This window comes from Anolis sagrei, chromosome 2, assembly GCF_037176765.1.
Source record: "Anolis sagrei isolate rAnoSag1 chromosome 2, rAnoSag1.mat, whole genome shotgun sequence".
NCBI lineage: Eukaryota > Metazoa > Chordata > Lepidosauria > Squamata > Dactyloidae > Anolis > Anolis sagrei.
Window position 1 is genome coordinate 36,080,505 of NC_090022.1, and position 72,089 is coordinate 36,152,593.

At 40.3% G+C, this 72,089-nt stretch overlaps 1 protein-coding gene across 3 annotated transcripts; it reads left to right on the forward strand.

Annotated features, from left to right (window-relative positions):
- The first annotated feature begins 34,860 nt into the window (after nucleotides 1–34,860).
- On the forward strand, nucleotides 34,861–52,759 carry KBTBD8 (kelch repeat and BTB domain containing 8). 3 transcript variants are annotated; one of them, XM_060766401.2, is made up of 5 exons: nucleotides 34,861–34,929; nucleotides 39,528–39,646; nucleotides 40,745–40,958; nucleotides 42,535–43,649; nucleotides 48,550–52,759. In XM_060766401.2, the coding sequence occupies exons 3-5, from the start codon at nucleotides 40,810–40,812 to the stop codon at nucleotides 49,011–49,013; spliced, it is 1,728 nt and encodes a 575-aa protein (XP_060622384.1). In that variant the 5' UTR covers nucleotides 34,861–34,929; nucleotides 39,528–39,646; nucleotides 40,745–40,809; the 3' UTR covers nucleotides 49,014–52,759. The 3 variants fall into 3 exon arrangements, with proteins under 3 accessions (XP_060622384.1, XP_060622383.1, XP_067319562.1); XM_060766400.2 differs by lacking the exon at nucleotides 39,528–39,646; XM_067463461.1 differs by lacking the exons at nucleotides 34,861–34,929; nucleotides 39,528–39,646 and having other exon boundaries at nucleotides 39,653–40,958.
- The last annotated feature ends 19,330 nt before the right edge of the window (nucleotides 52,760–72,089 follow it).

Sequence of the window (72,089 nt, forward strand, 5' to 3'; positions counted from 1 at the left end):
ATAACCAGGCATTTTTCTGAATGTTGGTTGGATATTTTTGAAAGATATGGACTGACATCAAAGCACAACTATAGTGTTCATTACTTACGGCTGGTGGCACCAATGTCAGTGGGATGGCATTTCAGTTTTCATCCAAATTTTAAGGAAACTATCCAAATTGCTGAACCTGGGCAGGGCAATTAAACTCAGAATTTCAAGTTGGCTTCCTTATAGTTCAGACTAAAATCCAGAATAGATTTAATTATTAACTGACTTTACAACCACTAATCATTGGCGGTGTTCACTACAGAAACAGAACATTTATATTCCAGTAGAGACATTATTAAGTTAAACCACTGATATGCTGAACTTGCTGACCAAAGGGTTGGCAGTTCAAAGTGAGTGGGGTGAGCTCCCACTGTTAGCCCTAAGTGCTGCCAACCTAGCAGTTCAAAAACATGCAAATGTGAGTAGATCAATAGGTCTGCAGGAAGGTAATGGTGCTTCAAAGACGCCTCCACATGACCTTGGAGGCGTCTATGGAAAATACTGGCTCATTGGCTTAGAAATGGAGATGAGCACCACTTCCCAGAGTTGGACATGACTAGACTTAGTGTTAAGAGAAACCTTTACTTTTATTAGAGACATTATCTAAAAGCCCAAATGATGCTAATAATCTGTATGCCTGATTAATTTCTCTGGCCAACCTCCCCACGTCCTCTGCAAATTTGTATATTCCTGAATAAAATAATAAGGATAACATCCATGTCCAAATGATCCTTCTGGAAGTTTTGGTTTGGTAACAATTTGGAAAAATAGATTGTTGCTTACTAATGTAGTGGTGACTGCTACAGTTAGAACAGTGGTTCTTAACCTGCGGGCCACAGACCACCAGTGGGCTGCGAGGACAAAAATCCTCCTTCCTCTTTATTTTATTTCCATTCGCACTGCCTGCCACTTATTCCCTGTCGCAGACCATGGCATATGTCCTGTATCAGAAACTAGAGCTGATGTTGTCTATCCAATGCAATTTTCTGAATCAGCACCCCAAACTGAATCTAAACTTGATCAAAACCTGATTCGTAACCATTTTGGTACTAATGTTGGAGAATGGTCCCTGGTCAAAGTGGTCCTTGGTCAAGAAGTCCCTGGTCAAAAAATGGTTGGTAACCACAATGTTAGAGGAATAGTGAACTTTAAATAATCTATCCAAGGTGCTGAATCCATTTGAGATAAAGTTTCAAGATCCTGGCTAGCTGTTTTTAAATTCTCCTGTAAAATATGGAATTAATTCACTCCCTGACTACCATGGCAGTAATCAGCTGCCATTTTTGGAGTATGTCATTCCAGACCATGAGGAAAGGCCTCTCCGAGAAGAATCTTAAGAGCTCTCAAATGAGTCCAGACCATGTGATTTTATCTGCCAGGCTATTTTAAAAAGAGTTGAACCAATCCTTCCTTTACATGCTGGAGCTTATCTTCCCCTGTAAGTGTCCAGCATCAATTCTCTCTGGATGAAAATTTCCCTGTCAAAAGTACAAACAGACATCTGATCAAAGGTCACCTCTCTTTTGTGTTTCTGTTTGATACCAACATTTCTGTTTCATTTTTAACTGTCATGGTCAGTTAAGGGAACTGCATCTTGATGGGGTATTACTGATGCATTTCATGTCTTCCCTTTCCAAGTGATGTGTGTATGGGTTTCTTTTCATTCCCTCTCCCTTCCCCTCCTTTCATATCTTATGGGTGTTCTAATTTGAATGTGTTTTCATTTTTAATGGAATAGTTAAATTAGCTTTGAAAGTGCAGCTCAGTGCGGCTTCTGAAGATTGCCTGCTTATTAACCGAAGCTCAATTTACTATGAGACGATACCCCGGGAACTGATAAAATAATTATCATTCTTTTATTTGTGACTTCATTTCACTCTTGACTCAGGCTATTTGCAACATGCAAAAGGCAGGAAGATCGGGATATTCAGCAAGTGAGAGGTGAGGAACAGGTTTTATATATAAGAGGACATGTAGGACCAATCAAAGGGCATACATAATTAAGAACACATGAGGGGTAGGAACCTTTGAGAATTCAGGAGCCATTGCTTCCCCTGAGCTCTGAGGAATATGGCGTACAGTCAGCCCTCAACATTTGTGGGTTTGACATTTGCAGATTTGATTATACGCAGATTCAATTAAAATATTCTCTCTAGGAAAGGCTATGACACAATCATTTGCTCTTTTCGGTGATAGCATGTACTGGAGAATGAATTGTCCTCAAGTTGTCTGTTGACATATGATGATCCCATAGGCAAGGTATGCTCAGAGGTGGTTTTGCCAGTTGCTTCCTCTGAAATATAGCTTGTAGTACAGTGGTGTTGAAGTCCCTGGTGGCGTAGTTGGTTAAACTGCTGAGCTCCTGAACTTGCTGAAGAAAGGTTAGTGGTTTGAATCTGGGGATTGGAATGAGCTCTCGCTGTTAGCTCCAGCTTCTGCCAACCTAGCAAGTTTGAAAATATGCAAGTGTGAGTAGATCAATAGGTACTGCTTCAGTGGGAAGGTAATGGCACTCCATGCCAGGCACATGACCTTGGAGGTGTCTACAGACAGCACTGGCTCTTCGGCTTAGAAATGGAGATGAGCACCACCCATCAGAGTCGAACATGACTAGACTTAATGTCAAGGGAAACCTTTATCTCTACCTTTTAGAATGGTGTCAAACTCATTTTCATCAAGGGTACATCAGCCTTATGTTTGTCTTCAAAGGGCCGTTGAATCCATAGACATAGACTCCATGGATACAGAGGGTGACCTATATTTTCCTTACATTGCAGTCAGTGCTCCTTAGTTTTTACCCAATTTACCCAGATGTTATTGAATGACAACTCCCATTGCTTTTGATTATTCATCACTAGCTTGGGGACCTGGCGGTGCCCGGGTTATTAGAGAAAGTGTGTAATGGGGGCTCTGTGTACCAAGTTTGGTCTTGATCAGTCATTGGCGAGGGTCTCAGGAAGCAAGTGAAGTTACTGCAAGTCCCATCATCCATCTCCAAATTTTTCCATACCGCACCAGGATGTAGAGTGGGTCCTGTGGACACTCTCTGTGTGAATTGTGGTTCTGATCCATCATTGTTGGCAGTTGTAATGGTCTCAGGAAGGGAGTGCAGGTATTGCAAGTCCCATTATCCATGGTCCACCCACCTCCAAACCGTACCAGAATGTAGAGTGGGTCATGGGGGCTCTGTGTGCCAAGTTTGGTCTTTATTGGTCATTGGATGAGGGTCACAGTACTGGAAATCCCATCATCCATTGTCCATCCCCCTTAGAACTGCATCAGGATGTAGAGTGGGTCATGAGTACTCTGTGTGGCAAGTTTGGGCCTAGTCTGTGATTGTAGGGGCTACAATGTTCTGTGGGAAGTGAATCGGGTGAAGGTACTGCAAATCCCATCATTCGTGGCCCATCCTGTCCTGAACCGCACCAGGTTGTAAAGTGGACAATTTGTCCTTTGTGTGCCAAGTTTGGTCCTGATCCGTCATTGGTGTGGGCCACAGTGCTCTAAGGAAGTGAGTTAAAGTACTGCAAGTCCCATCATCCATGGTCCATCCTCCCTCAAACTGCACCAGGATGTTGACTGGGTCTTGAGGAGGGGTCTGTGTGCCAGGTTTTGCCTTGTTCTGTCATTGTTGGGGGCTACAAGATGTTTTGGACTTCAACTCCAACCATTCCAGACAACCTCACACCTCTCTTCTCTCTGCCTCTCTCTCTCTCTCCTCTCTCTGTTGAGGCTGGCCAATCAGAGACAATACGCAAATTGTACCACAGTGGCAACCAATCAGATAGCTGCTACATACACCTCGCTCCATCCTCCCTACGTGCACCCTCCCAACGTCCGCCCTCCACATACAAACACTCTCTTTTATTATAGATAGATAGATAGATAGATAGATAGATAGATAGATAGAGATATAGATGCTGACTGGGGATAATGGGAATTACCCACCAACAACACTTGTGGCTCCAAGTTTGAGGAAAGCTGAAAGGACATTTAAAGTCCAGACCACATCCACAAGCCTTGTATTGTATTAAACCCCCACTATCTGGACAAAACAGAACAAACTGCAGCACCCCAGATGATACTGTATCACAACTTCCATCAGTTCTAGTCACAATGTCTAATGATGAGAAATATACGAGATGTAGTCTGGCATCTGGAGGGCCACACAAAATGGTATAGCGGGCTGGATTTGCCCTGTGGGCATTTGCTTGATATTTGTGTTGTAATACTTTGTGTTACTTATTAAAGTACATGCTAGTTTGATACAATGTTTGTGATGCACTCACTGCCCTTTTCCTGCAGCTAGAAGAGACAGCAAACCCACACTTTGTGTCTGATCGCAATCTAACAGCAACCCTTTAGGCTGTTTTGTACCAGCTTCCAGAAGATGGCAGCAGAGCACTTCCAGTTCCCGCTCACCTTGGTAAAGGAGAGGGGATTGCAAGGGCTGGGAAGTTTGTCTTATCTAAAGCCATTGAAGTTTTCACCAACATCTGAAAGCCCATCACTGATTACTCACTTCAGAAATATCTTTATGCTAAGTCATCATAACACCTAAAAATAATGCTGCAGGAATAAGAATTGGAAAGTTTTTAAGAGAGGAAAAACAACTCGTCTCAGCTGCAGCATATTGCGTTTTTTAAGAGCAAACATTTCTGAGTAATGTTATCATACTCAGTGTTTTGAAGGGGAAAGGCAACAAATCTTTTCAAGGAGGTAACGAGAGAAAGTATCTGAAATTCCGAAGAATATACAGATTCACAGCACTTTTTAGATATGAATATAAAAAGTTTGAATATTGAATATAGATAGATAGAACTAACAAGGTGTCAAAAACATTGACCAGCTGGAAAATGTCCCAAAGAGGATGACTAAAATGGATCAAATGTCTGGAAATCAAGCCTTATGAGAAGCAGCTTAGGGAGCTTGGTAAGTTTAGCTTGGAGAAAAGAAGATGACATGATAGTCATGTTTAAAAATGTCAATGGATGTCATATTGAGGGGATTCAGGCTCTAGAGCAGTAGTTCCTAACCTATTTTTGACTAGGGACCACTTTGACCAGGGACCACTCTCCAACATTAGTACGAAAAGAATTACAAATCAGGTTTTGGTCAACTTTAGATTTGGTTTAGTTATTTGGGGTGCTGATTTTGAAAATTGCATTGGATAGACCACACTGGCTATAGTTTCTGATATATAGTATGCCATCCAATAGTCACCATCTACTCAGCCACAGAAAACCATATTTAAAAAGCTTTAGCACTATATGAGGGTTTTGCGAGACCAGTCGCTCTCATTGCAATGGTGCAGTAATGGTGAGACTGATGACCATATTTTAATTCTTGCGGACCACTGGTGGTCCACGGACCACAGGTTGGGAACCACTGCTCTAGAAGCTAGGACATGGAGCAATAGATTCAAACTGCAGGAAAAAAGATCCCACCTGAACATTAGGAATAATAGAAAGAACTTCATGATAGAAAAAGCTATTTGACGATGGAAGACACTACCTTGGAACAGGGTGGAGTCTGCTTCTCTGAAGGTTCTTAAACAGGGACTGGATGGTCATCTGTTGGGAGTGCTTTGCGTTTTTCTTCATGGCAGAACTGGATTGGGCTGGATGGTCCTTTTGGTCTCATCCAAATCTATGATTCTAGTGGATATTATTTTACGTAATATATCTCAAAGTACTTGTGTTACCACAACTCAGAATTACACCTGTCAATGTCATAAGGAGTATTCTAGCCCTCAACACTAATGTTCCCAGAATGGAAGAAAATTCCATTGTTCCTTTCCACAATTTAGAATGTTAAAGGTGATCACTTAAGGGCTATTCACACTCTCTTAGCCTCAGGAAACCTCATAACAGGATCCTCATAAGTTGAGTCTTTAAGTTTATTTGGGAAATGTTATTATGAATAGAGACCAAAGAGAGTGGGAAAGACTGGCTAGCATCCTGTCTGTGCCACGTGGAGATGTAAATTATGATATGCCACTGGGGTATTTTTTTAATAAAGCATTATGGTGATATCAGCTGGTGATGGCAACATAAATAATGTTATACATTTCATATGGCTGCAATACAGTAGTGTATTTTAGTGCACAGAATTGTGTGCATTGCCTATGTGCATTGCACAAAGGCTTGCTGGATCTCCTCCTTGACCATTTATCCACATATGTTGCACCAATATCTTGATGAGTAATGTAACTCTGCTGGTGGATATTTATTTATGCTATGCAGAAATGATGCCAGATTTCAGCCATTAGCTACAAAACCAATAAGATTGATTAAACACTTCTTCCCCTGCTGGGTTACCCCATACAGTTTTGATTAAAAATAACAGTGTTAAATTTATTTCCTTGCTTTATCATCATTTTTAAAGTTAGTAGTGATAATTACAATATTAGAGATGAAATGAACCTCAAATACTACACCTTCCAGACCGCTTGGGAGAATTGGGGGAGTGGTTGAGGAAAATTCATTTATTAATGTTGGTCATCCAGCTACAGAAATTGTCAACAATAATTTTGACTTGCTTACTGTGTGTTGTTAATCCAAAGCATTACTTAGAAAGAGTTTGTTGCTCCCCGTCCCCTGCCCAGGTTTTTGCATGACACTTTGATTGATCACAGTTCAAAAGAGGTAAATCCTTAGTCAATGTTCTCTTGATAAAGTAGCTCTTCCCTACTTTAAGGTCTGGAGAATAGATGTGGACAAGTCCAAGGGTTAATGTGGTGTGGTGGCCTTGAGTAAGCAATAATCTAAAGTAAAGAGGGGCAACTGCTGGGGGATAGCCAGGCTCATTAGACTCCCAAGGGATCTTGCAGGATTGCCCCTCTGGGAAAAATGCCTCCAAAAGTTTTCAAGGTGATTTCCTTGGCTGAAAATATCTACATTGACTCATATCACAGCTAGCAAAAGTTCTCTAGTATTTCCCAATCAACACAGACAGCCATACCAGATAGAGGGAATTTGTAGAACTGTAGTCCAAAAAGCTCTGGAATGTGAGCAAGAACTAGCATGTGTCCTGTTTGCTACATTCAATGGCTGACATTCAATGAGTGTGTGTGTAAGTTGTACTTCTGAGAAGGTAGATACAATGGCTATAAAAGAGAATTGCAATGTCTTAATGCAGATTTACAATATTATCATTACTGAGGGCCCTTCCACACAGCCATATAACCCAGAATATCAAGGCAGATAACCCACAATATCTGCTTTGAACTGAGTTACGTGAATCCACTTTGCCATTTAGTCCAGTTCAATGTGGATTTTATACAGCTGTGTGGAAGGGGCCTGAGCAAGATGCTAGCGATGGTCTCTTTTGAAAGGATGTGTCATGATACAGTAACATTATGATGACTGATAATTCCATGTGATAGAAAATCTGACTGTTAATTGTAGATACCTTTGAGCAAAGTGTGTGCGTGTTGTAAAAACCTATGTGATTTTCTTGTGGAATCAGGATTCACTTTGATTCTTTCCTTCCTTCCCTTAATTGGAAGTATCACTTCTTTGCTGACCTCATGCTTCAGTCTGCCAAATATAAATGTCTTCTTGTTGTATATCAGTGGTTCTCCAGATGTTTTAGACCTCAGTTCCCAGATTTTCTTTCTGTTAGTCAAGCTTGATGGGGCTCGTGGTAGTTGAAGTTCAAAATATCTGGAGAACCAAAGGTTGGGATTCACTGTTCTAAAGTTGTGTGTATCAAACTCAAGTCCGCTGGGTGTTTGTTTGTTTGTTTACAGTATTTATTTTCCACCCTTCTCACCCCGCAGGGGATTCAGGTTGGATTACAATGCACATATACATGGCAAACATTCAATGCCAATTAGACATACAACATTCCAGCGATTCCAGCCACATGGGGAGCAGCTGCTTCACAGTCCATTTATGAAAACGAATGCTTTGATTCTTCTGCACAGTGCTGGAAGGTTATTTTTGGCATCATAAATTAGTTAAATTAGCCTCTCCACATAAAGTGGTACCTAAATTTCCTACTTGACAGATGCAGCTGTCTTTTGGGCTGCAAAGGTTGACAGCAAGCTAGACTAATGGCCAGAAGCTCACTCTGACCCGGGCTGGCTTTGAACTCATGATCTCTCAGTCAGTAGTCATTTAATGCAGCTGGTTATCAGCTAGCTGCACCACAGCCCGGTCTGTTTTGGACTTAACTCCCTGAAGCCTCAGCTGTGTTTGTCAGGGATTCTGGGAACAGAAGTACCAAACACTTGCAAGACCAAAGATTGGGAAACACTTTAGAAGATAATCTTTTTTTTTAAAGTCTTAACTGAGATATTCTGTCAGAATTCTATCATTATACAGGAAATTAGCTTTTGATACCAGTCTAGCTTTAGCTGCTCAAAAAAAGTTGACGCAGGTGTCTATCTGAACAGGGGATCAAGTGAGCCCTGGTTCAGAAACTGTGTGGGCTTGTGAGATTTCAAATTAAGGATATGTGAATCAGAAAAACGCATTTTGAGGTTCTTTGATTTCTACCTTCTGACTTGAGTTCAATATCTATGAAATTTTGATGCTTTTCTTCCTCTTCCATGGACATTTGTATGGATTTTTGAAATGCATGCATGTTTTTCCATTGGCTATGGTGAACTTATTCCCACTACAAAAAATGCACGCATTGTTTGTGCCTGTTGTCCAATTGTATACATTTTAAAAGCTTTTTGAAAAAAATGCTTGGAGCTCATAAATGTGCTTATTTATCATAAGCTGAGTTTTGGTCCCCATTCAATTATCTGTGCATGTATGCATCTGTGGAATGAGATGGGAAAACTAATGTACTTTTGTGAACCAAAAAAACTGGAGATGAAGAAGCATTGGAAAGGATCACACTGAGGGGTGTCATCATTACATTTTTAAATATCTCAAGGGCTGCCACAAAGAATGGGTTGCAGGCTTGGTCTCCACTGCCTCAGAGGGGAGAACATGGAAGTTTTTGGAGGGCAGATTGTAATTGAACATTAGCAGGGACCTTTGGACAATAAGAGCAGTTCAGCAATTGAATCAATGCTCAAGAGAAAATGTGTCATTTTTTATTTGGTTCTAATGACAAGAATGTCTTGGATCATCCATAGCTCACTGGGGGGCTGCTTAAGGCCGCTTATGGTGGTTTTATGTTGAGCTGCAAGTGTACTCACACTTGTTTATGTAGTGTTGAAGACAAGAGAGTAATACCTTTCTGTAGTGGCCCACAGATCTCACTCTTGGCCACTCTTACCAAAATATGTGTGTGAGGCTATTCTATCTCAGAGAAGAGAACATAGACTCATGGAAATCTTGCTTTAGTAATAAGTTGGTTGACCTTTTTTGGCAATTTCTGTCATGTTTAAGCAGGCCTGAAGCACCCATGGGGCAAGCAGATAAAATCCCACTGAATGTTTCACTCCAACAGTGGCCCCTTGAATTCATGCCCTTTATTCACTTGGTCCCAGTCTTGTGATTTCAATGGGTTAAATCCTTGTGTTGGCAGGACTGCTGACCGAAAGGTAGGCAGATTGAATCTGGGGAGTGGAGTGAGCTCCCATCTGTTAGTTTCAGCTTCTCATGCAAAGACACCGTGGGGCCACCACGGACATGACATGAAAAAAAATCCTATTCAGAAAATAGGTTCAGTACCTTGGACAACTATTTTGCTGGGAAACATGAGATAGCACTAGACCCCTCAAGCAGAATAATGAATTACAAGGCAGAAGCTAAACAGCAAACTGTTCTATGCTCACTTATCTGAAAGATCCAGCCTATAAAATAATCAACGTTAGTTTTCTTTCTGAAAAACATAAAGTTAGATTTATTAATAATTTCTTTGATCATAATCAAATACATTGCCTAATTGGCAAGAGAGAGAGAGAATAAAAGTGGCTGTGGATTAGAATGATGCAGAAAGAGGGGGAATGTGGAAAAGCAGGCATTCAGTCTAGCAGTTAATGAGTGCAATCACCTCTATATATCTGCAGATTCTGTATCAACAGATTCAATCATCCATAGCTTGTAAGTATTTTTTTTTAAACCTAAAGGTAAACTTTCCTTTTTATATAAGGGGAACCATTTTATTACATCATTGTATATCATAGGATTTGAGAATTCATAGATGTGGGTACCCACAATGGATCCTGGAACCTAATCCCAGTGGATGCCAAGAGCCCATTAGATAATCATGCAAAAGTTGCTAACTAGTCTACATACTTTGAAGATTGGACTAAACCCTGGAATGGAGTCATTACCTCCTGACATGAAAGTGACAAGTGTCCACTTGTAGCCTTATCCCTATGTATAATGAGAATCCTGGAGATGTTTCCAATATGATTCTTTCCCTTGTTGTTGCCTTTTATTGCTAGACTGCGCCCTCTTTTTTTGCTAATTCCTCATCTCCAGTACACAGAGTGCCTTCAGTTCTGAACATGCCTTACACCTGTAGAAATCAAAGTGAGCACCAATTAGAGCCGGATTGGATCTGATTGTAGGAGGCCAAGTTACCCTAGGTTTTCAGGACCAAAGAGAATTGAAAATCCATGTTGCAGGACCCTTCCTACTATTGCAGCCCTTACTTGAATGTGTGTGTTCGCACCAGGTTTGAAGCTTCTTCAGTCATATGCAAAATAACAGAGAAGAAACAATAACCAACTCCTGAATAATTCATGCTGTTTGTGAGCCACTTTAAAAGCCTTCCTCTTAAATCGCAGATTAGCATTTTTCTTGCTTTCCTAATCAAAGGGTGTTTTTTCAACAATTCCCAGAGCTTCTGAGATGTATTTCCACTATTTTGACTCTGGATTCAGCTCTCTCTCTTCTTTCCTTTGTGGTTTCACATGGCCTTTGGAACGTCTCATAGCTTGTTCAGATGCTTACAAAGTTCAAGAGCTTTTCGGCTAAATGGTGAATATTTTTTTAAAAACCAGGAAAGCTATTTCTCTGGCTTTGTAAAGAGCCTTTTAAAGACTACACAATTGTGTTTTTATAATACAGTTTGTCATTTGTGGCCACTGTCCATGACACAACTGGGAAATGCATGGGCTTGTATTGTTGGGCTGCGGTCCAATATACCACAAGAGGGTCATTATGTGTCTCACTACATGTTATAAAATTGTGGCTATCAGGAATCCTAGGCAGGATAGCCGGTGGAATTCCACAGATTTCTGGAAGACCACATTATTTGCAATGTATTATGTACAAGGATTATCCGGAAAGTAAGGTTACAAGGCATGCAGTTCTCATGGGGAATTTTCTAGGAGAAGTTGGTATCAGTGCCATGTAGCGGAAAGCCAGCAGAAGTGAACAAGCAATGCCAGTTGTCAGTAGCTCATCAACTGGTATTGTGGTGAAGGTTAGAGATGAGTGTCCTCATTCCATTTCCCTCCAAGTGTGAAGTTTGCACTGTAATACGCTACCTAAATGCTAAGGGCACGAATGCTGCTGCGATTCATCATGAAATTGTTTCACTTTATGGAGAAGATGTAATGTCAAGACAGCATGTGACAAAATGGGTACGGAATATATTGTGAAACCATGAAGAAACTTCACAGAACCATCCAAAACAAACATCATGGGATGCTGATGGTGGGAGTCTGTCTCCTTCATGACAATGCATGTCCACACACTGCTCATGCAACACAAGAGTTGTTGACTTCATTTGATTGGGATGTTTAAAGCCACCCCTCTCACACCCAGTGACTATCATCTGTTCCTTAAAGGAACAGATGTGGGAAACACTTTTCTGATGACGACAAGGTGAAAATCAAAGTGATGAACTGACTGAAAAAGACAGAGGAAAGCTTCTATGACACAGGCATCAAAACCTGATCCCATGGATGACAAAATGTATTGAACTGAATGGTTATTAAGTGGAAAAACAATGTAATACCTATGCTGCAATCCATGTAAGTTTTATTAAAATATATGTATTATTTGCATTTTTTAAAAATCTTGTAACCTTACTTTCCTGATAACCCTCGTACAATAAGATCAAGTACTATTAACATAATAAACTTGATTCCCCACGTGGTGCATTCAGTTTTTCTGTTGTTGAAAAGTAGTGTTGTTGTGAGAGAAGATTTTAGGAAAGCTTGCTACGTTCTTCAGGACTAATAGCTTGGATCAAAGTGAACTAAGACAGAGCTCGATGTTTGAAACAAGTTGATATCTCTACATTGAGATTGATGAATTAGCTTCACATAGCTAATTAACTTATCTTTTAATGGTATGAGGAACTGCTTTTTAATCATGTACATTTTAATGAAAGTGCTGTTTGACTATTTAAAAAAAACACCTTTGTAACATAAAAATTTAGTCAAATTATTGCAAGCTGCTTTGGGGAACAGCAGACTATACATCAAATGCAGAGCATAGAAAAAGGCTATTTTGACAATAGCTAGCCTGGGTAATTCTGGAAGCTGCAGTCCAAAAAGCCTTTTCAAACACTGAGTTTTTGTTCTAAATGAAAATCAAGAAGGTTACACTGTAAGGATTATATACCAAGCAGACCTCAATCTGCTGTCTTATTTTTTCTCTCCACTGATAAGGCCATAACAAATCATTCTCATTCCCATATAAACTATCTACAAACCCACAAAGAAAATCCAACAAATGCTACGTTCAGCAAAGGACAAGAGGGATCCTCTCACCTCTGCAGGAGTTTACCGTATACCATGCAGCTGTGGACAAGTCTACATAGGGACCACCAAACGCAGCGCCCAGACACGCATCAAGGAACATGAAAGGCACTGCAGACTACTTCAACCAGAGAAGTCAGCCATAGCAGAGCACCTGATGAACCAGCCTGGACACAGTATATTATTTGAAAACACAGAAATGCTGGACCACACCAACAACCACCATGTCAGGCTACACAGAGAAACCATTGAAATCCTCTAGCATGTGGACAATTTCAGCAGAAAGGAGGAAACCATGAAAATGAACAAAATCTGCCTACCAGTATTAAAAATATCAGGACAGTAAATAAAGAACTGCATGCTGAAAACAGGGGAATTCCAGACATGAAGCAATCAGGGTCAGCTAACACCTCCCAACAAAGGATTCCCCCATTCAGGAATCCGTCAGACCTTTAAACTGCAAGGCTTTGCAACACTAATCAAGGTGATTAATTGCAACATTTGCACTTGCCTCTAACTTTTTTTGTTGTGTCAGGAGTGACTTGAGAAACTGCAAGTCGCTTCTAGTGTGAGGGAATTGGCCGTCTGCAAGGACGTTGCCCAGGGGATGCCTGATTTTGATGTTTTTATCATTCTTGTGGGAGGCTTCTCTCATGTCCCCGCATGAGGAGCTGGAGCTGATTGAGGGAGCTCATCCGCCTCTCCCCGGATTAGAACCTGTGACCTGTCGGTCTTCAGTCCTGCCGGCACAGGGGTTTAACCTACTGTGCCACCGGGGGCTGCCTCTAACTGATAAGAGTTCTTTCTCCCACTCTGGACCTTCAACAGATATATAAACCCCACTTGCCTAGTTTCCAACAGACCCCTCAATCTCTGAGGATGCTTGCCATAGATGTGGGTGAAACATCAGGAGAGAATGCTTCTGGAACATGGCTATACAGCACGGAAAACTCACAGGAACCCACATTCCCATTTTATTCTTGGTCAGAGTGTATCAAATTCCAGCTTTCATAAACCCAAAAGGTACAATCAGTGGTGAGAGATGCAGGGAGCGATAGAAAATGAACCAGCCATCCTATGTTAAGAATTTTGCCAGAGCAGAAGTCCTGAGGAATCCTGGGCAAAGATGACCGGCTGCGATTCTACGTTTCATTTCAATAGAGACTAAATGGCCATAAGAATTTTGTGTCCACTGTGAATTTTTCCTTCAGTGCTCAGAATTATGAATTTGCAATCTCACTTGTGGGCAAGAGTGGATAGAAACATTCACCTCCTTGTATCCTAATCCCCAGCTGAAGAGTTCTCATTTGTTCAGTCCAGTGGCTGGATGTTTAAGTGGACAGGGCTGGGGCCAGGAGACAATATTTCTGACCTCAACAGACCGGACTATCAGCTGAAGTTTAGCCATGGAGTCCGCTGGCTCCCATTCCACGACGTACAACTACTTCCAATGGGGCTCCATGGCTAAACTACAGCTGAACCAGTGTATGCCACTGCGGTGGCAACATGGGAGGCTTCCCGTATTGCATTGGCAACAATGGGGGGAAGCTGGGCAGCGGGCGCTTGCCCCCATGGGATGAGGTTTCCAGTAAGTTGGGCAAAGTGACGGATTCCCCAAGCCCCCCGACAAGCACCACTATATTTGTCATGATCTATGGCAATTATGGCAGCCAATATGATGACATCTTATGTTATCCCTATCTATCTATCTATCTATCTATCTATCTATCTATCTATCTATCTAAAGTAGCTGATAAATGATATCAATAGTTAAGAAATACACATCACGTTTAGGAATATATCTCCCAAAAAGGGGATAGACAACATTACCAAGGGAATATAAGCCATTACCAAGGGAACCGCCTACCTTCGTGATCATATCTCTCTCCATGAACCAGCCCGAACTCTTTGATCTCCGGAGGAGGCCCTCCTTTTGCTTTTGCCAGTTTCTCAGACATGCCTTGTGGGTACAAGGGAGAGAGTCTTCTCCTCTGTGGCCTCCTGACTCTATAACTCATTGCCTGGAGAGATTAGGAAAGCCCCTACCTTAGAAACCTTTAAAAAGAATCTCAATACCTGGCTCTTCCATTGCGCTTTTGGAGAGTAGTTACATATACTTAACCTATTGCTCCCCTCAACGTCTTTGTCCTAGGAGTACACCCCCCTTGTATGAAGGTCAGTCTATCACCTTGTCTCTCTATGAGTTCTCACTCACAAATAATTCTGCTCTTTTATCTCACCCTGAGTTTTTAATCATTTTATGTACATGCGGCCCGCTCACTGTCATTATGTTTGGTTTACTTTTTTTTATAATTATTTTTTCATTGTAGTCATATGTTCTGTATTTTTCTGCGATGTTGTTTATTTTATTGTAACTTGTATCTTATGGTAATTTGTTGTATGGGCTTGGACTCATGTAACCTCCCCGAGTCCCTGTTGGGGAGATGGTGGCGGGGTATAAATAATAATAATAATAATAATAATTATTATTATTATTATTATTATTATTATTAGTGTAAGAAGTTCTAGTGTGAAGAATTTTCAGTGTCTTGCTCTATAATACTATATAATAATAACAAAACTTTATTTATGTTCTGCTTTACCTCCCCAGAAGGTGGATTCCAAACATAAAAGGAAAACATTCAGTGCCCGAATACAACAGCAATACATCCATATTAACAACATATTAACATATTAACCCAACATATAAACATGATTACGACTTAACAACTAAAATTTTAAAAAAAACACAGCCTGTTATAACAGACATAAGACAAAACATCAAACATTGAATAGAAACAACAATTCCCCAGTTCCTTGGGGCAGATAAATTGATCATGCTCACAATATCTATTGAGCTGGTGGAGCGAGTAGGGCACGGACATGGATGGAAACTATTAATTAGAGGCATAATGGTAGTATTAGGAAAGGAAGGAATTCTTATTTAGAAGGGCAATGCCTTCCTTTTGTCCTGCTCAGCCAACAAACCCTACTAATGCTGTGTCCCACTAGTAGGCAAGGAAGTTCTGGCAGACCCTTATAGCCAACTATAGTATCATTTCCAACCTTTTTGCTGGAACAACCTCTCATTCTGTTGTCTGAGCTTGCCAGAAGTCAGCCCAGCTGCTCACATGCTGACATGCTGCTGAAATGACAGCTCTGGATTTCACACGCGGGTGCACCAGAGTCACAGGGGAGTTCCTTTTTTTATATTATTCCCGTTCCGCTATTAGGTTTCAAACTTCCCCACTGAGTGGATATCCTCAAGTCATACTAGCAATGTTTAGTTATGCATTGAACTTACAGAGTGGAACTAATCCAGCAATTCAGCTGCAGGCAGAGAACAAAGGGGAATAAGCCTTGCATCAGGTGGATGTTTAAGACTTTTACAAAGCAAAGGCACAACAACAGAGCTCATGCTGCACATGTTTCATCTACCTGCTCACCTGTTTTGTGACATGGTAGCAAGGGCGGACTGCTCACATGAAGAACGTTGTACCTGTTCACTGTTCGGCTCCAAAGGTCAAGGGCCCGATCCTTGAATCTTAAGGACACAACAAGGTTGCTTGAAAGAGGAGGAGACAGGCTCCTCTGCATGAAAATTAAGTCCTCTGCATGAAGGGTAATCATAAACATGATACCGAAGAGATAGTTTGTGGATAAGTGAATTCGACTAGGGATGTGTCTATACCCCTAGAATTAAGGCAATTTGATACCACTTTCACAGCCATGGTTCCTTGCTATGATATCATGCAAAGTGCAGTTTTACAAGATCTTTAGCCTTCTTTGCCAAAGGATGCTGGTGTTATACCATACTATTAATCCCAGGATTCCATAGCATTAAGCCATGACAACTGAAATGGTGTCAAACTACATTATTTTTGCAGCATAGATGTACCCTCTGAAATCATCTCTTTCCCAGAGTGTGGCAAAATTCCTTTTTGGGATTACAGAACCTAGCATTCCAGCCAACAAAAACACTGCTGACATGGAATGAAGTTCAACAAGCACAAACGCAAGGTACTCCATTTAGGCAGGGAAAAAGGAAATACAAAGATACAGAATGCGGGATGCCTGGCTTGACAGTAGTATGTGTAAAAAAGATCTCAGGGTCCTCGTGGACAAGAAGTTAAACATGAGCCAACAATGTCATGCGACAGCAAAAAAATAAGTGAATGGGATTTTGGGCTGCATAAATAGGAGTCTAGTGTCTAGATCCAGGGAAGTCATGCTACCCCTCTATTCTGCCTTTGTCAGACTACACCTGGAATACTGTGTCCAATTCTGGGCACCACAATTGAAGGGAGATGTTGACAAGCTGGAATGTCTCCAGAGGAGGGCGACTAAAATGATCAAGGATCTGCAGAACAAGCCCTATGAGGAGCGGCTTAAAGAGCTTGGCCTGTTTAGCCTGCAGAAGAGAAGGCTGAGAGGAGACATGATGGCCATGTATAAATATGTGAAGTCATAGGGAGGAGGGAGCAAGCTAGTTTCCTGTTGCTCTGGAGACTAGGACACGAAACAATGGCTTCAAACTACAGGAAAGGAAATTCCATCTGAACATTAAGAAGAACTTCCTAACTGGAACTCTCTGCCCCAGAGTGTAGCGGAGGCTCCTTCTTTGGAGGTTTTTAAACTGAGGCTGGATGGCCATCTGTCGAGGACGCTTTGAATGCGATTTTCCTGCTTCTTGGCAGGAGGTTGAACTGGATGGCTCACAAGGTCTCTTCCAACTATATGATTCTATGAATGAAAATGCCAGAGTTTGACAAACATTCTTCTTTTGACTGCAAATCTCAGAAGCCCACAACACACAAATTGTTGCCTTGAATGTTCTGGGAGCTATGGTACAAAAATATGTAAACTTGAAAAGCTATATTATTTCCATTCCATGACACTGTCATATTTGTTCAACCACAAATCTGTTCAGTTCCATTTATACTTTAATTATGTGATATTTTGCTTTAAAATCTGCACAAAAGAAAAGGGCTACACTATAATGTATGACTCAATCCTTTGGAATCATGGGTATTGTAGTTTTACAAGTTTAGTTTTTTTCTGCTAGGATTCCATAGCATTGAGTCATAACAATTAAAGTGGTGTTGAACTGCATTAATTCAACAGTGTAGATAAACCCCACGTCACATGGATTTATGATGAGATCTCCAAGTAACCCTTTTTTGCTGCATATGTGGAGATTTTATACAGTTTTCTATTCCTGCTTTCTCCCTTGCTTACCAATGCACATGAGCGTATATGAGCATTGATGAACATTAGCACTGTAATGCGATTGCACCATTACAAGACTGCCTATTTTGAGTCACGATTGAGTCCATGAACCTGTCTCTGTGTGCACATGGTTGCCTTGTATTTCCATTTCTGTGTTCTTAAAGCAACAGTGCAATTCTGTCATGATGATTACATCAATGTGTAGCTGAACTACTATATATCAATAAGAAAAGGCAAGTCTTTTACACAGCTGCAGGTGGCACTATACAACACAAAACTTTGGTTTACATTTAGTGAGCATGCCATGCTTCTGGATTAAGAGTTAACAAATCTCTTATCTACTGAGTTGCAGGCTAACTGCTTTCAAGTTTTACATGTGTGTTGTTGGTGTTGTTTTAAAAAGCACATCAGCTAAGACCAGAGGTTTGTGTATCTTGTGCTGATGCTCAGTTTTTCAGCTGATTTGGACCAGTTCCTATAATAGATGAATAAAAGAGGTACACTGAAACATTTGGAAGTACATGGCTCTTATCTGTACACCTCTAATACATAAAAAGGAGAGGAACAATGGCTTAGCACAGAAAATAAAACAAAGTAGTGTCAGACTGCTATAATTTCCAATGCGTCTGGTCTGTAGGTTCAGCAATTCAGATAACTCCTTTGAAGTTCAGATAATAACCTTGGGGTGGATTTAACCAGTCATCACAACTCTCGTGGTTATTGTGAGGAAGTCATTTACATTTTTAAAATGGATTCAACTTTTAGAGAAACTGCAGCTACAGCATTCCTCTCCCCTCCCAGTTCTCATTTGGGAAAGAAATATGCAATTGTTGCTTTGTATGCCTGCAATGCTTGAGAAACAGGAGTGAGTTTGGCCACAAACATAAACCAAGGAGAGTTTCCGTGGGTGAAATCCCTCTCATATCTTCTTTCACTGCTGATTAAGTCAGAAATCCATCTTTTATTCCTTCCAGGTTAAACAAACTCTGGACTTTAATTTTAGCTCCAAATAGTAAAGGTAAAGGTTCCCCTTTGGCATTAAGTCTAGTCGAGTCTGACTCTGGGGGGTGGTGCTCATCTCTGTTTATAAGCCGAAGAGCCAGCGTTGTCCATAGATGCCTCCAAGGACATGTGGCCAGCATGACTGCATGAAGCACAGTTACCTCCCATCTGTAGCTACTCACATTTTCATTTTTTTAAACTGCTGGGTTGGCAGAAGATGGGGCTATCAGTGGGAGCTCACTCTTCTCCTCGTATTCGAACTGCCAACCTTTTAGTCAGAAAGTTCAGCAGCTCAGAGGTTTAACACACTGTGCCATCGGGGGCTCCAATTCATAGACTGACTGAAATGACTCCTTTCTTTAAAATAGTAGCAGCAAAGCATGAAGCCAACGTAAATTTCCAATGTACAGAATAAAAATAATGCCTTTTTATTTTGTAATCTTCACAGCATCTCTCCTTGAAGTGTATAGGCACTATGTTAACACAAAGCCTGGTCAATGTAAATCATACGAGACTGTTAATAATCATATAAAATGTCTTATTCCGCAGTAGTATTTCAATCACTTCTCAGCCATTGCATTTCTGATGCCCTACTGATCCAAATTCAAACCCCGCGAGAAAGCTAAGAGTGAGCCTGGCATGCATTTGGCCTGCGGCAGTAGACAAAAATGAAATGTGGGTAATACAGTAATTTAATTGCTTTGGCTTTCCAGCTCAAGAGAACTGTAGTTAAACCTCAGCCGAATCCCTTGTTTTCTTCCCCCAATGGATTCCAACTGCAAAACCTCCACAAATCATTTGTTGGTTGGGCGGCCACAGAGCTTGCATTTTTATATAGTGTCAGTTTGCATTGTTTATGGAGCAACTCACCTTCTGGCTATTGGCTCCTGATCCAAGCTATGCAAGCACGTGCCCTGATCATGCTTCCCTGACATTGAAAAGCTGTTACTGTATATACTCATGGATAAGTTTGAGTCAAAAATCAATCCAAAAAACCTGGGTCTTCTTATTCATGGATCAGTGTAAAGCAGTGTGATGAAACTGGGTTGGTGTAGGTTTTTTGGGCTATATGGCCATGCTCTAGAAGCATTCTCTCTTGACATTTTGCCTGCATCTATGGCAGGCATCCTCAGAGGTTGAGAAGTCTGTTGGAAACTGGGAAAATGGGTTGACAACAACCCTGTGATTCCAACCATGAAAGCCTTTGACAATACAGTGTGGTGAAAGGCAGGAATTTAGTCCATCTTGGAGGAATCTGAGGGCCCTTCCACACAGCCCTATATCCCAGAATATCAAAGCAGAAAACCCCACAGGATATAAGTATGGAGACAGATGACCCAGTTCAAAGCAGATACTGTGGGATTTTCTCCCTTGATATTCCGGGATGTGTGGAAGGGCTCTAAAAGAAGCACCAGTTTCCTCTATTCTCTTCAAAAGGTGGCCAGTGGTTCCCAATGTGTTAATTTTATTTGGGACTATCTAGTAGGATTCTGGCTTGAATCTATGTCAGAGAACATCCGATGCACTACATGTAGTATCCAATAAAGTGAAGAAAGGTCTTCCTATAATACACACACACATACACACACAGAATATGAATAATGGCTACCAATATTTATATATCTTTAAAGTAGGGTATTAAGAAACTGAAACAGCCAAAAAGTTTGTATGTCATGGCTCAGTCATAAATCAAAATGACAACTGTTGTCAAGAACTCAGGAGACCATGACTTGGAAGGAGAGTTGTGAAGGAACTATATAAGATCCCTACATATAAAGACATATCACTAAATATGAAAGAGCCGTATCACGCTACAGGTGTAGAACTGTTATTCTACTTTAACTGCTATGAAATCTAATGACTTGCAATTCATATCATGTCATTTAGACTTAACACTCAGATAATTCTTTTAAACTACAGACCCCAGAATTCCACACAATGGTAGTTGGAGTGGATTAATAGGGCCATAACAATGTTCTGTGATAGGGGCTAAAATCAGGATCATCCATGCTATAGTAATTCCAATCTCAGTCTAACAGTTGTGACAGCTGGATGGGTATTCAATTAAATAATCTGAAATACGGTGCTGCACAAGAGTTCTGCGGATACCAAGGACTGCCAAAATCATCAATAAATTGGTCTTAGAATAACTCAAGCCTGAATTCTCCATAGAAGCCAAACTGACCAAGTTGATACTGTCATACTTTAGTCATATCATGATAAGGCATGGATCATTAGAATAAACAAGAATGCTATGTGTGGTAGAAGGCAGTAGGAAAAGAGGAAGACCACATTCTCTGTGGATGGCTTCAATCAAGAATGGAATGACCTTGAGTCTGCAGGACTTGGGCTTAGATGGTGACAGGGAATCTAAGGGATTAATTTCTCATTCATGGGGTTGATATGAGTTGAGAGCAACTTGATGATTTATTACTGAACTACCATACTATCCAGAACACATCCAATCTCATTTGTCTTCAGAAGCTAAAGCGGATTGGCTCTGGTTGTTATGTGGATGGGAAACAATGGGTAACATCAGGAATCTCCAGAAGGGAAAAGAATCCTGTCTGAAACCCTGGATTGCTGCAGCTAGTCTGTGTTGACAGTGCAGAGCTAGACTAAGCAAAGGTTTGCCTCATTAAAATATAACTTCTTATGTTGCTATGTCAGATATTTTGACTCAGCTCAGGATGTGTTGACAGGGTGTGTTGATTTGTTTTTATCACCTTGCTGGGTCTGCAACAACAAACAAAAATCATTTCAATGAAATGAATGGCAAATCTTCAGAGGCATATGTGTGGCCTATATTGAAAGAATAATGATAAAGGCAGCTGCACCTTGAGACTACTGAAGAGAGGGCATTCCCTGTGTGCAGAGATATTGAGCCAATAGAGAAATAGTAATAAAGATCGACTGACTTAGTTGGAAGACTGGGAAAGGATAGATATTATAGGAGGGTGATCACTGAAAATGTTCATGGATTGGGAAGGAGGGACTGTCCTAAACTACTGCAGGTTTTAGCAAATTATATGCAAAGAAGGGAAAACAGAGGAAAGAATTAAAATCTTAGTTGCATTACCTGTCTTGAAATGTAATTCTGTTTGCATTAGGATGCTTCAAATCATAGAATCCATGAGTTGGAAGAGACCTTGTGGGCCATCCAGTCCAACCCCCTTCCAAGAAGCAGGAAAATCGCATTTATTTATTTATTTATTTATTTATTTATTTATTTATTATTTAAACTTATTTGCCGCCACTCCCCTGGGGCTCGGAGCGGCTTACAAGAATAGCTAAAATCTAATTTAAAAACAACAGTATCAAACATTAAAAGCTTGTCGAAACAGGTATGTCTTACATGCCCTGCGGAAAGCTGGTAAGTCCCTCAGGGCATGAACTTCAGGTGGCAGAGCATTCCAGACTGGTGGCGCCACTGCTGTGAAGGCTCTGCGTCTGGTTGCCGTTAGACGCAAGGTCTTGACACTGGGGACTTCCAATAGATCTTGGTCCTCAGAACCGCATTCCGCATTCAAGGCAACCCTGACAGGTGGCACCCAGCCTCTGTTTAAAAGCCTCTAAAGGTGTCTCCACCACACTCCGGCAGAGAGTTCCACTGCTGAACAGCTCTCACAGTCAGAAAATTCTTCCTAATGTTCAGATGGCATCTCCTTTCCTGAAGTTTGAAGCCACTGTTCTGTGCCTCCAGGGCAGCAGAAAATAAGCTTCCTCCCTCCTCCCTATGACTTCCCCTCACATATTTATACACAGCCATCATGTTTAGCCATCTCTTCTGAAGGCTAAACATGGTGAGCTCTTTAAGATGCTCCTCATGGGGCTTGTTCACTAGACCCTTGATCATTTTAATAGCCCTCCTCTGGACACATTTCAGCTTGCCGACATCTCCCTTCAATTGTGGTGCCCAGAACTGGACAAAGTATTCCAGGTGAAATCTAACCAAGGCAGAATAGAGGGGTAGTATAATTTTCCTGGATCTAGACACTAGATTCCTATTTATGCAGGCCAAAATCCCATTGGCTTTTTTTTTTTTTGCCGCAGCATGACATTGTTGGCTCATGTTTAACTTGTTGTCCACGAGGACTCCATTATCTTTTTAACACGTACTGCTCTCGAGCTAGGCGCCACCCCATTCTATATGTTTACATTTCATTTTTTCTGCCTAAGTGGAGTATCTTGCATTTGTCACTGTTGAATGAATCAGTAGTCAAATGGAACCTGAACTAAAATCTATGACACAGTTATTTTAATGCCACATCTTACCAACTGAGTTATGTGATAATTGATTCATCTTTTAACTGTTTATCTAGAAACCCACTTTCAACCCAAATTTCCCCTTATTTACTCTACTGTCTGATGCAAGGGTCTTCCAGGGAAGTTCATGGCCAAATGGATGTTCAAATTTGTGTTGTCCAAATTCATGGCACAACATATTGACCACTAACAAAGTAGTATAGAATTGCAGACTCACTTCAATTTTATTCTCCCAGCATTGCTTTAAAATATACAAAGTTATTTGGCATTTCAGGCTCATACGGTTAAATGTGTATAGCTGATAAACTGTGTGAAGCTTCAAAAAGTGTGTAGCAACAATCTGGTCTTTATAACCAAGGGAATCGACTAAAAATTGTGAAGAAAAAAAATGAGAAAAACCATTCAGTTAGAGCAGAATGATGTCCCATAGCCTTCTAGATGTTCCCTGACTGCCACAAAGCAAATGAAGGTCCATAGGTGGCCCATTTTTGAATTAGCCGTTCTTCACTTGCTATTCCAGGTTATGGTAATAGAGGTGCTTGTCTCTGTTCTTTTTATGGAGGTGCTGTAAGTGTCTTCCAAAGAATTCATTTTGGCCCCACAATGCAAAAATGAAAGGCTCTTCTCAAGCGATATCAGTCCTTTGCTACACTAACAACAGAGCACATCAAAAAAGCTGAAATGAACATTCCTTGATTCAGCATATGATTTCCCAGCACCAAAGTGGCACTTTAAAAATTCATCAGTGCACTCTGGAGATTCATCTTGAAAGGAAGTTGGAGGAGTGTGAACATTGCCCATACCCAGACTTGTCAGATCTGCCTTGCTGGGTCATTGGCTGTGAGCTCACATGTCAGACCTTGAAATCTGCCTCTTTCTTCTTAATATCAGTGGACACTTTTTGTAAGCCTCTGACCTCTCCAGCAGCCTGTGAAGCTCAGAGCTCACTACAGTCATTGCAAAGGTGGAGCAGTTCCATCATTAACCCATTAGTTATTGTCTGTGCCTTGCCTCAAGGGCTCCTTTGCCCATGAGATCCATTCAGCCTTTCCCTCTGAATTTTGCAAAAATCTCTTTTTAAGTCTCACTTGACTCCCTATGTTGGTAAATATTTAAAGATGTTGCCAGATTATTATGTTATGCAATTATTTCCCCTTTATGCTGTGACTGATTTCATTCCGAGTGACTGGGTGTCATATATGTGTAGTAGGGCTGGGCAACCACGGAAAAAATTGTTTCTAAAATCGATTCGTTTTTTGGGGGGTTTTGCGTTTCGATTTTTAAAAGAATTCCGAAATTTTTCTTTTAAAAAGTTCGATATTTATGAAATTTCGTAAATTACGAAACAATTACGAAACAATTACGAATCGATTCGTTAATGGTGGACGCGACCGCGCAATACGCTAAAAAACCTCCAAATGGGACAGGGGGAACTTCTGAAGCTTCCCTCTCCCTCTGTTGTTGACTGTTGGTGTGATATTTATAATTTTTTTTCACTGATTAAACAAACAACAACTATAAAATTTGCCCCAGACATGCGGAAATAATAACGAAACAATTTCAAAACGATAACAAAACGAATACAAAACGAATTTGAAACAATTACGAAACGAATTTAAAAATTCGTTTCGTTTTTTAGTTGCTCCTGAATGGTTCGTTATCGCTTCGTTATAAAAAAAATAACGAATTTTTAACGAATTACGAAATTACGAAACGAAACCGCCCAGCCCTAATGTGTAGCATATGTCTGCTTTTAAGTCATTTTCAACTTATGGCGACCCTTTCATGGGGCTTCCTTGGCAAGATTTGTTCAGAGGGGGCTTGCCTTTGCCTTCCTCTGAGGCCAAGACAGTGTAACTTGCCTATATGTTGTCAAGCCACAGCACCCCGCCAAAGAGTTACCGATCATCAAGAGATTACACGCAAGATAAATGATTTTTCCTTTATTTTCAAAACCATTTTCGTGGCTCCTGTGTTGCACAATGCTGAAGCTCTAGTAGTAGTTCTCAACCTGTGGATCCCCTGATGTTTTGGCCTTCAATTCCCAGAAATCCTAATAGCTGGTAAACTGGTTGGGATTTCTGGGAGATGTAGGCCAAAACACCTGGGGACTCACAGATTGAGAACCACTGCAGAGGTTCTTGAATGGGCCTAGCAGTAGCTGTACCCTAAAGCCTCTATCATATCTAAACCTTTTAAAAATTATCAATTTGATGTTTTTTGTGTAACTTGTTTCTTTTATGTACTATATCAATTTCATTTGGTATAAACTATACCAAATGAAATGTATCAAAATGTATCTAGAAGGCAGCTACCTTTCCATGCCTTCAGTTTGCATAATACCCTGGGAAAGAAAATCATAACCAGGGACCCTCCTGCTATTTTCCAAACCAGATCAATATCAAAACCTTTGTGCGTATATGCAGATAGATAATCCTCTTTGTCACCAGAATAAACTCGGGATGTTTGTTCATTTAATTGAGGCTGAGAGTCTGCCTCTCTCATGGAAGAAGGGGCTCAGTAGATATGAATGCATTAATTTTCATACAGACAGCCAAGCCTTTGATTGTCTGGAATTATTACCTTTGTCTTTTGTGTCTTGCACCTTTGTTTCACACAGAGTTAATTAGTGACTCATCAGCATATCCATGTCACCATTTCCTCTTGGATTGTGCCCTTTCATGGGGTGTCTCTGCAACAGATTGGCTCTTTAAACTGTCCAACTACCAGCTGCCCTTCTTCTCACCACAAGAATCTCCTCTTGCAGGCTATGATGTCAAGGGAACCCCCAGGCAACCTGGGTGCAGATCCTAGCCTGCCCCTCTTTTCAGCCAATCAGGGGAGGGAGCTAGAAGTCTGAATAGCTGTCAAAACTGTATAAGAGGCCATGTATTTTCTGTAAATTTATGCCTGCACCTTTTGAAGGATATTGTTTGTACTTGCATCCTTTTTGGTCAAATTGTAACAAACCTTTGTGGCTTTGCCTCCAACTCTGAGAGCTTGTTTGCTGTTCTGGCTGATCTGGTTTTGTGGATGCTCACTGAGCATGGACCTCTCTAACCACGGTCCTAGCTGAAATCACTTCATAAGGGCACCCAGTGGGTTTCCATGGCTGATGAGGATTCAAATCCTTGTCTCCAGAGTCAAAGTTCACCATTCAGGCCACTATACTGTGCTGGCTCTCATGGATTTGTGTGTTTTTGAAAGAATCTAAATGCAGTAAGTAAAATCCTGCTTTTAGCAGATACATCGGGAGAACTAAAACATACAGAAATTACTATACACTAGAAATACATCAACACTGTTAACATTGCACTCATTAACTGATATAACTCAAATCTCTTGTTTGACGATGTGAGCTTAAATAGATTTGAATGACAACAGTTAAGAATGCAAAATTAATAACGTTGACATACCTCTAGGTTATAGTAATTTCTGCATGCTTTATTTCTCCCTGTGTATCTTCTATTAACAGGATTTTATATATAATATTTAGATTCTTCTTTTTTTAAAAAAAATGCTATTGCATGAAACAAACCTCTCAATATTTAAAAAACAAACATGTGGAATACAATCCAGATGTCATTGGCTTATGGCCACTTTATCCTGCCATTTCAGATATGGAAGAGTGCTCTTTTTCTGACTGGGAACAAAAGTAAGTAACACAAAATCCCATTGCTCATTACCATAAAATCTATGAGCTGAGAGGATATGAAAGTTTTCCATCTAAAGAGGATATGAAAGGATTGTACCCAAAGAAAAGTTCAAGGGCCTTGGTATAAAGAGCAGATTCTCAGGGCTCAAGGTTAAAGGGATACGCCAGGGTTTTGTTAAGTGGGAAACTTATGAAGGAAATTAGCCAGTTTTTCAAATGGCTGACAATTCATGCCGTTGATTGAAAGGCTGCAGCTCTAGATACAGATAGATAAACAACTATGCTTGGAGCATATTTAAAAGCTGCTTTTTATTGAGAGGAAAGTAGCACGTAAGAGAGTTTTTAAAAACAGTAATGTATCTGTATGAGATGGAGAGAAGAGAGAGAGAGGATGACTGTTTAGGAAAGTGGTGTTGGACTAGGTCTTGTTTAATTTTTAGTTCTTCCTAGAACAACAGATGCTTTGAATCAGATGGTCCCTGCTGCTAAGGACGGGACCTTTGTGGCATTAACAGCACAGTTCCTCATTGGGGGTCTTGTTTCCACTCGCCTGCCTCAGCAAGACCAAATCCACTGGACAGCATGAGGTAATCAGAAATGGCAATCTAGTATTTGCCCCATTAATTACCCCCTACCAGTCTTTGGTCGATTCTGATGTAACGTACTCTGTGCTCAGTGTGAGAGGATCAATCTGTTTTCAAGGGCAATGCCCTTCCAGCGATTTCCCTTCCTCTTTCATTTTCCTCGATCCAGTTAATTGCCAGCAATGAATTGCATTAACTCAAGGATCCCTCCAGAAAATAACATTCAGAACAGAATCCACAGAAATGTTGTATAGATCCCTTACATAGGAAGCAGGTCAAATAAATCAATGCACTGGTGAAGCCGATTCCTGAATGTGTGCCCTGCAATAAATGACATTTTTATCTGCTTTTGAAATCTTAATTTCCAGCAGTTAATTATTGGGGGCTTCTGATGTTTTTTTCACATCAACAATTGAAAAGTTAAGATTTAGCAAGTGGCAGTGCTCCTTTTAGATAGATTGTGACTGATATTAAAGGTAAAGGTAAAGTCTAGTCGTGTCCAACTCTGGGGGATGGTGCTCACGTTCATTTCTAAGATGAAGAGCCGGCGTTGTCTATAGACACCTCCAAATTCATGTGGCCAGCATGACTGCATGTAGCACCACTATCTTTCAGCAGAAGCGGAACCTATTGATCTACTCACATTTCCATGTTTTTGAACTGCTAGGTTGGCAGAAGCTGGGTCCAACAGTGAGAGCTCACCCCACTCTCGAGATTCAAACCGTCAACCTTCCAATCAGCAAGTTCCGCAGCTCAGCAGTTTAACATTGGTCAAATATTATTATAGTTCAGCTATATTCACCACTAGTTCAGGTCAAGCCAGATGATGTTGTTGACTAGGACTGAAATATCAGTTTTAGGCCCCTACTACACTGCCATATAATCCAGATTATCAAGGCAGATAATCCAGATTATTTGATTTGAAGTGGATTATATGAGTCTACACAGCCATATAATCAGGTTCAAAACAAATAATCTGGATTTTTTATGGCAGTGTAGAAGGGGCCCCAGAGGAACTTCCCAAGTGGGACATGGAGCTGGAAATAGCCCTGAAACTGAGCAGGAAGCCACACAGACAATGAACAATACCTATGGCCAAACAATCTCCCAAGCCCCAGAACTGCTTTCAGTCCAGCCTAATCACAGCACTGATAAAGTTTGTTCCATTTTTGTATACTATAGCTTCTTTAAAATGCAACAAAGAAAACAAAGTCTTCTGCAAATAAAGGTCTCTGTTCAGGTGATAAATTAGGTGCTAAGGATTGGAGGCAGACTATAGCCTCAATGACTGAGGGACAACTTGGACGTCCAGAACTATCTGCTTCATGCCAACAAAAGCTTTCCCTCTCCAACTAGACTTAGGGCATAACACTGCAAAGACTCCAGTTCCATTTACCTTCATTCATTACTTGTTTCTTGGTCATTGATGTGTCAGGAAGGGAAGATTTTAGTAAATATTGCCATTTCACTCATTGTGGTGGTGCTCTTCAGTAGAGGAAAGCTAAAGGGATATCCTTGGAAGAAATACTGTTTCTTCAATTCTAAGACACCCCCCCCCCCAAACATATATGTGTCTTAGAATTGCGGCTGCCTTTTAATATACCGTATATAAATATCTCCCCCCAAAGGTATTGAAATTAGACAGCGTCTTTGTGATGGCACACCCTAGCCTTTGTCTGGCTTTACTTGGGGACTATCTGATACCTTCTGTTAAGATTAAGATCCTTAACAGACAGAGGCACTTTGAGGCCTCTGGTGTAAAGCGGTGGATTATAAATTGTTGTTTACAAACTGTCTTAATCTTCCCTCCTGTGAAGCTTAGGCTGGCCAAAAGCTTCTGTTGTCCCTTGGACAGTTGGTACATGCAGCAGCAGGAGAAAGTGCTAAGAATGATTGCCGGGTAATCCTTCTTAGGCCTAGGATTACCTGACAATCATAAGCCTAAATCACAGTAACTTTGCTGTAGAAAAGAGGGAGGAGTCTAGCAAGAGAGCTCTATACAGGAAAAGGAATATACCAACTAAGATTGGCCTCTGGGGAGGATTTTAAGCTCCACCCTAATACAAAGGAAGTTATCTACACTATTGGGAAGACTTATAAACAGGGGGAACTGAAGCAGAGGAGAGAAGGCAGAGCCAAGACTTCACAGTCTTACAATCAGTATCATCTTAGAATGGAAGCAATACAGTAGTTACATTCAACCAAATCCTTGGCTTTCCTCATCAGCAAACATCTCTCACATCTCCTGGAACCAGAAGCCAAAGCATTTACCACTGTTGTTTTTATTTTCACAGGCAGAAACAGGAACTCTTGGGCTACCTTTGTACTGTTTTGTTGGATCCTGTATCACGAGATTTTTTTTTTTTTGGTGTCAGGAGCTACTTGAGAAATTGCAAGTCGCTTCTAGTGTGAGAGAATTGGCCGTCTCCAAGGACATTGCCCAAGGGATGCCCAGATGTTTGATGTTTTACTATCCTTTGGGAGGCGTCTTTCATGTTCCCGCATTAGAAGCTGGAGCTGAGCAGGAGCTCACCCTGCTCTCCAGATTCGAACCGCCAACCTGTTAGTCAGCAGTCCTGCTGGCACAAGGGTTTAATCCATTTCACCACCGGGGGCTCCTATATCACAAGATAATTACCCCCCACATCAACCAAGCAAAGAAACTTGGATCTTTCTCATCAAATAATATTACTTTTGTGTATTCTTTCTCAGTAGTAGCTTGTGTTATAGGGATATGGAAAAATATATTTTTGGACATTGCCCTTCATAACTCTCCAATCAACATGTACAGAGGTCATGATTCTGGGACATTCAGTGTGCATCTACACTGTAGAATTAATGCAACTTGACAGCACTTTCACTGTCATGGCTGAAAGGTGTAGAATCAGGGGAGTGGTAGTTTTGCAAGGTCTCTGAATGGTGCAGGAATAATAACATTTGACACCACTTTCACTGTCATGGCACAATGCTATGGCATCATGGGAGTAACTGTTTTATAAAGTCTTGAGACTTCTCTGCCAAAGAGTGCTGATGCCTGACCAAACTATAAATCCCAGGATTCCCTAGCACTGAGCCATACAAGTTAAAGTGGTGTCAAACTAAATAAATAAATAAAATAAATAAAATAAATAAATAAACTGCATTAATTCAACAGTGTAGATGCACCCAATGTATTTGTCTGACCCTGCCTGTTAGTGTCTTCTTCACTTGCCTTCCTCTTTCTGCTATTTCTTCTGAAAGGCTAAGTAAGTAGACACAAAGTGGCAAAATCCACATTTTTACTGTAATTTCCTCTTTATCAGAGCAGCAAGCATTACAAAGGGAATTTCCAGTGGGAAGAAAAGTTTCCTTTCTGATATAAGATGAAATTATCTATATCTTTGTATTAGACAACACTGGCCATTTCATCACCTCATTTTAGGTACTAATCCACAGAGCCTCTACCATTAGGAGATAGGGCTTCAGGGAAGAGGGACTCGCCATCTGAGAAGGACAAATATCCCGGAATGTCATTTGCTACAAGGCATGGGTTGTCGGTGTTCTTCCTCCACTTTCATTTTTATACAGCGCCCGGTCAATTTCACAGCCCATAGCAATACTGAATGGGGAAATTGGAAACCTGTGGAATCGATTTGCAGTACTGAGCGTCTATTTTCTTTTACAGCTCTCTCATCAGAGCGGCTATCATTCCCGTGTTATGTGGCATTATTATCTAAAGCAGCCTGGGCATTGCTGGTAATTGCTACGAGAGGCTGAAGCCCTTCTCTTGGAGTGGAAATGGAGCCACATTTGTTGCCCTCAAAAGGTGTGAGCTCTTTCTGTGTCTTTAGGGCAGGGGTCCACACACTTTTTAAAAAGAGGGCCAGGTCACAGTCCCTCAAACTGTTGGAGGGCTGGATTATAATTTGAAAAAAAATATGAATGAATTCCTATGCACACTGCACATATCTTATATGTAGTGCAAAAAAAACCCCAACAACATTTAAAACAATACAATAATTAAAATGAAGAACAATTTTAACAAATATAAACTTATTAGTATTTCAATGAGAAGTGTGGACCTACTTTTGGCTGAAGAGATAGAATTGTTGTTGTTGTTGTTGTTGTTGTGTGCTTTCAAGTCATTTCAGACTTAAGTTGACTGTGAGCAAGGGCCGGGTAAATGACCTTGGAGGGCCACATCCGGCCCCCGGGCCTTAGTTTGAGGACCCCTGCTTTAGGGTCTCAATATTACAGGGAAAGATCAATGCTTACATTATTTAAAATTATAATTTTCTGAGAGGGCATAAAAGCAGAAGACCTTTTTCCTCTAGAAAGCACAATCTGCCAGAGGTTGTTGGACTACAACACCCAGCTATGATGGAAGCTGGAAGACAGGAAATCCTCATCCTTGTTCTAGGGTGCATCTACACTGTAGAATTAATGCAATTTGATACCACTTTTCTTCTCTTTCTGGATAGCTGGTTCCCACATTAGAAAGCCTTTGATAGTTTAAGCTCTCTCTGCTCATTATATTTCACTCCTGCTACCCTCCCTGTCTCAGAGCACACTCTCTGGCCTCTTTTGGGACCTAACTCAACCCAGGGATTCTGAAGACTATGTTTTCCAAGCCTGAGGAACTATGTCTCCCAGGACTAATGTTAAAAAGAACTAATTATGCGCTGAATATTCATATGTTCTAAAGTTATTTTCCTTATCTGTCCGCATCCTTGCAATGTGTAACCATCCTGCCTTTTTGTTCCAAAGTCCCCCTGAAAGCCCAGTCTGCAATTTCCAATATGAAATTGTATTATTTCTATGTCTTTTCCCTTCCTCGTGCCTCAATCTACATACAAGGGAGCCTGGCTTGGATATCTGTACATACTTGGGAAAACTATGTTTCTCATGTGCATGAAAAAAAGCCCTAAAATTCCCTGCCTTTTCCTATGTGTTCCTATGTTATGGTACTAATATCTTTTGTGCTTCTGAGATTTTCTGTTCCTTTCCCTGGATGGGAAACTGTAGTCCTGCACCCCTTTTGATCATACAGCTTGCGATAAGAATCTTCAAGCTGGGGATTTCTTCAATCAATTTGGTCTCACTCATATTATGGACATTATCTGGACATATGTAACATAATAGCCCTATGGACAGGACAAGATGGCCCCACTGCCTTTTCCTGCCCTGCATGTAGCAGGGCTCGGGTTGCACTGCAGCAGGTGGTCTGTAGTTTGCTCTTTCCCACACTCGCATGTCGTGGATTCCACTTTGTAGCCCCATTTCTTAAGATTGGCTCTGCATCTCGTGGTGCCAAAGCGCTGTCTGTTCAGTGCCTTCCACATCGTCCATTTTTTTAAAATAATTTTTATTATTTTATCATAGTTAATACATTTGTTATACATTTATTTTACAACAGATACATATTATTCAATACACCTAACATACTTTGGCATCTAGTATTCTTATTCTGCTTAAACATATTTTCTATTACTCACCGCTGTGCTCCCCCCCCCCCCCCCCAAGCCACAACTTTTACATGTCGTCTGTCCAAAATCTCAATTCTTCTTGTGGCGGTAACTTTCCTTCTTTATTTTTTAATCCTTTTACAATAAATTTTCTCCATACATCATCAAAATCACTTTGTTTCCATATACTTCTTTTAACTTTTAATATACATGTCAGCTTATCATTTATTGCCAGTTTCCATACTTCCTTATACCACTCCTCTATTTGTATGTTTATTTCTTTTTTTTCCAGTTCCTTGCTATAAGCAGTCTTGCTATTATTAATAAATGTGTTATCGCTTCCTTATCCTCTTTTTTCAATTGTTTATTGTTATATAATGATAATAAAGCTATACTAGGACTTCTCTCTATTTTAGTATTCATTATATCTTCTATTTCTCTAAATACTTTCCCCCAAAAATTATTTACATATTTACATTGCCACCACATATGTATATATGTTCCTGCGCAGTCTGTTCAGTGCCTTCCATGTCGCCCAGTCTTCTGTGTGCCCAGGGGGGAGTCTCTCATTTGGTATCAGCCACTGATTGAGGTTCTGGGTTTTGAGCCTGCCACTTTTGGACTCTCACTTGCTGAGGTGTTCCAGCGAGTGTCTCTGTAGATTTTAGAAAACTATTTCTTGATTTAAGTCGTTGACATGCTGGCTGATACCCAAACAAGGGATGAGCTGGAGATGTCACTGCCTTGGTCCTTTCACTATTGGCTGCTACTTCCCGGCGGATGTCAGGTGGCGCAATACCAGCTAAACAGTGTAATTTCTCCAGTTTTGCCCAGTTTTCTGTGTGCCCAGGAGGGAGTCTCTCATTTGGTATCAGCCATTGATTGAGGTTCTGGGTTTGAGCCTGCCACTTTTGGACTCTCGCTTGCTGAGGTGTTCCAGTGAGTGTCGCTGTAGATTTTAGAAAACTATTTCTTGATTTAGGTCGTTGACATGCTGGCTGATACCCAAACAGAGGATACCATAGATTTGAAAGGACTCCTAAAGAAGGACAATTGCATGTTGCAGAGCAGGCAAACCAGACAATCTCTACATCAACACTCCCTGCCATTCTTTATTATCCAGCGGATATTGGCAATCTGGTCTCTCGTAATATAGGACATTCTAATGTTCCCGAAAGTCACCTACGGATGTGAGAGCTGGACCTTAGGGAAGGCTGAGCGAAGGAAGATGGATGCTTTTGAACTGTGGTGTTGGAGGAAAGTGCTGAGAGTGCCTTGGACTGCGAGAAGATCCAACCAGTCCATCCTCCAGGAAATAAAGCCCGGCTGCTTATTGGAGGGAAGGATATTAGAGGCAAAGCCGAAGTACTTTGGCCACATCATGAGGAGACAGCAAAGCCTAGAGAAGACAATTATGCTGGGGAAAGTGGAAGGCAAAAGGAAGAGGGGCCGACCAAGGGCAAGATGGATGGATGGCATCCTTGAGGTGACTGGACTGACCTTGAAGGAGCTGGGGGTGGTGACGGCCAACAGGGAGCTCTGGCGTGGGCTGGTCCATGAGGTCACGAAGAGTCGGAGACGACTGAACGAATGAACAACAAATGTTCCCTCCCAAAATTACAAACATAATCCCAGGAATGTTTATTTATTCATTTATTTATTTTATATCCCCCTTTTTTCCCATGGGTGGCACTCCATGGGCGGCACACAAGGCTCAAACACTACAGCCAGGAGAAGCATACATTCAAGTCCAAGACAAACATCATACCGTAACTCAGGTAAACAGATCCCACGGGAACTAGAACGGCCTGCAACTCCTCCCAGTCCTCCCTCCTTTGAGAAGCAGAGCGTTGCCCGGCAACAGAACGCCCAACTCCCAGGATACACTTCGCGAGCAAGAAGGCGCGCCGCTTAGGCACAGGAACTACCGCTCCCAGGGTGCACTTCGCGGGCCTTCTGAGCGGCGGTTGGAGGGAGAGCGGGCGCGAGGAGGGCGCGTGCGCAGGAAGGAAGGAGGGAGGGAGGGAAGGAAGGAGGGAGGGGCGGAGGGGCGCGCGCTCTGAGGCCTGCAGGGCGGCTGCCGGGTCCACAGAGGTGATTCTGGCCCAAAAGGGGGCTGCGCCTGTCTCTCTGTCTGCTTGTCTGTTTGGAGGGAGGGAGGGAGGGAAGGAAGGGGCGGGTGGGCCTTTGAGCCTGATTTCTTGAATGATAATCCAATTCATTATGTTGGGAGGAGGCGAGGCAAACTCTTTTTTTCCAAGTCACCTTCCCTAAGTGCAGGATATGTGTGTTTGCAATACAAAAAAGTAGCTACTATTAGCTGTTCAAGTGTGCATGTGTGTAATTATTGTTTAGATATGTGTGTATGTGATTTTGTCATTTGGGAGTTGTAGTTGCTGGGATTTATAGTTAGCTTACAATCAAAGAGCATTCTGAACTCCACCTACGATGGAATTGTGGGTGTAAATATATGTATTTACATTTATGTGTGTGTATAAACGTACGTGTGTGAGTATATGTGTATGTTTCTGTAGACATGCGTATTTATAGATATGTATATGTGCGTATACACAGTGTTCCCTCGCTACTTTGCGGTTCGCTTTTAGCAGACTCGCTCTTTCGCGGGGTTTTGAAAATATTAATAAAAATATTAAATATTTATGTTCAGTGGAGGCCAGGGACCCCGGAAGTGCAGAGGCCTGAGGTGCGGCGGGGAAGGACTGCCTACCTGACCTCCACATACCCTGGAAATGTGGCGGCCTGAGGCGTGGCGGGGAAGGACTGCCTACCTGACCTCCACATACCCTGGAAGTGTGGCGGCCTGAGGAGTGGTGGGGAAGGCCTGCCTCCCTGGCCTCCACAGACCCCGGAAGTGCAGAGGCCTGAGGCGCGGCGGGGAAGGCCTGCCTCCCTGGCCTGCTGCTGCCTGCATAGCTCCGGAGGCTCTGCGGAGGCCAAGGAGGCAGGCAAGTGCCCTTGGGTTGGGCCAGGAGGTGGGTAAGGAAGCACGGGTAAGAAAATAATATATAAAATATATAAAATAATATATAAATATTAAAATTAATATGGTGTCCCTACTTCACGGACTTTCATTTATTGTGAGTGGTCCTGGAACAGAACCCCCATGATAAGTGAGGGAACACTACAGCAGGGGTCCTCAAACTTTTTAAACAGAGGGCCACTTCACAGTCCTCAAACTGTTGGAGGGCCGGATTATAATTTGAAAAAGATATGAATCATTTCCTATGCACACTGCACATATCTTGTTTGTAGTGCAAAAAAACCTGCTGAAAACAATACAATAATTAAAATGAAGAACAATTTTAACAAATATAAACTTATTAGTATTACAATGGGAAGCGTTGGCCTGCTTTTGCCTGATGAGATAGCATTGTTGTTGTTGTTGTTGTTGTGTGCTTTCAAGTAGTTTCAGACTTAGGTTGAACCTGAGAGAGGGCCGGGTAAATGACCTTGGAGGGCCACATTCGGACCCTGGGCCTTAGTTTGAGAACCTCTGCTCTACAGATATGTGTGTATGCAAATATATGTATATATATGTGTGTGTGTGTGTGTATATATATATATATATATATATATATATATGAATGAGTGTGTATAAACATGTGTGTGAGTATATGTGTATGTTTGTGTAGACATGTTTATTTATGTATATATTTGGGTGTGTGTAGAGGTATGTATGTAAATATATATATTTATATATCTCATATATGTGTGGGAGAGTATATGTGTATGTGTAGACATATATGTATTTATAGATATTTATATGTGTGTATGTATAGAGAGATGTGTGTATGTAAATATATGTATTTATATATGTGAGTATAGATGTGTGTGATAAATAGATATGTGTGTACATGTATTTTAGATATATGTATATATTTGTGAATTTATATTCATGTTCATATGTCTATAAATATTTGTAAATGTATATATTTATAGATGTGTGTATGCTTATACATACATAGATGTGTGTATGCTTATACATAGATGTGTGTATATATATTTATACAGGTTTTTGTCTATGTGTGTTAATATATGTGCGAGCAGCAGACATGTGTATATATATATATATATCTGTTTATGCATAAAGATATGTGTGCATATATATATATATATTTGTATACTATGTGTGTATTTATATATGCACTCGTATTTGTGTAGATATGCATGTATAAATTTTATATATGTATCTATGCATATAGATATGTGTGTAGATATGTATATATTTGTATCCTATATGTGTGTATGTATATATGTGTGTATACATGTGTGTATATATATATATATATATTTGCATATATGTGTGTATATTTGTATATATTTGTGTGTCTATTTTTATATGTATGTGTATATATATATTGTGTATGCATACACACATATACATACCCTTTAATAGTTAATAGTAGCTATGGTGATTATTTAAAGGCTAAGTAAATGCATTTATTTTCAAGAATAAATGTTATACTTCTGATTTAATCTGGATTTCAGAGTATATCTTCAGTTGCTATTGTTCAAATTGTCGCCTCTGCTTAGTAATGCACAGCATGCTTTGTTGATCACATAATTGTAAACCTCTCTCAAAAGTTTACGTTTTAATTTCAAGCTACCTCTCTACCATTTGAATCTTTAAATCCTTTTAAGGATATATGTATCCTAGGGAGAGGGGGGAAATGCAATGCAACTCCTCTCTTCCCCCTGTATATGTTGACAGGTTCAATTGGGCTTATTGGTGGTTTGTATTAATTGAGTTAAAACCCATGGATTGAGGGGCCTATTGATATTTTAGCATTTGTTAAATTACTGTTTTTGGAGATGATTAACTCTTTTAAAAAGTTACTCCCCAGTACAGGTTGACAGGTTGTGATTTGGTTTATTGACTCGCTACGGCTTTCATCCTGTTGGTAGTCTCAACTAGAGCAGACCCATTATCATCATCATCATCATCATTATTATTATATTGATTTTTTTAATTTATTTATTTATATCCTGCTTTATCTCCCCCAAAGGGGACTCAAAACAGCCCATTCATTCAATTGTTAAATTTTGAGTCAACACAGAGATACATTTAACGGATTCATTGTGTCTACTTAGTTTGGACTAAAAGAGGATTTAGGCCTGCATATGAATGTTTGATCATTTTTGTGTTAATACATCTGTTCCTAAGATAAGCATATTTTATTGTTCCTTAATAGATTTGCTCAGGAATAAGACAATAATCCTAAAAACATTGATAGAGGAATAATATGGAGCTACAGGAACTTGTTTCTGAGTAAACGCATATGGGGTTATGTTTCAATTTTTTTTTAATTTTAGTTCATACAGCCATTCAATTAACAAATTTTTGCCATACAAGTCTTATCTACAGTTTTACATTTGGTGATGTTTTCTTGTGCTGAGCTTGTGTAAAATTGTATCCTCAATGGATTAAATTCAAATGTGTGCAAGACTGAACATTTTTGCTAAACAGGAACAAGTTCTTTCTCCATTTTTGTTTCTCATATATGTTGACATTGGGGTCTTCCCCTTTGTGTTATTAAGGAAAAAAACAAGGAGACTAGAATGAGAGTTCCTGCCATAGATGTATTCAACCCCAAAATAACTATTTATGTAAGAAAGGGGTGCTAACAACTTTTTTTAAATCTCCGGGGGCAACTACATTGTAGAATTAATGCAGTTTTGCACCCCTTTAACTGCCATATCTCAATGTTGTTGCCTCGTGGTTTAATGCTAAGGACCCATGGAAGTTGAAGTTTGGTGAGGCACTTGCCCATTTTGTCAGAGAAAGTTAAAGTCCTTGTAAAACTAAAGCTCCTAGGTTTCCATAGGATTGAGTTATGGCAGTTAAGTGGTGTCAAACTGCATTATATAGTGTACATGTCCCCTCAGTCTCAAAGGTCCTGTCAATTTCCAGCATTAAAAGATAGAAACGTTTGAGTGGATGACTAGAGTAGGTTTATAAAGAATTCACAGGCAGTATGGTTGAAGCAGGAGTTTTCCCAGTTAGGATCCAGTTAAGGTGTTTTTCCAGCTTGCTCAGTTACCTGATTTCTAGCGCTTTCAGACACCTCATTGTCCCACTTCTGGAAATGCTGCTTGTTTGCTTGCTTTAACAAGGCAAGCTTTATATTTCAAGGGCTTCTAGTTATCATTTTACCAGGAACTCCTTGCAAACTATTTAGACTTAGTTTTTTTTTCTCATTCTGTGTTAATAGCTGAGACATAATTTCTAAGACAATTGGATGGAATGTAATTATGTCAGGGATATTTTCAATCCTGTCACAAATCATGACAGCTGGAGTACATGATGTACCCCTATGTGTTGTTTTTTGTCATTTGATTACATAAATTAGCATATTTCTGCTATGATGATAAAAGGTGAAATACTAAGCAGGCCTTGTAAAGTTTTACCAGCTTTGGTTGCTAGCTTGTGGTGTACAGAAGGTTGAACAGCAAATCTTCTTGCTCAATACAGATTGGCTTCTCATAGTAGGCAATTGAGTAAAGTTCAAAACATGAATATAAAATGTGAATAAGGTGTTAATTTTGAAACTAGGGTACTTATGTCAAAGCATGTGAAAATTCATCTACTGTTGCTTGGTATTTAAGATATGAGAATAGTTATTTTTAAATTGCTTCCAAACTTGTAACTAAATGTTTTAATTTATTTTCAGTGACAGGATGATGAGGAATTATCTGAACTGTCTTTGAGCTGAGCTATTGTAATGTGCCCTATATACTCAAAATTTTACTCAAAAAATCAACCCCAAAATCTGGGTCAATTTATCAACAGGTAAATGTGTATATTGTAGCAAAATCCATAATTCTGGCCACCAAATCTGTCCTCAAAATGGGGTTGACTTATACTGAATTTGGTAGTTGTGCAGTGAAGGTGACCCACTACTGGCTACTCTGTATGGTTCAGAATTACCCTCTTTCTTGTCTGCATCCTACCCCTATCTTTTTTCTCTCCCTTTCTTTAATTAGTAGCATGCCGGGGAGCATGCTGCTCTTGTAGAGATTGCCCTGTTACAACGCCTTGGTGTCATTTGCTAAAATCCAGCTTGTTCCATTTGCAAACCTGCCACTGTTTGTAATCAATCAGCCATAAACCAAGCTCTGGACATGGCACACAACAGCAAATGATGACTTGTTGTATCCAGATCCACAGCCAGGACTTGACCGTAGCTGTTTCCATATTTCCCATCACATAAACAGGAGTTGACAGTTGTTATGAGACAAACAAATGAGACCTGGAAAAGACAAGCCATGGTTGTGTTGTCTGTTTGGGGTTATGGCTTTAGTAGCAAATTAGTTAACGTAAGCAGTGGTTTATATGATGGGTTATCATCATATTTGGTATTGTTGGAACTTGGAGAAATAGCAACACTTGATTAACGTCTAAGTGTAGAGCAAAGCAATTCCAGGATAGGGTAAGAGGCCAAAATCAATCTTAATTCCAGATAGAGTTAGCCCATTGAAATAGCTAGCCCTTGTTAGTCAACCACTCAAATACATCCCACTGATTTCAGTGGGTCTAACATTAGATTTAGCCTATGGTATTTAATCTTTGTTTCCATGACCAATAGCTGATTTTTTTTTCAGTGTAATATTTTATTTTTGGGTCTTAGTTTCTGTGTAGGCATTTGCCTCAAGTAGATTGATGAAAAAAGATATAAGGTGAATCTGCTTCAGGCTAGTATGTCATGTAGTCTGTGGGAAACCCTGGGAAGAAATCTTAATATCAGCTGGCATATTTTACGATCCCTCTGTAATCAAGAATGGCTTCCAGTGGTTACAACCTGTGAAATATGACTTTCTTCTTGATCCATTTGTCAACTGTAACTTTTCCTTATGTTGCATGCTAAGTTTATTTCATTTATTTCACCAGAACAAAGCAAGTTTTCACAAACATTGAACGTAACTCCTTCCTCAAGCCCCCCAGCCAGTGGTGGAATGGATCCTTCCCATGCTTGCAGCATTCTCCAGCAGCTCAAAACTATGTATGATGAAGGGCAGCTAATAGATATTGTTGTGCAAGTGGATCATGGGAAAACCTTTTCCTGTCATCGGAACGTTCTTGCTGCAATCAGTCCTTATTTCAGGTATATTGCAATCCATAACTAGACCATTACTTTGATAAAATGCATTTTATAATAGTTGGTATTATAGGTTCCACACATCAGCCACAGATTCTGAAGTAAACAGGATAATATTTCCACTTTATATTCAAAGTTGGACAGCCATAGTTACCATCTTTATCGGTTTGCTTCATTGATCGCAGTATGAGACATCAGGTTCTCATACTGTGTCATGTTGTTGCTTAGGATTTGTAGCAGTGCAAATCCTAAGCAACAACAAATCCCATTTCTTTTTCCCTGGAAGAATTGGTTATACTGCACTTACATTTGCTGTTTGTAGTAAGATATGGAGAAGAGTCCTTTCTTGTTCTAAGCTTTTGAGATCCTGGGGAGTATGTAGATGGTTAAGTCTGCTCTTTATCACGATCTCGTCCTGTTATTTGTGCTGATTAATGTGCTGTTTCAAACATTGGCTTACCAGGGACAGTCTGTATACAGTTTAATTACAATTGCTAGCTCTTTCTTCAAGGTGTTTTTTTTCCAGAGTATTAGTTCCTTTTTCAACAATTTATTCTTACTTACTCCAAAGATTAAAAAAATAGGCTTATTTTCAGTGGGAAGAAAATTGCAAAAAGGAAGGTTCTTTCAAGTATTGTGAGTTACTCTCATTGCATCAGAGCTCATCCAACTGGTCATTGTAAAAACCTGGGCAGATATGCTGTGAATTAATTCTACTCTCATGTACCATTTTGTATATCACTCATTGAGCTACACCTGCTTGCTAGTATAGATATGCTCTTATGTGTTTGATTTTGGCATATATTCAGCTTGATGAACTTTCTTAGCTATCTGATGTTAGGTTGCCACATTGTGCAGGTAAACATAGCCACAAACTAATTAGCGTGCCATGTAGCCATGTAGGCAGCTCATCATAAGCAGGCAATTTCTCTCAGGTGGTTAGCAAACTCACCTTACATGTTGCAATCTATATCCTAAGTAGTAGGTAATATATGTGCAAATTAGCGTGACAGTCATCTGCTATTGATGATTATAGTAAAAGCTCATTGCGGGATGGGTGAACAAAATTACAATTACTTTAAATTGTCTGAATAACATTGACTGCAATGGCAGCACATTAATTCCCTCCACATTTGTGGATTTGAATATACATGGCTTTGGTTATAAACGCTCTCTCTAGGAATCTCTGGTCTCCCAATATGACTCTGTAGTCACTTTCCTTCAGTCATGTTGGAGGATCTAGAGATTTCTAGGGAGAGCACCTCTCTAGTAATCTCTGGTTTCTCCAGTGCATTGCTATTGTCAGCTTCCAGAGGAAATTGACCCTAGAATTGTGCTGGAAGCCCTAGACATTTGTAGAGAGGTGTTCACTCAGGTAAAAGGTAATGGAATTTCTTTATTTGCCGTTTTTCACTTTTGTGTGGATCTTATTTCCCTAACCCCAACAGATGTACAGGGCTGACTGTAAAAGGATTTCAAAAATGAGCCTTGTTTCAGCACAACCTACTGATAAAACGTTTAGGCTTAATGTTGACTTATTAACAAAACTTTATAAGTGACTGCGTACATCTTCTTTTTGTAGATCAATGTTCACTAGTGGCCTTACTGAGAGTACCCAGAAGGAAGTTCGGATAGTTGGTGTTGAAGCAGAGTCCATGCATTTAGTACTGAACTATGCATATACCTCCAGAGTAACACTGACAGAGGCCAATGTCCAAGCTTTGTTCACTGCAGCTAGTATCTTCCAGATTCCTTCTATCCAAGACCAGTGTGCTAAATACATGATCAGTCATTTGGACCCGCAGAACTCAATAGGCGTGTTTATCTTTGCTGATCACTATGGGCATCAGGAACTAAAAGTCAGATCCCAAGACTACATTCGGAAAAAGTTTCTGTGTGTCACCAAAGAGCAGGAGTTTCTTCAGCTGAGGAAAGACCAACTCATAAGCATCCTGGACAGCAATGACTTGAACGTCGACAAGGAAGAGCATGTCTATGAAAGCATCATAAGATGGTTTGAACATGAACCCAACAAAAGAGAAGCTCATTTGCCAGAAATTTTTGCCAAATGCATCCGCATGCCCCTGTTAGATGAAGCATTCATAGAACAAATTCCCCCAATGTTTGCACAGACTATAGCCCAAAACTGTGTACAGGAAGAACAAAGTAGTGCCAACGGCTATACCCAGCGGCTTGGGATGACTGCTTCGGAAATGATCATCTGCTTCGATGCTGCCCACAAACACTCAGGAAAGAAGCAAACAGTGCCTTGTTTAGATTCTGACACAGGGAGAGTCTTCAAACTATGCAAGCCACCCAATGATTTGCGAGAAGTGGGGATCCTTGTTTCACCCGATAATGACATTTACATTGCTGGAGGGTACAGGCCAAGCAGTAGCGAGGTCTCCATAGACCATAGAGCAGAAAGTGACTTCTGGATGTATGATCATTCGGGCAATAGATGGATCCCTAAGGCTCCACTGCTTCGTGCCAGGATAGGCTGCAAACTTGTTCATTGCTGTGGTAAACTGTATGCAATAGGAGGCCGGGTTTATGAAGGAGATGGACGCAACTCACTGAAATCAGTGGAGTGTTATGACAGCCGAGAGAACTGCTGGACAGCTGTCTGTCCAATGCCTGTAGCGATGGAGTTTCATAATGCTGTGGAATACAAAGAGAATATCTATGTTTTACAGGGTAAGAGGTTTGTGTGTGGAGGAATATTTGGCAAAGATTAATCAATCTTCTGCCTCTGAGTCACTTCTTGATCAAGGGGAGGATGTGTTCATCTCCTATTGTACAGGCACAGAAGAGTTAAATCACTCAATGGATTTTAGGTTTATGTTTTTACTCATGATAGGGGTTTAATGTGGAACTGTTAAGTGTTTCAGACGATAATTGCTAACTCAGAAGATGGTGGAATGGTGTATCTTCAGATGATATGGAGTCCTTCTGTGAAAATTACTGGTGTAGAATTTACTGGTGCTGCTGTCTGTGCCACAAAGCAATGTTAGGAAGCTCATGAACAGTGTTAGCAGGAAGACCAGATGGTTTCCATGCATAAATTCCCTGGCATTACCAGTGAAAGGAGCATGGGTAGCAGGGTTGGCTAAGATCTGTCTCTGAGGGGTTTGAAAGCCTCTGCCGTCAAGGGCAAGATCACATTAGAGTTATAAAGCACAGATCCATGTTTACCTATTGCCTAGTTTGCTCCTGAAGAATTCAGAGAAATGTACTTTAGGACAAAGCCTTTGGAGATCTCTGCCAGAGAGGTCCTCGCCTTCTCTAAAGTAGTTTTTCCAGAATTCTGAGGGGGCCAACCAGGCAATTGGAAACATCAACTTGGGCTTTTGAACTCTAATGTGACATTGTCCAAAAAAAGCAGAGCATTTTTCTGGTGGGGTTACTCTTTGTGAGGAAGTTTTGTATATTTATATTCTCTCTTTTGGGGACCTTTAAACCATTTTGTACAGTGCTTAAACTTCTGAACCACAACTCTCTATATTTATTTCTTATTGCACTATCAAGCCTCTTTTCTATGCCCCCACTGTATTTGCTCTTCTTACGGCCAACAAGGTGTAAGTTTTATAGTCATGGCAATATTTTTTAATATCTAGGGGCAATATAAAATAGATTGGGATTGTGGCATTACTGACTATGGACTTAAAAAACGTTTCTCTGAACAGCCAGCACAAGAGACACCTGATTTAGGATCATAGTAATGCTCTATCTTCATAACATGACCCTGGTCCTGTCTGTACCTTTCCACAACAGTTAATTTTAAATCTTGTGCACAATAGCTAAATACAAACAAAGTTAAAAACTTGGTATTGTGCTAAATGTTCTATTACCAGTAGTTGGCCACTTGGAGTTTCTCTGGTATTGCTGTGAGAAGGTCCTCCATTGTGCATGTGGCAGGGCTCAGGTTGCATTGTAGCAGGTGGTCTGTCATCTCCTCTTCTCCACACTCACATGTCGTGGACTCCACTTTGTAAACCCATTTCTTAAGGTTTGCTCTGCATCTCGTGGTGCCAGAGTGCAGTCTGTTCAGCACCTTGCAAGTCGCCCAGTCTTCTGTGTGCCCAGGAGGGAGTTTCTCATTTGGCATCAGCTATGGATTGGAGTTTTGGATTTTAGCCTGCCACTTCTTGACTCTCGCTTGCTGAGGTGTTCCTGCGAGTATCTCTGTAGATCTTAGAAAGCTATTTCTTGATTTAAGGAGTTAGTGTTCTGGCTGATAGCCAAACAGGATGGGCCGGAAATGTCACTGCCTTGGTCCTTTCATTACTGGCTGCTACTTCCCAACAGATGTCAAGTGGTGTAATACCGGCTAAACAGTATAATTTCTCCAGTGGTGTGGGCGTAGACATCCTGTGATAATACGGCATGTCTTATTAAGATCCACATCCATTGTTTTAGCACGGTGAAACTGTACGAGTTGCACAATCCAGACCTGCTGTCCTGACTCTGTACAGATCTATAAAGGCAATCCTCATGGCTAAAGATGAGTTACAATTAAACACAGTTAAAATACATCACCATAAAAACCCATGACAGAGACTGGCTGAGAAAAGAAAGATTCTGGGTCAGCACTTGATAGTATGGGGGCAATTTGTGGTCCTAACCCTAATCCTAACCCTTAGTTGTGATTTATGAGTCTTAGTTAAATGTCCAGTGGAACAGGACATGGTGATTTCATTTCACGTGAGCTACTGGTGACACAAAGGCAGTGGAGAACAGAATAAACAATGTCAAAGGTTAATGTGGATGCATATAATTGTGGTGTGTGACTGGCCTTACTCAAACTGAAGGTGAACTTATCTTTATGTCCATACATTTTAGAGCTATTTCTTACTTTAAAGATGTAGATGCTATTCCAGGTGTTATGTGTATGAAGATCATGGATGTTGTGTGGGGGATCTTATTTAATAAAGTAGATTCAGTGATAAGGTGCTTGAAATCTCTCATTGCATTTTAAATTTTAAAACTTCTGTAAGTGGCAGTAACACACCCCCCCACCACCCCCGCCCAATCTGGGTCAGGCATATTTCTTGTGGTTGGTTGTGTTTCTGTCCTGATGAAAACATGTAGCTATTTCCCATAAAGTAGTAATGGTCACTCCGTTCAGTGGGATTGAAGAAACCTTGGTACGTTTGTCCCTTAACTTTCTACAGTGAGCCTTGTAAATAAGATAAAATGAGCTTGTGCTGAAATACTTCAAAAAAGAAAACCATTATTTCTGCTGTGTTTCAGTAATTTACATTCTTCCGAGTCCAAAGATTAAATTGTTGTTACTGCATAATTAAAGAAAAAGGGATTTCCCACAGTGACTCTTTGAATTTCTATTTTGGGTTTTTCATGCACTGCTTGAGACATTGGTTCATCCAATATTATGGTGTACCAGTTCTTTTCCTTCCACTATTTGTGTATTTTTCTACGCCTGTACCACTAACGGTGCCAAGGGCTGATTCACACAGTAATTCTAGTATAATTTCTTCTGGTGAAGGAATTCACCTGGCCATTCCCCTCCACATTCAAAATAGGTTGTTGTCAGCCTAAACATGTTGTAGGGTTATGCAAGTGTAATTACATTAGATTGTAAAAGTAACCACAAATGGGGAAGGAGATTTTCCAAAAAGGTAGCAGATACTAAAGCTTCATATATTAATGGTTATAATTATTTTAGTTTATGTGCAAAATCGTATTTTCTATTATTCAGTAAAAATAATTGTCCTCTTTGGTGATGAAAATACCCCCATTCTTTCACTGGGTTAGGGGCTCAGGACCCCCTTGAAAATGGGGAAAGCGTGAGTAAAGAAAAGCTTTGTGTTATCTGAGAAAACAGCTCTTTAGGAATCTGTAGATGTTCAAATATGACTTTGACTAAAGCTCCTGCACTTTAGGTGGCCCTCTTTCCTTTAACCTTGACATTTAAAATGGCTGACATTTTAAACGGCTAAGGACATTACCCACCCAACTGGGCCTTATTGAATTTTGCACTTTCCCCTGTTTCTATTTAGGAACCAATGCACATACCCTGAGCCCCCCAAACTTGGAACCTAATCGTTCAGCCATGATGTTGTTTTATAATGTTTGCTTTGTGACTGCAATATGTTTTTTATTCTGATGTGTTGTTGATTTTATTTTATTGTGTTGTTTTAATTTGTAGCTTTCGGGCTTGTCTCCTTGTAAGCTGCCCCAAGTCCCTTCAGCGAGATTGAGGCGGGGTATAAAACTAAAGTTAATGTTATTAACAAGGTGTGCTGGAGGACCTAAAGAGAACATTTTAATTATTTTTATTATTTATCGTGTCAGAAGCAAATTGGGAGTACAGTTGAATTGTATTTTAAAAAACACAAAGTTTAAAACTTGGCATTATACTAGATTTCCTTTGACCAGAAGCTGACCACCTGGAGTGCCTCAGGTGTCACTGTGAGAAGGTCCTCCATTGTGTATGTGGCAGGGCTCAGGTTGCATTGTAATAGGTGGTCTGTGGTTTGCTCTTCTCCACACTTGCATGTCGTGGACTCCACTTTGTAGTCCCATTTCTTATGGTTGGTGCTGCATCCCATGGTACCAGAGTGCAGTCTGTTCACTGCCTTCCAAGTTGCCCAGTTTTCTGTGTGCCCAGGGAGGAGTTTCTCATCTGGTGTCAGCCATGGATTGAGGTTCTGGGTTTTAGCTAGCCACTTTTGGACTCTCACTTGCTGAGGTGTTCCTGCGAGTATCTCTGTAGATTTCATTTTAACGAAATACGTGAATAATGAGATCCCCAAAAGGCAAATCCGCAAATATGGAGAACTCTACATGGAAAAGTAATCTGGTTTTCTCATTTTATTCCTTTATTAGCTTCTGATAAATTACACTACAGTCAGCCCTCCATAGTCAGCCACCCATTGCTTAAAAACAGATATTTTTAAAATCCTCTAAAGTGAACTCTGATTTTGCCATTTTATATAAAGGATACCGCTTCACTACAGCACTATATGTAATGGGGCTTGAACACTTTGATATCCGCGAAGGTATAACTGGAATTAAAACCCAGTGGATGCCAAGAGCTCACCGTACTTAGAAATACTCCTGATATAATTAGGTATAAATAATGTCATAGCTGATGCCAAACCTAGATATACATTTTGAAACGTAACATAAAACTAGTGTTACTAGGCAATAGCCTCAAAACCAACTAGGCATGTTGTTGTGTGCCTTCAAGTCATTTCTGACTGACAGTGACCCTAAAGCAAACACTTCACAGGATTTTCTTGGCAGAATTTTCTCAGAGGCATTTCCCAATGCCTTCACCTGAGGCTGAAAGAGCACCACTTGCCCATGTTCACTCAGTGGGTTTTCATGACCAATTGGGGATTTGAACCCTGATCTTCCAGTGTCCTAGTTCAACACAGAGACTACTATTATGAACTCTACTCCATAGTAAAATATTTGCTGAGGCTCTTAAGCAACTATGTCATTAAGATAACCCCTGGGAATTCTGCAAGCCTAATCTGTTACAATGGAGCTTGGAGGCAAACTAACATTAAAATAACTTAATTTTTTACTTGCTTCTAATAGTTTGGTTTGCCTTTCTTTCTCTCCTTAGGAGAATTTTTCCTCTGCTATGACCCTCAAAAGGATTACTGGGGTTTCTTGACTCCTATGACTGTGCCTAGGATCCAGGGTTTGGCAGCTGTCTACAACAACTCCATCTACTACATTGCTGGAACCTGTGGAAACCATCAGCGTATGTTTACCGTAGAGGCCTATGACATTGAACTGAACAAGTGGACTCAGAAGAAAGACTTCCCATGTGACCAGTCCATTAATCCATACATTAAACTTGTTGTCCTCAAAAATAAGCTGCATTTGTTTGTTCGAGCCACTCAAGTCACTGTTGAAGAACACGTCTTTAGGACCAGCAGGAAGAATTCGCTTTATCAGTACGACGAAGTTACTGACCAGTGGCATAAAGTGTACGAAACCCCAGATAAGCTCTGGGATCTTGGACGTCATTTTGAATGTGCTGTTGCTAAATTGTATCCACAGTGTCTTCAGAAAGTTATTTGACTCCAGCTCCCCTCCCCCCCCCCCCTCACCTCCATTGTTAAAAGGCCTTAGTGACTTTGGTATTTAATACTAGTAGAAAAATCACATTGTTTTTAACGGAAAAACAAGTTCACTCCAGTCAGTATTTATGTGAGCTAAAACAGATGGCTTTTCTTTTTACATGGGATGGGTGCTCTTTAAAAGTTGGAGTGGGGAGAAGGGAATTAGTGGCTTAGTTTCCGAATGGATGTTTTCCGGCGGAGTAAGGTGGGTTATGAAGTGCAATTATCAGCATTTTCTCTGCTAATAGAATTGTTGGATCATGTTGTTCTAGAGTGACAGTTTGACTAGAAACTAGAGTAGATGAGTTGGAGGGTAACTATGCACTCCAGTAAAGCAAATCTAACCTGAATAGCTAGGGGGGAAGAGAGCAAGTTTGAAGTGACTTCTTATTTAAAATACGGGTAAAATCTGAGGCAATATCACTTGCTTGCTGTTAATAGATTCAATGATACTAAATAGGCAAATACCCGGTCCTTATACCTCTTCTATGTGTATAATGGTACTGAAATATTTTGTGTGTATATGTTGTGGTAGCTTCTGAAGATGTTGCAGTAGAATATGAGCTACCATTTGGAACAGAGAAGGCCTACTTGAGGTGGTTGCATTGCTACTCTTTGTGAGTTTCATGTGTCTAGTCTTCTCTTCTTAAATCTTCCAGTGGCGTTAACAGCCATCATTTCCTATTGTAGAGTTTCAAAAGCAATTGAATATGGTGGTCACTCCATTAAGGGCTTTTAAACCCAATGGTGCTAGTACATTTTAATACATGTAAGTCAAAATGGGTCAGATGGAATTGTCCGTGTAAGGCAGTCAGTTAGTATTAATGTCTCTAGTCTTAAGCTTGTCTCTTGCTGCTTTGTCTGTGAACTCCTATTTTATCTGAATTTGTGGGAATTTGTAGAATTAAGGACGGGCTAAGTAAACGTAATGGCTGGGTTGTTTTTTTGGTTTTTTTTTTGTGGCGGGGTGGGGGGTCATTCCATCTCTTAGAAGGTTAAGCACTCAATGCACTTTTTGTCCATCCTTTAGTAACTTTGACAATACAATTTGAGACACTCCTTAGCAGCCAAACGAGTCTTGAATTATCCTGCAATCCTATGTTCCCTTACCCAGGAGTCAGCCTGCTGAACATAGTACACATGCGTAGAGTTGCAGTGTGATACAGCGTACAGCGGGTTATTGTGGACATCACACAGGGCGACCACTTTGCAGTAACGGTGTGCAAACTTAACAACTTGTCTTCCTTCTGTTACTGTTTTACCATGTGGTTGATTTGCAACAGGTGAATTTTGAGATAATAGTGCATTGGTATAAAAGCAGTTCTGGCTGTTTCTGGTATCTTTGTTACCTAGCCTTCAGTTGTTTCTGGAGTAATGTGAATGTTTGCACTACTGAGCTTCCTTGTGATCCAAGTATTATCACTCCTGCAAGTCAATACCTTGTGATATTACATCAAAGTTGTATTGCAGCAACTGAGTAAGGCTTTGTGCTTCCTATACCTCTAAGAAGTCTTAATATGATGATTTTTAAAGGTTAGTAGTATCTCTTAACCAGTGATTTTTTTTTTCATGATTAAGAAGCCGAGGAGCACAATTGCTCAAGAACAACATATGCCCTGCTTTTGTTTTGGTTCTCTTTAAAAGGTGACTTTTGTCCCTGCATGCCTCTCACTCCTTTTGACTTAATTAGTTGAGTCTGTCAAGCTGTGGTTTAAGAGATTACAGTTAAAGCAGTTTTGGTTCAGTAAATATGTTCTATTTATCCCCAGGAATGTTTTGTGTTCATATGATCCCAAAGGCTTTGTACGTTTTAAGTCTTGCACAATACACTGAACACAACTGTGAAACAAAAAGGACAATAAAGCCTCCTTCTGTCGCATACCTCATCTTCCAGAGATTCAGCAAGCAGCTTTTTCTTTGGGCTTCTTCATACACCTTGCTGGAGGTACGTAGCCTGGACAGTAAGATAAAATATCTGCTAAGGATCTGAAATGATGTGGTTATATATATATTTTCATATTGTATATTGACAGCTCCTGCTATCAGGTCAATTAGGAATGTGCGGTTCGCTACAATGCTCCTCGTCCTCTTTATTACGCCCGAAACACTATAGCCTCTCACTCAACTCTTGTCTCAGCAGCACTCAGATTCTCAATTGGAGAGTGTCAAATATGCAAAACTGTATAGTCAGCCATGTTTAGCATCTGACCCTCTGTGAAGCTGACTAGAAATGTAAATGTCATTGAAAAGGTTTGTGGTAATCTTGAGCTCAGTGCTACAGCATGTGTGGTGTGTCCTTACCAGTGAGTAGAAACAATGGGGAAAGATTCAAGAGCAGTAGACTGCTCTTCAGATATTGTTGAATTAACTTGAGGGTTGAAACCATCAAGTAAACTAAGACTGTGGGCTGTGTGGTTAGTGACTGCTAGTCTGCTACCTTTGATTTGAGTTCTTGTGCTTCCTCTCAATGAAAGACAGGTTTTGATCTCTCGAGTAGAGTTACGGAGGCTAAATTTTAAAAATAATTTCTCCCCTTCTTGGGTTGCTTGTCATGTGTTCGACTGTCCCATTTTCTTTCTGTTTAGTTGGCTATATTTGTACTGTTTTAAGTCTTACAGCCGTAATCTTTTTAAACACTCTTCCTTCAATCTTGTATTAGAGGGTTTGGGGTTTTGTATTTTTTTGCAAAGAAAGGGTGTTACGTATCTTTCCAAACCATTCAGTTGAGATTTCTTTTCCAGTAATTTTTGCTGCTTCTTGACAATCTTCTGTATTTATTTTGTAGAAAATTCAGTTTGACTTGAAGTTTAAGAAAATTAGCTTAATTTAGCAATTAGCCCTGTCATGTGATATATAGAAATACAGTATGCTGTGGTTAACTATAGTAGGTTTGTTCTTGCTTTTCATTTTCTTTTTCTCTGCACTAAATACAAAGAACTTTTGTCTAACCATTCACATTCTGGGAGTGGGGGTTTGATGGTAATGTCCTTGAAAGCTAACTCTTGAAATTTTTGCCAAGGGGATGGAATACATTTGATTCGTATGCATGAGTAATTATTTAAGCAGTAATACTAGCTTTAGTTTTGTACATGCTTTTAAATTATCCAGTGGGAATTTACCAGTGCAGACTTGCTTTTGGAAAAACCTGAATCAAACAATGCTGCAAATGTGTCAGCAGATGACGCAGTTTCACTGGTCTTAGCACGATTGTGTTGATCTGTGTAGGGTTATCTTTGATCTTTCTTCCCATCTTCCTCTTTTTTGCTGCTCATATTAGCTTCTTGAGGCTTCAGTCTTCTTTTAATGCTTTTTTAAGGCTTGGAGAAAGCCTGTTCTTCCTCTTGGGCTTGTTGACTTGAAGGCAAAGTCCACTAAGCAGTGCTGGTGCACATTATCCACAGCTTTGCATGTGACCCATGGAATTGAAACAGGGCTCTGCAGCAAAGTCTGGTGGGCTATTCCCGAAGCTGCCACGGTGCTCTGCAAGTGTTGCACATGTGGTGTGTATAACATCAATAATCCTTGTTTTCCAAAATCTGGGTAGGAATGGCGTCAGGTGCTCAGTGCTCAGGTATGTCAGTAAGAAGTACTGTAGTCCTCCAGGGGCAAATGTGTGGATTTTTAAACATTTTGCCATAATTGCACAATTTTGCATTTTTACTTAATGTCATGTTAATTTTCTTAAAATAAACTTGTCAAAGTATAGTTGGCTCTGATGTTTTTATTTATGTTGCTTGCTTTCATTGGTAAATTTATGCACATTTTTGGAAAGCTGTGCTTTATTAATAACTATAAACATTTTTGAGTCTCCCTTTTTTCTGAGGGCTGGTTCATACGAACTTCTGGTAGCATCTTTCTCCTGCTATGCAGTTGGAGCTCTGTTTTACGAGAATGCCCGAAATCTTTCCAATAAGCAGAAGCTACCACTCTTCATCTAAAATGTGGATTTGTTTGTAATCCTGTGCTAGGGGAAATGGGTTGCATATACTTTAAAAACTGGTTCATGTGAACTGGCCCATAGTTGTCATACTCGATTGTCTTATGGATTATTCCTATAGTCTTTTATAATGCCTCCACCATGTATGCTGTGCTTTGAAACACTTCAGCTGTCCTGGATATATGAAGAAATAATTCAAAGTAAAAAAGAGATTTTATTTATTGTTTACAATATTTATATCCTGCCTTTCTTATCCTGGAGGGGACTAAAGGCGGCATTACAACAGGCAGCAATTTGATGTCATGTACAAATATATCAAATAAACAATTACAATTAAAACCAAATAATTTAAACATGAATTATTAAAACACCAATTAAAAACATGCCATCCAAAAACATAATCCAGGACCGTTCTATTTGACAATCACCTTGATTCATAGTCACTTATTGCACTATTTAAATTACTTGTCAAAAGCTTGGCCCCAAATCCACATCTTAAGTTTTTTCCTGAAGGTCAGGAGAGAAGGGGCTGATCTGATCTCACTAGGGAGGGAGTTCCATAGTTGAGGGACCACACTGAGAAGGCTGTCTCTCCTCCCCCAATTGTACCTGCGAAGGAGGTGGGACCAAGAGCAGGGTCTCCCCAGACGATCTTAATCTCTGAGATGGTTCTTAGAGGGAGATACGTTTGGACAGGTAAGCTGGGCCAGAAACATTTAGGGCTTCATAGGCTAAAGCCAGCACTTTGAATTGTGCTTGGTAGCAGACTGACAGCTAGTGGATCTGGCTTAATGGAGGTTGTGTGCTCCCTGTACCCTGCTCCAGTGAGAAATCTTGCTGCCACCTGTTGGACCACTTGAAGCTTCCGAACAGTCTTCAAAGGCAACCCCATGTAGAGATAATGTCAGAATGCACTCAATGAGAGATTGGAGTAGACTAGAGGTCAACTACAAATAACACTATGATGAATGATACAACTGGACTCAAAGTGAAAGGATATTCAGCGGTTGCTCAGAGGTGAAAGTAAAGTCCAAAGCTGCACAACTAATAGAAACATGGAAAGAATCAAAGGAAGTTGGACATATTAAAACAAAAAAAATGGACAAGAACAAAACATTTTGAGTTAGGGATAGTAAGCCATCCCTGCACTACTTCAAAGTAGTTGCCTCCATAATGTTAACCAAATGTTTTCTACATGCCCACCAGGGTGTGTTAATGCAAGCCATTCTATCCAGACTTCAATACTTTACAGATATGGCAGGGGGGAAAGAAATGCCTATTGCACCAAATTCAGAATCATTTTACAACACAAACGGTATGAAGTAGCTGAAAAAAATGGATCCATAGACCTATCTAGAGTCCTCTCAAAATTCCTACTTGGTCTCAATAGGCAAACAGATAATCAGGAAACGAAAGATGGATGTGTGGATGCCATGAAGTCCAGGATGTGACACTTGCTACTTGCAAGAGTGTTGTTATATGTTGACTCTACCAAAAACCATGTGAAACAAATGATCTTTGCCAAGCTTGGTTGCTTCTGAGATTATCATCTTATGGGTTTATATTGCATTGATTGAAGGGGACAAAACAATTGCAGCACTTTGTAAGAGTGTTCATGTGTGACTGAGTGACAACAGAGAAAGAGAGGAATTATTTGTTCTTCCCTGACTGTGCCTGAAAGCACCATTAAAACTGCTGAGTTTGTTGGAAATTTTAGTTAAGCCTTGATCTGCTTTTTCCTCAGTAGCTTTAGAAAACATTTATCCAAATAAGATAACTTATGTGCATATCTGTGTCTCTGTCTCATAAACCATCACCTCACAAAGACTGAAATAGTTATAGGCAAAATGTGACTAGGCTTCCTGGAGTACTTGGTCGCCTATTTTTTATTTTTAAAATCCATTTTATTTTCATTTAACTCCCTGAACAATCCCAAACTATGCAATATCACAGAAACATAGAATTGGAAGAGATCATAAAGACCATCTGGTCCAACCTCCAGCCATGCAGTAATACACAATCAAAGCACTCCCTCGGTTTAAAGGCCACTAGGGGAATAGGCTCCACCTCACTCCATGGCAGTGTCACTTTTGTAACTTATCATCAGAAAGTTCTTTTGAATGTTTAAATGAAATCTCCTTCCCTGTAGTTTGTATTTGTTGCTCTGTTTCCTAGTCTCTGGAGCAACAGAAAACAAGCTTGCTCCATCTTCAACATTACATCCTTTCACATATTTAAATATTTCATGTATAAATATCATGTATTAAATAGAGTGTGTAATTCAGCCAAAAGGCATGCCGTTTTGGGGTCCATTATTGGCTGACCTGTCATTCTGTTTACTGTGAAGTTACTCGAATTGGGAAGGGTGTTGCTGTTTTCATTCGACAAAGATTCAGCCCATTGGCTCCCACGGGAAACATAAAAACCCAATCCTCAGTCATTTAAGGCCTATCTGCATGAAACATACCTTAGTTTTAGACTCCATTTACAACTGCAGGACTGCCAAGTTTCAAAACAATTAACCAATCTACTGATTTTTTAAGAATTATTTTAAGTTTTAACCATCATTTTTTAAAAAAATAAGACAAACCACAAGAGGGTTCTGGAAATTGTAGTTGCTGGTTGTGTCCATTCTCAGCCAATCAGAGCATGGACACAACCTGGCCTTTTATTGGCTGAGAAACAGAGAGAAAAACTTTGACTCCCATCATGCTCTGAAAGGAACTCAGAGACTTGTCAGTGCCCGCCCTGTGCATGTGCTGCTGGGAAAACGAATTCCCAGCAGGGTGTTCTCTGGACGAGGAGCCTAGGAAACTTTCCAAAAAGAAATGGATGCCTGGGGAGGGAGAAAAGATGTGGCAGGTCCCTGCCTCAGGTATATTGCACATTTAACTCCTTTCTCTCCAGGAACCAATAAAATCTGGCTCCCTTAATCTTTTTCGCTGGACTTTGCAGCTCCCTCCTCTCCATTCTGTTTTTGGAGATTATATAAAACAGTCCACCAAATATTACAAATCATTTTTGTTCAAACTGATTCGAGTATTAAATGTACCTCCCTCCTTTCCAGGCTTAACATATCCAGTTCCCTAAGCCACAGTTTTGCCCATCTCCCCTTAGGCGTGGAAGAAAGTTATGTTACAAATCAGTAAATAACACCTTACTTGATTTGACATATTCCCAAAATTCATGAATGTTCATATATTATTTCACATTAAACTATCTATAGTTACTCAACTATAGTATCTGTTTCTAGGACAACAAGAATCCTTGCAGAGGTTGCATTGGAAACACTGCATGGAAATGTTTTTAATCTCTTTTAAAGGATGGCTTTTTTTCTAATACAAGTAGGTAGCATGGCAACAGCCCTATAGGCTGTGCTTTGCAAAGTACAAGAATGGGTTTTTAACTGAAATGTCTGTAATTTGATACATTATGGTGAAGAGGATTAATGGTTTAATCAGAAATAAACTCCATACTCCAAGGCGAACCACAAACTTCAGCCTGAAGCAAAGGGTAAGATGCTCTTTTCACATTTTACTTTTTACAGCCAATAGTTGAGAAAGGGAGAAAATAATAAATTAAAGTGTAAAAGTATGAGGATCATAAGGGATGTGTAAAATGGGATTTTGGCCTGCATCAATAGGAGCATAGTGTCTAGATCTAAGGAAGTAATGCTACCCCTCTATTCTGCTTTGGTTAGACCACATCTGGAATATTGTGTCCAATTCTGGGCACCACAATTCAAGAGAGATATTGACAAGCTGGAATGTGTCCAGAGGAGGGCGACTAAAATGATCAAGGGTCTGGAGAACAAGCCCTATGAGGAGCGGCTTAGGGAACTGGGCATGTTTAGTCTGAAGAAGAGAAGGCTGAGAGGAGATATGATAGCCATGTATAAATATGTGAGAGGAAGCCACAGGGAGGAGGGAGCAAGCTTGTTTTCTGCTTCCTTGGAGACTAGGACGCGAACAATGGCTTCAAACTACAAGAGAGGAGATTCCATCTGAACATTAGGAAGAACTTCCTGACTGTGAGAGCCGTTCAGCAGTGGAACTCTCTGCCCCGGAGTGTGGTGGAGGCTCCTTCTTTGGAAGCTTTTAAGCAGAGGCTGGATGGCCATTTGTCAGGGGTGATTTGAATGCAATATTCCTGCTTCTTGGCAGGGGGTTGGACTGGATGGCCCATGAGGTCTCTTCCAACTCTTTGATTCTATGATTCTATGAACAGTGTTGTTACTTTATGTCAAGTGAACTTTGAATTATGGCTACCCTATGAATAAGAGACCTCAAGACCTTTGGTCATCAACTGTGTCCTAAGATCAAGCAAACCCACTTCTGAACACAATTCAAAGTGCTGGTCTTGACCTATAAAGCCCTATACAGTTCTGGCCCAGCTTACCTGTCCGAACGTATCTCCCTCTATGTCTTGCCTCGCAGGACGGTAGTCCACATTCCGGTTATATCCTGAATAGACTACTGCAATGTGCTCTACATGGGGCTGCCTTTAAAGACTGGTCAGAAGCTACAAATGGTCTGATGGGTGGCAGCCAGATTGCTCACAGGAGTGGCATACAGGGAGCATACAACCCCCTCGTTACGTCAGCTCCACTGGCTGCCAATCTGCTACTGAGCACAATTCAGTGCTGGCTTTAGCCTATAAAGCCCTAAACAGTTCTGGCCCAGTTTATCTGTCTGAACATATCTCCTTCTATGAACCACCATGGAGTTTAAGGCCATCTGGGAAGGCCTTGCTCTCTGTCACGCCTCCCTTGTAGGCGCGATTGGCAGGTACAAGAGACAGACCCTTCTCAGTGGTGGCCCTTTGGCTGTGGAACTCCCTCTCCAGTGATGTTAGATCAGCCCCCTCCATTCTGACCTTCCATAAGTGAGTGAAAATATGTCTTTGTGACCAAGTCTTTAGAGAACTTGTGCAATATATAGACTTGGAACAATGTACGATGACCATTGGAATGGTCCGGATTATGCTAGTGGATTATGTGTTTAACTCTGAATGTATAGTTTTTAAATGTTTAAATTGTTTTAATGTAGTTTTAATATTTATTTAAAATATAGTGTACATTGTGTTTTAAGGAATTGAATCGTTGCCTGTATGTAAAGCCGCCTTGAATCCCACCCGGGGTGAGAAAGGCGGGGTAGAAATGTCATAAATAAATAAATAAATAAACAAACAAATAAATAAATAAAATATGTCCAAAATACAACAGCTTCAGTTTAGACATCTTGGCTTTCAATGAGAGTTCTATATTTAGTGTCACAGTGTACAAAACAAAAAATCAGGTAGCTGAAAAGAGAGCACTATAAATGCAAAGAGGGGAGTGGGAGGCACAAATATTTGAGGAGTAAATAGAAGAATTTGTAGGCTAGGGTCATGGAGCCGAGAGGATAAGAGGAGAGGGGATAGCAGGCAACTGAGATGCAAAGCACTGTTTACAGTAAAGAGAAAAAGAAGAGACCCATTCCTCAAACAGGAAAGAAAACTGCCAAAGTGATTCTTCAACCTGTAGGATGAAGAAAGCAATTTGACCGCAAAGCTTGACCTCCCCATCTTCTAGCTTTGCCATAAGTGAAGTTGAGTCTGAATGGAGCAGAAATGACAGTGGTCAAGGGCAGAAGGCAGCTGTGGGCTATGAGCTTTGTAAAAGGAACCAGAAGCTTAGATTTCTATTTTTAAAAATTAATTAATTTATAATCTGACTCGAACTTTCAGGAGAAAAGTAGAGATTGAGCCAGGTCATGAGATGACATGTGGGGAGCTCCTCTCTCCTTTCTTAAGTGCTTCATGTCACCATCACCAAAATGATTTTTATGACATGATTAATTTTCAGTGAATAAATTATTATTATTATTATTCTGTAGAAACTAGGAGTTTGGGATGAGTGGAGTCCCTTTTGAAAGTTTTTTTTTACTAGACAGACACCCCATTAAAAGTTGGTTCATTGGCCAGACTGCTTGCACTCTGTATAAAGCAGCACAAAGTCTATTTTAAAATAAATTTGGTTGTTTTGGATGGGCGTGCACAATGGCAGGCAGGCCCAGTGGATGTGCAACTTCCATTAACTACACCAGACTCCCTGGATATATTTTAGCTTTTGTGACTCTTTTGTCTAAATACTTTTGGGCAGTAACTTTGGAAGAGTGTCACGGAGAAATTCTGGGCCCTCACAACCATTTTCAGTGGAGTTCAGGCTTTCAAAATGAGACAATTTTAGTTATTGAAATGAATCAGTTGTTTAAACAACACAAAATTCTCCACTTGTTCTTCCATAATGATATCAGTGCAGGTAATCGTGGAAAAGTTTAACAGGAATTCAAGGTCATGAGTGTGGAGAGCCAACTATATGTAGAATTATATTGGTGTTTTGACTAAACTCATAAAACAGTTATAAGTACAATTTTAGTCAAACTAGTTTTCATAGAACATGTCAATGTTTTTTTGTTCAGATCTGGTTTGAACAGATTACTTCTTTGTTTAAATTAAACGAATAAGGAAACGATAAAGCTACGAAGGAATATCACAAAATAAAAGGGCTGTGTAGAGACTACAAGGGTCATCTAAATCCAACCCCCTGCAATGATGGACTCAACAATTGAAGCATTCCTGTAAGAGAAACATCCAAGTTCTGTTTAAAGACCTCTTAAGGGGAATCCACATGCTATAAGGCAGGGTATTCCCCTACTAAACAACTCTTATCATCATGGACCACTCCTTTTACGGTCTTCCTAATATTTAAATGGAATCTCTTTGCTTGTAATTTGAACTACTGGTATGTGTTCTGGTCACTAAAGCAACAGAAAATGAACCATCTATTTCACATTATTTACCTTCAGATATTTAAGGTTGGTTATCGGGTTACCTTGCAACCTTCCCCGATGAACCTACGTGATCTCTAAGATCTTCTGGGGAGGCTCTCCTCTCACTCCCACCTCCGTCACAAGCATGGCTGGTGGTGATGAGGGAGAGGGTCTACTCAGTGGAGGCCCCCTGGCTCTGGAATTTTCTCCCCAGAGAGATTAGGCTAGCACCTAATGTGCTTTTGATTGGATGATTCCCCAGAAATTTCAGCTCCCAGTTATGACACAAAATTTGGTCCCTGCACTTTACTACTGTCCCCTGCCCAGAGTCATAGTGTTCCACCTCATATTACCCTTATCCCCAGTTTTGTCATCTGACACTTGCACTCTATCTGTCAGCCCTGCCCTCGATTTGTACTCCTCACCCGAGCCCAGAACCGTTTGGCTATTTTAGGTACTAGTTGTCTGTTTGATGGTTGTTTTATACTGTGTTATGCTGTTGTTTTGTTTTTTGTTGCTATTTTATGAATTTTAATCTGTTATATCTGTTTGCTCAGGCTTGTCCCCATGTAAGATGCCCCGAGTCCCTTCAGGGAGATGGAGGTGGGATACAAAAAATAAAGTTAGTTAGTTAGTTAGTTAGTTAGTTAGTTAACCTTCTCTTCTCCAGGCTAAACATCCTCTAGTCTGGGTTGCTTTGCTCTGGGCATGTTCCAGCTATCTTTCCTGACCCTTGGTTTCCAGACCTGGACACAGTATTTCAGGTGAGGTCTGATCAAAGCAGAAGAGTGTGCTACTGTTTCTTTCCTTGTTACTGATATTTTACACTCCTCTTGACACAGCTTAGAATTGCATTGGCTTTTTTTTTTTTTTGCTGTCCTAGCACAGCTGACTTATGTCCACACTACCATATATTCAAGTTCAAAGCCGAAAATGTGGGATTGTATTCAGCTGTGTGGAAGGGACCTAACTCTTAGATTATATTTCTGAGTTATTTTAGTACCTTTGGATGTAGTTCATCTGTCCCTGGAGAAATGAAGTCATTTAAAGTACTGAATGAGTATTTCAGTATTACCTATTGCATGTGATAAAGTCACTGTAAGTAGTATCTCCATGTCCAATCCCAGTGAATTGTCTCTGAAGGATACTATGATTGATGGTTCTGAAAGCTGCTGAAGGACCCAATGGCATCACCAGGGACACACTCCCCACTCAACTTTCCACCAAGATGATTGAAGCCATCTCTGCCCCCATACATAACCAGGTCTGAAGTCAGACACATATGCTTGTTGAAAATGAGTTTCTTCTTAGAAACCTTAGTGCAAGATTTGACATCCTGGCTTTCTCCCAACATGGAATCTAAGTGCTGTATGAACTTTGAAAAAAACAATTTTAATTAAATATAATAACTTTCATTGAAGGAAAACACAATGTAGAACACAGACAGACATTTTAGATATATAGAATTACACCACTATATACAATACATTACAACCAAGTAACTATAAAAACAAAAAACAAACAAAACACTACAAAATCTCCCCTCTCGTTTCTGATTAGTGTACTCCCTTGGATGATATTGTAAACATAATACAACTAAAACACTCCTACTACAAAGGTTTGAACATAATAAAACCAAACTTCTAATAGCAGTTTTTTAAATGCATGATGAAATAGAAACACAATACATGCCCTCCCATTAAAGTCTCCATCTGCTACAAGATACAACAAATCCTCCCTAAATACAAAGCTTCATGAGCTGTTTAGTAGTGGAACTGACTCAGAGTGTGGTGGAGGCTTCTTCTTTGGAGGCTTTTAAAAAGAGGCTGGAAGGTCATCTGCCAAGGGTACTTTGCTTGTGCTTTTTTTTGGATAGCAAGAGATTGGACTGGAGTGCCCTTGGAGTCTCTTCCAGCTCTCTGATCCTATGATTATACTTACTGGTAAAAAAGACATCAGGATTAGGACCAACCTGACTTCCAAGAGTAGCCACTGAGAAGACTCTGTCCCATGTCTCTAACAGATATGATTGTGGTGGGACTGGGAAAAAAGCCTTCTTACACATACTTTATATAGGGTGATGGATCTAAGGATTCTATCAAGCATTTAAGCACTTTGCCCAATAATGGAATATTGGAGACCAGGAAGACATTATACAGTATGAGTGGAACTACAATGAGTTTTTCCCATCAAAGGTCTTACTGCTGCCTCTTTTTGGCATTCAAAGCCTTCCTCACTGAAAGTGACATTCAATGTTCTGCTTATCCTCTTAGTCAGTCCCCTGGTTAAGATGATCAAGGGTCAAAAACATAGGTGTTGGCTCTTGGCTTGTGAGAAAATCTGTTTTACAGCTGTACAATTTGTCAGGGTGAATGAACTAGCTATCATAACACTCAGTCCAGGTGTGACACTGCAGTTAAAAAGGTGTAATGTGATTATATGTGTACATACACATATACACCTTGAAGATATAAAAGTAACTAGTGGAAAAACCCCATTTGTTTGTTAAGTTTTGATTGTAAGAAAATAAAACAAATGTGATTTGTTTTTGTTTTTTAAAAAAAGGAGTAGAGAAAGTATATCATGAGCATGTAAATCCAAATCAAAAACCCAAGCGTTGTAACTCTGCAGACATCTCAAAGAATTTAGTCAAGTGGCAATGAGTCGTTTCCCATTTCTAGAGCCCAGGTTGTGTAGATCATTTCCCTGCAACAACAACAACAAAACTTTATTTCTATACTACTCTGTCTCCCCAAGGGGACTCAGAGCGGTTTCCAAGTAACATAATCAATACATACAAAGAATACAGCATAAACAAAAATTAGCAAGACAATATAAGCATTAAAAACCACAATAGCACATATATTTAAAATAATCCTGCCTGCTCATGGCAGTTTAAAAGACCAGGCTGGGCTAATGGGATTTTAGAGGGCCTGGGAAATTAGGTAGAGTCCATGGCTGTACATTTCCCAGGCCTAATAGAGGAAAGTGACCTGGGTAATTGGTAGAAAAAGATATGGCCAATTTCAACAGTATCTGGGCAGAGCTAGAACTAGTCGTTCTCAAAGGTTTGTTTAAACCACCAGGTCTTCAGGCTCTTACAAAAGGAGGGGAGGGATGGGACCTGTCTTATTTCTCCAGGAAGGGTGTTCCAGAGGCGAGGGGCCACCACCAAGAAGGCCCTCTCTCTCGTCCCCACCAACTGTGCTTGTGACGGTAGTGGGAGCAAAAGGAGGGTCTTGGAGCCCTAATGACAACATGCAGTAAGCTGACTTTACTTTGGTTATCCTTGATCAAGTGGATCCAAGGCCACACTTGGAATGCCATTTTTGAGACTCTATTGCTAGTGAAGATATCATTGCAATAAAGTTATGCCTTTGTCATTTTCACCTGGAATAACGGAGGCCTTTAGAGGAGAGTGCATATCCCACGGTAAATGATAGAGCTTGCTCTATGGCACCCTTTCCTAATGCTCATTATCCAGCATATCTGATTTGTTCTTCTGCTTCTGGCTCACTGAATTGGAAGAGACTACAAGGGCCATCCCGTCCAATCCTCTGCCATATAGGTACACACAACCAAAGGACTCCTGACAGATGGCTATCCACCCAGACTCTGGTTACAAACCTCCTGAAAAGGAGTCCCCACCACTTTCTGAAACAGCATATTTGACAATGAACAGCTTTTACCAACAGGACATTCTTCCTAATGTTTAGATGCCATTTCTTTTCCTGCAGTTTTAATCCATTGCTCTCCAGAGGGGCATAAAACAAGCCTAGTCCCTCCTCAATATGACATTCTCTCAACTCAACCAGGATTGTGTTACACACAAAGCTGGGAGAGCATGTAGTTCTGTTAGTAGGCACTGGAGAGGGGGCAAAGGCAGGCAGTGGCTATGTGTGAAGATGCCCTTTCCTAAATACCCCTGTGGCCAATTAGTGTCTATAGCTGAGTCTAGATAAAGCACAGCAACTATTATACTGCTGAGCAAAGCTGTTGTGTAAGGAGATACAATACAGACTTGTTATCCATGGATTTGATATCCATAGTTTCATCTGTCCATGCTCCAAGGAAATAATTACTCCCAGAAAGTATTAGTGGAATTCTATGGTATGTTTTCAGTCCTAATTTAGTCAATATATAGAGTTTTCTATTATTCACAGTTTAGGGTATCCAGAGGAGATCTTGGAACATATACACTGTGGCTATAGGAGTCATTTTGTATTGGATACTGCCTTACGCAGTGCTGGAAAAAAGTAGATCTTCTAGCATAGCTCTCAGTTACACTACTGTCAAGTCCATGGGAATTCAAATGATGTTCAATGATGCTCAACCCATGTATTATGAAAATATAGTAGAAATACATTTTAAACAATTATTTAATAATTATCTTCTGAATTCGAAGCATCACATGGTTTTATTTATTTATTTATTTATTTAATATATTTATAGCCACCTTTTCTACTTGCACAGGTAGTTTATATCCAATATTTTTGCCTATTACATTTTCTTTATCACAAGCATATATCTCTGGAATCACTATGAGAAACAGTAAGAGAAAGTAAGACTTTTGTAGACATTTATAGGCTTTTATATCTTGTTGGGAGAGTTAAACACGGCATTGTAGTCTTGTATTGACAAAGGTGTAGGAAATTCATACTGAATACTTTCTTGTTTTTGGCATTTTCCATGAAGATTTATGCAGGAATATAATACTAAAAACAGTTTTGTCTAAACAGCTGAATGAATGTAGGAGCCAAAATTATTCAAAGTCATCTGCAGACCCATAGGGATCCTGCAAGTGATACACTTTTGCTAGACACCTGATACCTACTTTATCAACATGTGGCAACATGTTTTAATTGCCTATAGTTCTATCCATTAGGGAGAAGAGCAATCTAGGACAAATCTGGGGCATGCTTAAAACAATCCATAAATGGTATTTTAGTACAACTGGCAAGCATAGCAACCCCCTAACTATGCTTTCAGATGTTGGAGAGATGTAGTGACAAGGGGACCTATTTACATATGTGGCTGGAGTGTCCAGTAATTAATAAGGACCTGATTCCTTATTATAAATACAATTTTTCAAGTAACTTTGGAAACAATTACATTCTGCCGAGGTCTATTCTTACTTTCAATATGTTTAGTTGCTACCCTGGAATACAAGAACCATATCACTTCGAGGATCACTGTTCCAAGGAGAGAAATTGCCGAAAATAGGAAAGGGTTAACTTTAGATAATTGGTGAGGACAACTCTGGAACATTTAGTTAATGGGAAATGATCAACCAGACAAGGATATCAACTATCATACAGCAAGAAATGGTTATATCTATACTAGTATACAACCTCCACCACAACATCAGGGACAATGGAAATGATGTGGCCGCAAGCCTGAGAGGTGCATAATTATGCACCTCTCAGGCTTGATACATAGACTATTAATTTATGTACTGTGTAACTACTCTACTCTTTGTTTTTGTAATTGTTTAGTTACTGTTTCTTGATTGATAAAAGCTAATAAGAGCTTTTTAACAGGTGCAAGATACTACACACAGACTGTGAAATTGTATCCAAACGCATTTTTGTTGTAGCTAACTTTCCACAGTTCCTATTCTGATACATTCTAGGGACTTAATCAGATGGAGCTGGGAAAAAAGGGAACAATGCATAGTAAAACAAGCAATACATAATTTAAAATTAACAAGGCAAGATGCCTACTTTAAAATTGTCTTGATAGGCCTGGCAAAAGAGACTGCCCTTTAATGCTGTTTAATATTCAGGCAGTAAGCTGTCCAAGTTTTTGACAGCTTTTGACAGCCATCTTGAATCTCTATGCTGAGGTAGAGAAAGGCGGGGTATAAATATGGCAAATAAATAAAATAATAAATAATATTTTTTCAGGCAGGTCATTCCACAATCTATAGGTTGCAGTAAATGTCCCACAGAGAGTCTGAGATGATGTATCACCTCTTTTGTATCTTTTGCTTTGGCTTCCAATTTGCTTTTCAGCTCAGATCATACATCAAGTTGCTTTATGGTTCAAATCTGCTTTGACCTACAAAGCCCTAAACCAGTAGTTCTCAACCTGTGAGTCCCCAGATGTTTTGGACTTCAATTCTCAGAAATCCTAACAGCTATTAAACTTATTATAAATACAATTTTTCAAGTAACTTTCAAATTTCTGGGAATTGTAGGCCAAAACACCTGGGGACCCACAGGTTGAGAACCACTGCTCTAAACAGTTTGAGTTCCAGGTATCTGAAAAACCACATCCTCTTGAGAAATTGGGCCCCAAATGATGAATTATTATCTACGGCTCAATTGGAAAACATAGTCAGCCATATGGTCATTTCTAATCACCCTAAAAAAATAACCTTTCTACGAAATCCCTTGGAAATTCCACAGAAAATGAACTCACCTCGCTTGCTTCATCCTCACCCAGAGAAAATCACCATAATCCCTACACGATTAATTAGGAAGAATGGGAGAGAAACATACAATGAATTTGAGTCAGAGCCTTTGGGGTTTCCTTTATCAATCTGTCGTGATGTGAACTGGACTAGTCTGGGAAAGTTCTCTTTTCCCAAAACTCTGTATTGGCTCCCTGGGGAGAGGACTGCTCAACATCCAAGAGCACCTTATTGTGTGTTACGATTAACCCTATTGCATTAACAATTGAGCTCATCATGGACTCATTTCCCAATGCCACATGCATTCCTTTCTGATTGTGCCCCTTTCGGAGGCAGATCTATAAATGGACAGACATTTCAAATGCTCCATTGGCAGTTAATTGAATTTCCCGCCATACAAAGAGCCAATCAAGTCCTGATCCATTCAGGAGGTGGATCCTAGCTGGACAATTTTTCAGCCAATCAGGAGTTGGCACGAGTTTCTTGAATAGCTGTTAGTATGTCAGTACTTTGGAGTGCTTTCTCTGCTGACATTCCCTCTGGCCATTGAGAATAAACCTCTGCTTTTGCCTCCTATTTGTCTGTCTCTGATTCAGCCTACAGGGAAGCTAGACATGCCAGGGGCCCCCGAACCTGCAGTTTTAGCAGAGCTGAAATCACTCAACACTCTCATGTGAGCCTACTAGGAATTTGAGATACACAATACAGACGAAAGGGTGGTATACATTGGTAGGCACATGAGAGAGGGTTTTCCTTATAGCAGCAGCTTGATTAGGGAAGTCCCTCAGAAGTGAATTCAGGTTAGCTCTGTCTCTGTTGTGTTTTTGGAAGGCAGCCAGGGCTGTATTGTTTCATGTGTACTTTGGCCCTTAATCAGTGCTCTTAATCTGGCCTTTAACTAACTGTCTAACTGTTTTTTAAAAAGTGATTTTATCTGGTTTTGGAATGTTTATAGTTGTTGTGCATTACATTAAGAGGAGATAAATGTTGTTATTCCATAAATAACTAATATACTTTTTCTCTAGCAGCTTTTCTGATTGTTCCCTACAGACTGCCTACCAGCTTCTGTACTTCACCAAAAGTGCCCTCATCACAGTGGAAAATTATTCTTCTGGCTAAATCTAGAGAGCTTCCAGAACATGGGATCTTTGTCATCCTACTCCGGACACCACCACCACAATAACAACAAGCCAGTCAAGGTGATCCCAATGGTGATCGGCACACTGGGTGCAGTGCCTAAAGACCTTGGCCTGCACTTAAACACAACCAGCACTGATAAAATTACTATCTGTCAGCTGCAAAAGGCCACCCTACTGGGATGTGCACGCATTATTCGCTGATACATCACACAGTCCTAGATACTTGGGAAGTGTCTGACATGTGATCCAATACAACTGCTAGCATAGTTGTAAATACTTTATTTATATTCCACCCTATCTCCCCAGGGGGACTCAGGACGGATTCCAACATACAAAGGTAAACATGTGAAAAGGATTTGAGTAGTGGCAAAAATTGGCAAAAAGAAGAAAGAAAAAAAGGAAAAAGTAAAGAACAAGCAAATGTAATTCTAGTCTGCATTAAGATACATACAGTTTGAGTCCCTTACCTGGAATTTTGAAATCCAAAATACTTCACATGGATGGCTGAGATAGTGATACCTTGGCTTTTTGATGGTCCACAACACAATACTGCCTGCACCAAACAATGAGAAATATTGTATAAAATTACTTTCAGGCTTCAAGTATAAGGAGTCTATGAAATATGATTGAGTTTCATTTTTAGTTTTGGGTTCCTTCTGCAAGATATCACATGATGTTATGTATATGTAAATACAGCTATTCTGAAATGGAAAATAACCCTGAAATCCAAACCCCTTCTGGTACCAAGCATTTTGAAGAATGGATAGCCAACCTCTTTAGGATCAATAGAAATAGTTGTACCACTCATAGAATCATATAGGAGAGGTCTCGTGGGCCATCCAGTCCAACCCCCTGCCAAGAAGCAGGAAAATCGCATTCAAAGCACCCCTGACAGTTGACCGTCCAACCTCTGTTTAAAAGTCTCCAAAGAAGGAGGCTCCACCACACTCCGGGGCAGAGAGTTCCACTGCTGAACAGCTTTCACAGTCAGGAAGTTCTTCCTAATGTTCAGATGGAATTTCCTTTCTTGAAGTTTGAAGCTGTTGCTCTGCATCCTAGTCGTCAGGGAAGCAGAAAACAAGCCTGCTCCCTCCTCCTGATGACTTCCCCTCACATATTTATACATAGCTATCATGTCTTCTCTCAGCTTTCTCTTCTTCAGGCTAAACATGCCCAGCTCTTTAAGCCGCTCCTCACAGGGCTTGTTCTCCAGGCCCTTGATCATTTTAGTTGCCCTCTTCTGGACATATTCCAGCTTGTCAACCTCTCCCTTCAACTGTGGTGCCCAGAATTGGACACAGTATTCCAGGTGTGGTCTGACCAATGCAGAATAGAGGAGTAGCATGACTTTCATCGATCTAGACACTATAATCCTATTTATGCAGGCCAAAATCCCATTGGCTTTTTTAGTTGCTGCATGAGATTGTTGCAACAGAGCTTTATAATATGCATATTCACAATCTGTAATATAGTCAGAAGTAGGTAATCAAGATGATACCAATCAGGAAACCAATTTATCAAAGAGACAGTTGGAAGGTAGAGGAAGGTAAGCTGGGAAGTAGAGGACATTTGCTTTTGCCTTCCTCTGAGGCTGAAAGAATGACTTTCCCAAGGTCACCCAATGGATTTCCCTTCATTAGGTGCTTAAACAATTACACAATGCTGGATCATTCTGCATAGGTTTCAAGAAAAGAATGAAATACCTGTAGCCATTGGACACAAACTGTTCCATTGGGGAGGATGGGGGCGGGGGAGGAACGTGCTCATTCCCCATAACAGTTAGCTGAAAAATTAGCACCCCTGCCAAAGAGGGATAGAATGGGCCCCAGTGCTTATGCTTTGTATAAATAGTGTTTTATGCTTTGTATAAACCAAAGACCTCTCCCACTATTTTGATTTTAAAGAGAAAAACAGCTACCATTCTCGCTGTTTTAACAGTAATTTCCAATTTACAGAAACAAAACAGTGATAACCTTCCTTTCACTTATATTTATACTGAAAAGAGGTTTTGTTGTTTAATTTCCATGTGTCTCGTTGCTACTGATAACACAGAGTTATTGGGGTTTTTTTTAAAAAAAAATTAATGACTGGCAAAGATGTGAGCACACACTTTGCCAATGCCCTCCCCTGTCTGACCACCTCTCCCCCTTTCCCTTGCCTTATATATCACGTGCGCTGAGGTATTTGTGCATTCTTTGAAGTTCACACCTACCATGGAATAATCGCCCTATAAATGTGCGAGGAAATCTTGCCAAGCTCTTTTATAGTGTGTGAATTGCTAGCGGTCCCAGGACTGCTTCTTTAAAAAAACATTTTGGAAACAACCTTTGCCATCGATAGATTTTTTTCATCTTGAGAGGAGGGATCTGGCCTTGCTCCTAAAAAGGGAAGAAGGTGAATTTTTCTTGGCCGGCATTCCCATTTTAAATAATCAGGAAAATTAAAGAATGTTAGTGATGTAATAACACCTGCTGCTTCTGGATCCGGCTGTCTGAGATCATGGGGTGGCACAAGGGTGCACTAAACAACTCCTGAACCTCACAGGAACAGTTGAATTCCTATTTTCTAGAGAATTTCAGGATCATTTGGTTGTCCTTTCTAAAACGCCTGCTCATTCTCTTCCCAATTACTTTGTGATTTTTTGGGAGTGCACCACATCTACGACCCAGAGGCTGTAGTGCTGATTACCTGCTGCTTATGCAATGGACTTATCCTTGTAAGCAGGGATCATATGGAAACAGGGTTTTTTGCCTGCCCTCTCAGAAAACTGTTCAATCCAGTAAGCATTCATCCTAGAAAGGGGTAAAGTTTAATCCTTCAGAAAACTGAGAGAGATCACCAAGACAACACCATAGAGCAACCTTTTAAGGTGGAAGACGTGGTGAAATTCCTCTTGACACTGAAAAAGAAGAGGACACGAGAATCACGTAGACCAATTGCTCAGTCATTAATCTTCAAGATACTAACCTCTTCCCTCAAGTCCCTTTTGTTCCAGCCTGGAGAGGCAAAAAAACCTTTAAAAGGTAAGTGCTGTTCCTTTTTCTTCTATATCAGAAAGAGAGGTAGATATTACAACATTCTTCGGAGCTGGGAAGTAAAGTTTCTCTCTCACACACTCCTTGGTAACTCTCCAAATCTCTCCAGATCTTAATATTTCCTTCTAACAATTCTGAATGATCATTGGGCCTTTTTTGTACCCAAATGAGCCAAATCAACAAAAAGAACCCATGGTTTACTATCAGAGCCCTATCCCCAACAAAAATGGCAGAAAACCAGCTCGCAATGTGGCTAGAAGTGAAGCAATATCATTTACACTGTGCTGAGGTTTTTTGATGTGGCCTCCTGGAAGGAGGGTGTCAGGATGAAAATTGCTCCCCTCCTTGTCCTAGAGATAGAGGGAAGAAGAGAGAGAAATCATAATTTTGAGAAATAAACAATAAGACCCATGCCAACAAGTAAAGGATTGAGAAGGTTGCAGACTGCTGTACTATTAATTCCTGCAGAACAACTGTGAGTTACAAATAGTTCCGACTCAGCTTGCCATGTAAACTGGGTGTGCTTGCTGAAGTAGGGCTGGGCAAACATTAGCCATCTGATTATTTGGACTATAGCAGCATTCCACACTGTGCTTGGGATTTATAGTCCATCATCATATGGTGGGTCTCACAATTGTTTCAAAATAATTCACATAGGAAGCTGCCTATTCTGAGTCAAACTTCTGCTCCATCTAATGCAACATTTTCTACTCTGGATACGTCTATACTGTTCTGTACTTTACTTCAATTGTACTTTATTTTAATTGTCATAGCCCAATCCTATGGAATCTTGGGATCTGTAATTTGGAAATGCACCAGCACTCTTTTCCTGGAAACTTATTTCTCCTCATTTTGGCAGACAGCAAAATCTTGTGCTGAAGGAAATCAGGTCAGAATATGAGTCTACCACCATTTAAAGAAGTGGTCAAGTCCTTAAATCTTCTGCACCCTTAATTGTACCTTCTCCAGTATTGATCAAGCACAATGATGTCCTTGATTAATGAATACATCTGAGTTTGGAGTAGGGATACAGGGTTTTAATTCCCAACCACCTGAAGTCTACTTTGACTATTACTGATTGAGCTATCTTCTCCTATAGAAGTTGGTGGCTTCTATATATGTATGGGGAAAAAGATAAACACAGCCCATCACAAACATCAACTGTTATCTATCTGAATCTTGCCTTAATGTATATTGGTGTTTCAGATAGTTGAGAATGCTTGTGAGAATTTACAAATATAAGAGCAACCTTGTTAGATCAGACCAAAAGCCAATCTAGAACCTCATCCCATGAGTGGGGCGAAATCAGGGGAACTGTCTTACCACATTCCCTCCCGTCTTTCCCCATCTTCTTGGATGGCCATCCCAGTTCCTTACCACATTGATGCCTGTCTTTCCCCTGCTTTTCTCCCTTCTCCTGAAGAAGGATTTAGAACCCAGTTTCCATGTGCTGTGGAAACAAAGTCCCATGGAAACTCACTGGAAGTGCCCTTATATCATGTGATGGCCTCCATGGGACTCTCATGGGGCTCCATTTCTGAAAAACATGGAAATTGAGCCCTAAACCAGTGGGTTTTAGTCCTTTATTCAGTACTCTATTCCTGCAGTAGGAAGCCCTCAAGAAGGATAAGAGAGTGACAAGACCCTTCCACCTGTGGTCCCCGGCAAATGGAACATATTGCTCCTGACAATTAATC

What these genes read in the sequence shown, in the direction of transcription:
- KBTBD8 (XM_067463461.1), top strand. Translation starts at nt 40,708, where the DNA reads ATGTTGCATGCTAAGTTTATTTCATTTATTTCACCAGAACAAAGCAAG. An exon ending in GCAATCAGTCCTTATTTCAG is followed by an intron (nt 40,959 to 42,534) that starts GTATATTGCAAT and finishes TTCTTTTTGTAG; the next exon opens with ATCAATGTTCACTAGTGGCC. An exon ending in GAATATCTATGTTTTACAGG is followed by an intron (nt 43,650 to 48,549) that starts GTAAGAGGTTTG and finishes TTCTCTCCTTAG; the next exon opens with GAGAATTTTTCCTCTGCTAT.